The sequence below is a fragment of the Felis catus genome, chromosome C1, assembly GCF_018350175.1.
Source record: "Felis catus isolate Fca126 chromosome C1, F.catus_Fca126_mat1.0, whole genome shotgun sequence".
Taxonomy (NCBI): domain Eukaryota; kingdom Metazoa; phylum Chordata; class Mammalia; order Carnivora; family Felidae; genus Felis; species Felis catus.
In genome coordinates this window covers 22,783,328-22,854,207 of record NC_058375.1, presented here as the reverse complement: position 1 = coordinate 22,854,207, position 70,880 = coordinate 22,783,328, and the positions used below count along the sequence as shown (strand labels likewise).

Genomic DNA, 70,880 nt, shown 5'->3' with positions numbered 1-70,880 from the left:
TTCCTCTTTTCCAGCGCATTCTCGCTGGAGTAGGGTTTTCTAGATGACTCATCTTTCAGGCTTGGAAGTAAATGTCTTCTTCCTCCAGGAAGCCCCTGCGCTCCCCGCCTCTGTGCTCAGTACCATGGATAGCACTGCTGTTGTGATGGTTTGGATCCTCCCGTAGCCTGGGACTCTGCGGACAGGCTTTCACGGCCATAAGTACGCCTGTAGTTACAGAATGAATGAGCCAGTGTGACAGGTGCCAGGCAGTGTGGAACACCACCGCCACGGAAAGAAGACAGACGTGGGACCAAACCCTGATGCCAAGCTTACTATATCCCCACAGGTCACTTTCCTTCAGGGCAAAGGCAAACCTTATCACCCACTTCTCTCCGGGGGGGACAAGATAATGAGGGTGACAGTGTTTGGCAAAGGCATTATGCAAATATCAGTCTTTAGAGCAACACTGGGTCACTAAAGCGCAACGTGCACAAACTGCTCTGACAAATCTGATGGTGTTTCTTCGGGAGGAAAACGCCAGCGTCTCAGGTATAGGGCAGAGGGGACCGGGAACGCACATTTCATGAAATGCTATACCATGTGCCAAGTTCACGTCAGGCACATCCAAATATTCATTTTCTACACACAAAAGGGAACTTGGCAACTTTTGTCAGGTTGCTATTTATCTGGGAAACTTTGTAAAAAATTATTCTCTTGTAAATGGCACGTTCGTCTTCGTATACTGATTTCGAATGCAGCGAACACGTTAAACTCCCTTGTGATCTGTGGGCTCTCTTTCGGGCTTTCCGAGGAGTCGAACGCAGCGTGTGCAAATAGTGACAGTTTTTCCTCTCCCCTTCCCAATCTGTATACTTTTCATTTCTTTTTGTTGTTAAGTGCTTTAGAAAAGACCTCCCGTTGAATAGAAAACGATGTTGGCAGTCATGCTCGTCTAATTCCTGTTCTTAAAGGGAAAGCTTTCAACATTTCACCACCAAATACTGTTTGCTGTAGGCTTTTTTTTTTTAGTAAAAATCTCTTTTATTCCTTTCATTTCTCATTTGCCAAGGGTTTTGCCATGAATGGATGCCAACTTTCATCAAATGCTTTTTCTGCATCTATGCAGATGATCGTTTCCTTTTAAAAGATCTAATATGACGGATTACGTTAATTCACATACTAATGCTGACCTAACATCGTATTCCTGGGAAAAACCAAACTGGGTGATAATATAATTATCTAAGTTATTCACTGCTGGCATCTTCTTGCTGAATTTTTAAAAGACTTTCCGCATTTACATTTTTGAGTGAGCCTGCTCCATAATTTTCCATTTTTGGTGTGACTTTGGATTCAAGGGTTTGTTTGTCTCAAAAATAGAAGTATTAACATAAGACTGGAATAATCTCTCTTACATGTTGGAGAGACTTCACTTGTAAAACTGTGTGGATAAAGCGCTTTATCTGCGGGAAGATTTCTACTCGGTTCGATATAGTGGTTAAGAAATTCTGAAGAATTTAGAAATTTCTCTTTGGGTCAGTTTTGACCGTTATATTTTTCCTAGGAAGATAGCCCATTAATCTAGAACCTCAAATTTATTGATGTGAAGTTGTTCACACAGTCTTCCGTGCATTTCCTCTTACTATTTCTGCAACAATTTCCTTTTTTCCATCGCTCATATAGCTTATATATTTGTGCTCTTTTGGTCGCTCTGTCTTTGCTCAGTTTTGCCAGAATCTCCTTTGTTTTTAATTTTTTTCAAAGAGCCAACTTTCGACTCTGTAGAGCCTGTCTATTAAATATGGGATTTGACCTCTCTGTGCCTCAGTTTCCTCATGTGATGCTGGGAGACACAGTCACCCAGGTAAACATGCCTGGAGAGTTAAGAAGGTCAGAAGTAGGTTGGAGGTTGGTCACAGCTGTCCACCAAAGCGACGACAGAGGAGGGACAGGGAGAGGTGGCTTGTGCTTCAGGAAGTGAACGGAGGGGAGGTAAATTTTCTTGGACCATGTTGCTATGGACTGAATGTTTGTGCCCCTCCCCCCCCAACTCACGATTGAACGCTGATCCCCAATGTTATGATATTAGGAGGTGGAGGCCTTTGGGAAGTGATCAGGTGACAAGGGTGGAGCCTTCGTGAATTGGATTAGTGTCCCTGTAAAAGAGACCCCCGACAAATCCCTTGTCCCTTCCACCCTGAGAGGGCACAGTGAGAAGAGGGCTCTCACCAGGCACCAAAATGCTGGCACCTTGATCTTGGACTTCCCAGCCTCCAGAACTGTGAGAGGAAACTTTTGCGGTTAAAAGCCACCCAGCCTGTGACAGTTTTGTTACAGCAGTCCCAAAGGGCCACGACACACGGAGGCCACAGGCTTTCACTGAGCCTTGAGCAATCTTCTTGGGAGGAGGGGATCCCAGCAGTGGGGTGGACTGAACAAGGAGGACGTTCGGGGTTGGGAAGGGGCACAAAAGGCCAGCCGGAGAGAACTGTCATTCCGATGAACACATCTGCTGTGCCACAGGAGAGAGCTGGCGTGTGCGTGCCCACCGTGACCATGACCTCCGCAGCCGGGGAAGACCACATATAACGCCAGTCATGTAAAGAACGGCTCCCCTTTTCCCGGAAGCTCCCCTTTTCCAGAGGAAGGGGAGGAGGAGGACACTTGGCTGGAGGAAGCACTTCACCTCCCTGACCCCTTCTCCGCTGGGGCCCCTGAACTTGGGTGAGACCCGAGCTGGGAGACAGGACCCGACTGGACCTTTTAATGCAGACGGATGGGATGAGACGTGCAGTCCACAACTCCACGAGACGCTGTCACAGCTGAAGGGGAGCACAGGGCTACAGCGGATGCCGGTGACGTCCTTTAGGGGGCGTGGGTGTCTGCTCCCCATCAGATTCTACCCATCCGATCCGCTAGTAACATACCTACTGTGTAGTTTTGGGGGGAGAAAAATGAGCACTGGGACTCTCATCTCTCCCCTTCCAGAAGCTTTAGCTTCTAAGGTTACTTATAATGGTAAAAATTTGAGAACCACCCAAGCGACCCAACAGGAGAGATGTGAGGAACTAAACTCAGTATCACTGCAGCCCCCACCCCGCCACGTATATGTAAAACCCCGCTCCAACGGTGAGAAATCCGGCTCCACAATCCACCACCGTTTACTTAATTGTTCCGTTCCAGCGTCTGCGTGCAGAGCCACATCAGAAGGGTCCACACGTAGCCCCGTGGGCACCGCTTTAGCAACCCGAGTACTGTTCTTACGTGCAGTTCCTTGCCTCTCTTTTCCAGAGCCACTTAGCTCAGCACTTCCCCGCCCCTCCCTTTCCTAAGGCTGTTTCAAACATTTGTAACGCTCTTAGATTCTCCAACTGGTATGTTTTCCATCCTAGGATCTTCTGAACCCCTGAAATGATGGTTGAACAATTCGCCTACACGAATGGGGCACCTGCGTGGCTCGGTCGGTGGAGCGTCCGACTTTGGCTCAGGTCATGGTCTCCCAGTTCGTGGGTTCGAGCCCCGCAGCAGGCTCTGTGCTGACCTCTTGCTCAGAGCCTGGAGCCTGCCTCAGATTCTGTGTCTCCTTCTCTCTCTGCCCTTCCCCCGCTCATGCTTTGTCTCACTCTGTTTCTCAAAAATAAATACATGTAAAAAAAAAATCAAAAAAATTTGCATACGCTAAGATTTACCTTCTGTGCTGCAAAATTCTATGCGTTTTCACAAAAGCACAATGTCGTATGTCCGCTGCTATAATATTACACAGACAAAAAACAGAACCCTAAAAAAGAACCCCTGCCCTTCGTCTACTCAACCTGGGCCAGCTAGCTACTAGATGGTCTGTTTACTGTCTTAATAGCTTTGTCTTTCCCAGAATGCCACATGATTGGAATCACATTGTACAGCATTTGGTGCCATCAGGGTTCGGGGTTTTCACCTTTCTGATGGGTGTTCTGGTGCCTCACCCTGTGGCCTCCGTGAGCTTCTCATTCTCCAGCTAGCCCTCGTTCAGCCTCCCGCGGTTCCTCGAAATCACCACCAAGAGCTCCTCCTGGCGCGTTATGACTCTGGCTGCTTCTGAGGAGCGTTTAATAAATGGACTGTTTTTCTTTAAAAAAAATTTTTTTTAATGCTTATTTATTTCTGAGACAGAGCATGAGTGGGGGAAGGGCAGAGAGAGAGGGAGACACAGAATCCGCAGCAGGATCTAGGCTCCCAGCTGTCAGCACAGAGCCCGACACGGGGCTCGAACTCACAAACTGCGAGATCGTGACTTGAGCCGAAGTCGGTCACTCAACCGACTGAGCCACCCAGGCGCCCCACTTTCTTCTTTGTAAAGGGAGAGAGTCACCCCCTTCTACTGAGTTGCTGTGAGGCCGAGATAAGCATGCCCAGGGCCCCATATATATAGCCCGTGCTTAATTAGAAGTGAGCACAGTTGGAAATTGGCCCTGCTCTACATTTTGGGGACGGATTTCTGGACCTGTCTTCCGGTGAGCATCTTTCCGTTCCTGTTGGGTCCTCGCTGGGCTCTGGGGTTGTGAACCAGAAAATGAAGAAAGGCTCCCTCCACTTCTTAATTCGCTGTGAATCCTTGATAAGTTACCCACCCTCTCCGAGCCTCAGTTTCCTTCTTTATCCCCTGCCAGATGCCTTGCCTCCCAGCCAACCCCGTGACCTTTACCCCGTACTTAGTCAAGTGCGCTGGGAACAGCCCTGACCTCGTTCCCAGGAGAGCTGGAATCCAGCCCACCTCCGTCACTAGCCTGCTGTGTGTCCTCGAGTGGAGTGGTGTCTCTCCTTCTCCAGGACTTGGTTTCTCTATCTATCCAACGAAGGGATTATACTCGGGTCGCCCAAAGTGTCCCCCTACCCCCTTAGCTCTTTGATTCTCTGATTCTCCACTGCTCATGTCAGCAGAAGAACACCACCCAGGGGCTGCTTCATTGAAAGGCAGGGCACATCCACAGTTCCTGGTTAATTACTCGGCTTCTGTTTACTGCCTCCCCAATTCCCTGAGCAAACATCTCCATTACTGGGAGTAATTTACTAGCACCAGCTTCCGCTGTTGAGGCGGGGAAGCTTCGAGACATGCCCTCACCCCAGCCGTCACAGCCTGGAAGGGCACCAAGAGTATTTCAGGGCTTGGGGGCTCTCGAGCCTGGCCCTTCCAAACTGCGGCACACCCCGATCTCTTCTGGAGTCTGCAGACTGCCACTGGGTGTTAACTCAGGAGCCTGATGGACCTGGGCTTAGTCCCACTGTGCCCCTCACTCCCTGGGTTACCTCACTCAGGTAGAGTCTTTATGCATGTGCCCTCCCCACCCTGCACACAGAGAGCTTCTGTCCTTCAGCCCTCAGCCCCCATATCCAGACACACCGCAGGGAAGGGAGCTGGGAATGAGCTCCACTCCCCGATCCTGCCTGGAGGAGGCCCAGCCTTAAGCCCTGAGGCCTCGCAAAGCCATGGGGCTTTGAGGCAAATTCCAGAAACGGTGTTGTTTGGGGCAGGTGTTTGACAAGAGACCTGCCTGCGGGGGAAGCTCAGAGTAGGAGGGGGGGACTTCTCTGCAGGCTCCCCTGGGACTTTCCTCAGCCCGGGTGGTGAGACCACTCACCAGGGGCTGGGACGGCAGCTGCTCACCTCCGAGTTTTGACATTTGAGGTGTTCCCACTGCCGTGGCTCTGTGGGCCTTGCTCCCGCGGGTCCTGCTGCTCCCAGACCCGGGATAGAACCCAGGGCTGGGGAGATGGGGCCTCGGCCAGCCCCGCAGAGCCCAGAGGAGGCCTCTGATCCATGAGCTACTGGATTTTGGTGGCTTAAATGACTGGGTTTCCAATCGATCCCCAGGGGGAGGGGAGGGGACTATCAGCTCCCGGAACAGGCTTGCGGTGTCAAGGGCACGGGCACAGGCAGCGGGCAGGAAGTCCCAGACCCGGGACCCGAGGGGGAAGACAATGAGGGAAGGAAAATCCACCTGCGTGGGGTTCGTCCTGGGGCCCTCGGACGTGTAACTGCTACTTGCTGTGCGTGTGCACAGCTCTGCAGAAGCAGGGGTGAGGACGGAGGGAAGGTGGGCCTCTCCTCCCCTCCCCTCCTGGCTCGGAGGAGACCCTCGTTTGCAAAGGACGAGGTCTGCAGAGTCCTGACCGCTTCAGAACTCGGCGGTGATCTCCAGGGACCAGGGGGCTGGCTGCCCGGCCCACCTCCTCCCAGTCCCCCGCCGGCCCCTGCCCTGCAACCCCTCCCCTCAGCTGGGCCCCTGGGTCCCCCTGCAGGCTCTGAACTAGGAAGGGAGGAGGGAACCACCTTCACGGTGGGTTTGGGAAAGGGAGCCCTAGGCTTGACTTCCACGCGCTTCTTCGGCCCATGGCTGTGGGACCCTGGGCTAGCTCTGTGCTCACCCTGGGCCTCAGTTTCCTCGCCTGCAAAATGGGAGAGGAGGAGACGTCCCTCTGAGCACAGCTGTGGGATGACACGAGACGACGTGCGGGGGTGGGGGAGGGGACTGAACCCTGGGGTGACGGATCCCAGGTAGAGACCTGACTCTGGATGCCGATGGCCATCGTCTGTGTGATCCCGGATGCGTGTCTCAGCCTCTCAGCCTCAGTTTCCTCACCTGTACAATGGGAAGGCGGATAAGGTCTCAGGCATGACTGAGGGACTTTCACAGGCCAGGCACTACTCTACATGCTTTGCAATAATCCTACGAGGAGATCTCGTCATTTGCCCCGTTTACAGGTGAGGAAACTGAGGCTCAAATAGGGAGAATGACTGGATCAAAGCCAACTAGGAAGTGGTAGAGGGTTTGAATCCAGGTCTCTCTAACTCTGGAGTCCAAGTTCTTACCTGCCAGAAAGTGCCACTTTTTACCTTATTACTAAACATCAGCACAGGATTCAGGACATACTGTTGAGACCTCACCTGCTGTTTAAGTGGAAGATGGGTTGAGGTCAGAGTTGGGGTTGCTGGGGCCTAGAGTAATCAGGGGAGACTTCCTGGAGGAGGTGGAGAGGTGGGCGGGACAGATTGGCCTGTGGTCCAGAGACGGTGTCGGGGAGGGAGCTCAGGGAGCACAGGGAGGGCAGGGCCAGGCCAAGGGTCCCGCCCCAGGGCTCACTTTGGGATGCGGGTGGGATCTTTGGGAATCGCTTAAGTGACTAGAAAATGTTCAGAGCCGGCCTCCGACTCTGATGTTCCCCAAGTATCAGTCGTTAACACATCAGCTGGTTTCTGTCTCTGTTAAGAAGTCGTATGTTTCCTCATAATTCAATGTCATTGTTTTGTCAATTCGGCGTTCTCAGACTCTATGATCAGGGGTGAGTTGTGGTTTTCTCCTCTGCATTTACTTACTTCTATTGACCCGTCCTTCATTATTGAGCTAGTCATTCTTTTCACGAGCTTTCATCGATTACCATATTGCAATATCTCCTGATGCCCTTTAGGATGAGAATCCTTTTCACGCGTCCTCACATCAGGGTTAAAGCGTTTTTCCTCTGAACTTACTTTATTATGAAACAACATCAATACCTCACTGGGGATTGCTTGTGTTCCCTCCTCTTGGGGAGGCTCGCTTTATCTTGTCAGACCGTTTTTGCCTTTTAAGATGCCATGTGATTTATTGTTGGTAGCTGGATGTGCTGTGTCTAGTCCAAGGAACTCAGGAAGAGCCTTGTTTGATGCAAGGTTCTCTGTTTGTCCGGCTAAGAGTTAGGCTGTGCTTGTGTTTGTTGTAGCTGTGATATCGGAGTCTAGAGTTTTCTCCATTGTCCTTGTTTTGTCTCTCCTGTTGTCTTGGGTTTTCCTAGAGACTCCTTAAGAAGGGTCTGAGGCTTGTAGTTCTTTTGCCTGTAATCCTGTCACCATATGGGAGTCCTACTGGGGTGGTGGCGAGGCGTGGGAGAGGGCAGACATTTGATTGGGTCTTTCGGGGCGGCTGTGTTGGGTATTTTCTTTCCTCCAGCTAGTGAGGCTCTGGTCAAATCATTTACCTGGAGGCCGGCCTTCTAAAGGAGAACAGATTGCTCGGTGCCTACTTCACAATGGTTATTTTCCCTTCTCCCTGCTGGAGGCAGAAGGGGATTTTTCTTCTCTCCTCACGCTGAGCACCTGCTGGGGCTCCTGGAGGTGAAACTCACAAAAGTATGAGGAGCCTTCCAGGATTTGGCGGCTTTGGAGTTTTTAATCTCTCAAGCGAAGTGACACTGAGCCTCCAGCAATCATCGCATATGGTTGAAAGTGTTCCAGAAGATGCCAGCTCCAGTGATGGGCTTCAGTTCCCCGTAAGCAGTGGTTGTAGGTATCTGCTTGGCTCTCTGGTTTTTGGGGGCACCGCTGTGTCTGTGACCTCAATTCTCGGATGGATCTAAGAAGATGAGCGTTGGTGTTCAGGGGGCTCAGCATGTTTTCTCACTGTGAGGATGGGAATGAGAACTTCCAAGCTGTTTCCAGCGATTTTCAACACGTGGATCTTATATGTGTTTTGTTACATGTGTGGCTAAGTACATTATTTCCTTTGGGGATTGTGTCATTGTGCTTTAAATTCCAGTTTCCACGTGTTCACTGCTAGTAGATACAAATACGATGAGCGGCTGTGTGTTGATCTTTTATCCCGTAACCTTGCGGAACCTACTTACTAGTTCGAGGAAGGTTTTTTTGTTATTACTGTTGTTGTTCTGATAGATTCCTTGTGGCTTCCTCTGAAGAGAATCATTCCATCTCCAAATAGAAGCAACTTTCTTTCTTGCTTGCTTGCTTGCTTGCTTTCAAATCTGTATGTTTTTTATTTCTTTTTTCTTGCCTTATTGCAGTGGCTACATCATCAAGTAATAGTAATATGAATGGTGACAATGGGTGTCCTGCCTTGTTCCCGATCGTAGGGGCAAACATCCAGTCTTGCATTATTAAATATGACGTCAACTCTGGGATTTTTGTAGCTGCTCTTAATAAAGTTCAGGAAATTCCCTTCCATTTCTATTTTCCCTGAGAGTTTTTTGTTTTTAACCACAAATGAGTATCAAATAATGTCAAATGCTTTCCCTGTGCCAACTGATATGACTGTGATTTTTCTTCTCTAGCCTGTTAATACCTTGGATTATATTGGTAGATTTTTGAGTGTTGAAACAGCTTTGCAAACCTGTAATAAATTCTACTTGCTGAAGGTGCGTAATTCTTTTTATACATTTATACATTGTTGGTTTTGATTAGCTAATACATTTTTTGAAGCTTTTTGGGTCTAAGTTCATGAGAGATACTGGTCTATTTTTCTTTTTTTCTATTCTCTTTGGTTTAGTAACAGGCTAGCACTGGTTTCATATATTGTAATGGAAATAGTTCCCTTCCCTTCTATTTTCTAGAAAAGATTGTATTGCATTGGTGGCAATTCTTCTTTAAAATATGTAGAATTCTCCAATGAAACCATCTAAGCCTGGAGTTTCTTTTGGGGGAATTTTTTTTAACGTTTATTTATTTTTGAGAGAGAGAGAGACAGATTGCAAGTGGGGGAGGGGCAGAGAGAGAAGGAGGCACAGAATCTGAAGCAGGCTCCAGGCTCTGAGCTGTCAGCACAGAGCCCAACGCGGGGCTCGAACTCACAAACCGCGAGATCATGACCTGAGACAAAGTCAGATGCTTAATGGACTGAGCCACTGAGGTGTTCCTCTTTTGGGGGATCTTTTAAATTATTATCTTAGTTTCTTTAATGGTTATGGAGCTAGTCTGATTACCTATGTCATCTTGATTGAATTTGGTAATTTGGGTCTTCAAGGAATTGGACTATTTCTTCTTTTCAAAAAAAATTTTTTTAAGTTTTTTTTTGAGAGAGAGCAAGAGAGAGCATGAGCAGGGGAGGGGCAGAGAGAGGGGGAGACACAGAATCCAAAGCTCCATACTCTGAGCTGTCAGCACAGAGCTCGACACAGGGCTTGAAATCATGAACTGTGAGCTGAAGTTGGACGCTCAACCAACTGAGCCACCCAAGCACCCCTGGACTATTTCTTCTAATTTGTACAGTTTATGAGGGTAAACTTATTAGTAGTATTTCCTTAAATCTTTTTAATGGCTGCAGGATTTATAGTGATATCCTCTACCTCACTTCTGGAACTGGGATATTGTCTCTTCTTTCTTTTTGTTTTCATCAGTCTGCCATAGGTTCATCAATTTTATTGGTTTGTTTGAAAAGCAGCTTATTGTTGCTATTGGTGTTTTCATTGATTTTTCCCTATTATTTTCCTATTTTCAATTTCATCAATTTCCACTTACTTTTATAACTCCTTTCTTTCTGCTTGCCTTGGGTTTATTTTGCTGTTCTTTTTCTGGTTTCTTGAAATCAGAGCTTGGACAATTGATCAGAGGCCTTTCCTCATTTCTAACATAAGGATTTAGTGCTATGAACTTCCCTCACAGTGCTGACTTAGCTGCATCCTATATATTTTGATATGTTGTGTTTTGTTTTCATTTGTTCTCTGTAATTTTTTTGTAGTTACTTTTGAGACTTCCTCTTTGGCCCATGAATTTTGTAGAGGTATGTTGTTTAAATTCCACATACTTAGAAATTTTCCCTGTTATTGGTTCCTAACTTGGTTCCAGTATGACCAGAGAGCACACTTTATACTATTTTGATTTTTAGAAGCACATTGAGTTTTGTTTTATGGCCCATATGGTCAAAGTATGGTCTGTCTTGGTGAATGTTTTTTGGGTACCTCAACACTGTGTATTCTGACGTTGTTGGGTGTTGTGTTTTGTGTAAGTCAGGTAGATCCTGCTGATGGATTGTATTGTTTAGACCTTCTATAGTTTTGCTCTATAACATTATTTCAGTTCTTTTTTTTTAATGTTTGTTTATTTTTGACAGAGAGAGAGGGGGGGGGGAGAGAGAGAGACAGGGCATGAGTGGGGGAGGCGCAAAGAGTGAGGGAGACACAGAATCCGAAGCAGGCTCCAGGCTCCGAGCTGTCAGCACAGAGCCTGACGCAGGGCTCAAACTCATGGACTGGAGATCATGACCTGAGCCGAAGTCGGATGCTCAACTGACTGAGCCACCCAGTTGCCCCAACATCGTATCATTTCTTGTGTGAAACTTCTATTTCTTTGCTGAGCTTTCCTATCTTTTCATTTGTTTCAAGAGACTTTGTAATTAATCCTGGAAAATTTTGAAATCAGTGGCTGCTTTAAAATCCTTGTCGAATGAATCTCAGCGTCTGATTCATCTCAGTGTTTGGCATCATTTAAGTGATGTCTTTCATTCAGTGATTGTCTTTGCTCATTTCAGTTTTAATCATCTTGGTTTGGGGTAACCCGCACATTTTGTCTTTTTCATTGTAACCCGCACATTCTGTCTCTTCTGTTAAGGGAGTCTAGGTGCTATCTAAGTCTCATTTTTGCAGGCAACCACCCTGTTTGGGTTTAGCGCATGAGTTCTTGGCCTGCTATAGTGGTCTGTGGTCCCAGGGCAGTTTTGATTATCAGAGTCTTGCGCTATTTCGGTCTGCTTGGCTTATCTGGTGCTGACTTGGTTGCTTCTAGCTGCTTCTGTGAGCTGCCTATGGTGGTGTCAGGGGCTCTTCAGTCTGCTGTGATGAGCTGGGCTCGGGTGGGGTCCCCCTATTTAGTGATGCTTTCTGGCTTCCCTGAGGTCTCTGGTAAGGGACGAGAGCATCGTCATGAAGCCAGAGAACCTTCCCACACTGGGATATTTGTGACAGGGTCCTTTTTTTCTGGTTCTGCTTACCCATCCTTCCCCAGGAATGTTTTCACATGGCTAACAAAAATACAGCATTACGCTTTCGGCTATGTCAGTAACTCCATGCTGCTTGCAACGGACGCCCTCACCCCATCTCTGAGAGAGCATCAGCATGTATGAACCCCCGGGGCTCAGGGCGGGGTCCCCAGGGTAAGGGCATCAGGGGGCTATCACTTGTCAGCAAGAAGCAGGGATTGGACATGTAGACACAGAATGTGTCTAATTGGCCACGTTAAGATGCCTGGCTGTGCACATGTCAATAGGGTGGGTTTAATTACTCCAGTTAAAAAAATTTTTTTTTTAATGTTTATTTATTTTTTATTTATTTTTGAATTGCATTAGTTTTTAATTTTTATTTATTTTAATGTTTACTTATTTTTATATATTTTAATGTTTGTTTATTTTTATTTTTATTTATTTATTTTTGAGAGAGACAGAGTGCCAGTTGGGAAGGGGCAGAGAGAGAGGGAGACACAGAATCCGAAGCAGGCTCCAGGCTCCGAGCCGTCAGCCCAGAGCCCGATGCAGGGCTCGAACCCACAAACCGTGAGATCGTGACCTGAGCCGAAGTCGGATGCCCAACCCACTGAGCCACCCAGGCGCCCCAATTCCTCCGTGAACCCCTATTCAGCTGCTCACCAGTTGGCGCCCTGGGTCCGTCTCCCCATCTCATGTCAGGAGAGTGAAAATCGCCTCTCAGCTTCGTTCACATGGTGCTGATGTGAAACGCTGCGTGCAGCCAGGGGCATCCAGTGAACCCTGCTCAGGAACCGTGGGCAATTATCATGATCCGGCAATTTCGAGATAATGGGGATATCCGTTTTAACAGTGATAATGAGATAATAATGGCGCTTCGATTAGGACTAATAATGTGTTTAGAAGACAGGACTCGATGAGCCCAGCCTGGGTCCGGATCCTAACTCCAGCGCTTGCTCGCTGTGGGCGGGGGGGGCGGGGGGGGACACAGGGCAAGCCCCTTGTGGCTCTGTGTCTCAGCATCCTCACTTGTAAAGTGAGCACAGCTCTCAGAGGAGCCGTGCAAAGGGCTCGGCAGATACTTGGGATGCTCTCAGGGCTCAGTAAATGTTGGCTGCGGTTTGCCACGAAGGCAGAGATCTTTGTGTCTTGCTCAATGGCTGTGTCCCTGTGTCCCCAGCGCTTAGAACAGGGCTTGGCACACAAACATGCTCTGTCCTGACCTGGTGGTTCCCTGGCCCAGGGCTGGGTCTCCAGAGCCCGCCTGGGAGCCTCACCCCTGCGCTGGGCAGCTCAGTGGCTTTAAGGAGTGTGTCTGAGCTGCCCCGCCCTGTGTGCTATTACTGGGGCGTTGGCCCCCTCTTGCTGTCACCTCCTCCCCGCCCCCCAGCTGGACGTGAGGCTAACGCCCGTCCTTTGCATCCTCCGGGGTTCCTGGCCTTGCGTGTGGGCAGAATCAGCAGCCAGGAGGCGGCAGGGCCCCTTCTACCGCGATCCTCTCTCTTTGCTGCGTGAGACTCTTTGCGCTCATTTCTCGGGAAGCAGAAGACGCTGCCGCGGGCACCGGGCACCTGCTCCTCCCCCTCCTCAGCCCATCGCTCTGCAGCGAGAGGGGGTTTCGGGGTCTTTCCTGGGGGCAGTTTTGATGGGGGAGGGACAGAGAGCACAGGGGCTGGAGGGCGGAGGGGGGAGACAGAATGTTCTGGAAGGGAGAGGAGAAGGTGCTAACGAGTATCTACCTCCACCCACGTGCCCTCCACATGTTGTCCTGTTTACTGGGACCTCAGATTCATCAGGGGGCCCTCCTGGGGGTGTCTCAGTCTCCTGGGACTGCCCTAACAGAATGCCACAAGGTGCGCGGCTTAAACAAGAGAAAGTGATTTTCCCTCAGTTCTGGAGGCTGGACATCTGACACCAAGGCACCAGCAAAGCCGTTTCCCTGAGGCCTCTCTCCTTGGTTTGCAGCTGGCCATCTTCTTGCTGTGTCCCCACATGGCCTTTCCTCTGTGTGCCCTGATGTCTCTTCCTGTTCTTTCTTCTTCGTTTTTTTTTCTTTAATGTTTATTTATTTTTGAGACAGAGAGAGACAGAGCATGAGCAGGGGAGGGGCAGAGAGAGAGGGAGACATAGATTCCCAAACAGGCTCCAGGCTCTGAGCTGTCAGCACAGAGCCCGACGCGGGGCTCAAACTCACAACTGTGAGATCGTGACCTGAGCCGAAGTTGGATGCTTAACCGACTGAGCCGCCTAGGAACCCCTTCTTCCTCTCCTTATAAGGACACCGGTCCTATTGGATCAGGCCCCGCCCCCCCAACCCTGTGACCTCATTTAACTTTCAATACCTCCTTAAAGGCCCCACCTCCAAATATAGTCACATGGGGATCAAGGCTTCAGGATATGAATTTCAGTGGGGAGATCATTCAGCCCATAATAGGGGATCACAACCCATAGGGAATGTCTATGAGGTCCCCTGAGCGCTAGGAAGAATGAGGCCTTGGAGAATGAGGCCCGGAGAGGGGCAGTGACGTGCCTCAGGTCACACAGCAAGCAGGGAGTGGCTCTAGGAGGAGAGTAGAGCCTCCTGACCCTGGTCTGGAACTTTCCCCGATGCCAGTAATCAGGACTGCGGGGCTGGTGGGCAGCCAGTACCGGGCCACGGGGCCGCGGGGACCTGGTGTCAGTGCTGAGAGGTCCTCGCTGCCAAGTGGCTGCGTTTGTCTCAAGTCTGGCTTTTATTTCGCTCTCTGAGTGGTTCAATTCCGGGACTTTTTAAAAATCTGTGTTTTTATTCTGTCTTCTTTCATTGAGCTTTCTCTCTGGGTAATCTGAGGCTTGCAGGCAGCTAAGTATGATGTGTACATTCAAACGAAATGCAATAAAAAAATAATCGAACGTGTTTCTTTCATGTCTGAGCCGCGGATTAATTCTCTGGCACATTCTATTTCCTCTTCACCCCCTCTGCTTTTTGTCTGAGATTTTTCCTCCCGTTTTTAGAATCTCCAGGATTTGAATGACCCCATGGTCCCTGCTCACTGAAGAGGCACAGATGGTCCCAACTTTACAGCCTAAGTCCCCGCGATCAATCGATGACACCACTGGGGCAGAGAGGGACCTGCAGGTGTCCCATGGCCCTGGGAGGGGCCTGCCCTGGGGGCAGACAGACTTGTCCCTGTGCAAGCACTGGGAAAAGGCAGGTTCTTTGTGGCTCTAGAACTGAGCCTGGATGTTTGTGATCCTGACTTTCCACCAAAGCAGCCGTCGTGGGTCCCCGGTGAGTGGCGGGATAGGCAGGGACACCGACGTGGCCATGAAGCGTGGGCTTAGCCCAGGAGCAGAGCGAGAGGCATGGAACGGAGGTGGCGGGAAGGGTTCTCCTGCCTCAGTTTTCTCCCCGCGGGGCCTCGGGTGAGCATCCCGACCTCCCGAGCCTCGTGTCCCCATCTGGAATATGGGCACACGTCCGCGCCCAGTATGAGGGGGGTGGGGGGGATGAAATGACACAACACTGTAAGCCATCAGCGCGGTGCCTGGTGCGCAGCGGTTCCCGAATAAGTGGGGGCCAGTACTGGTCATGGCCCATGCTCTCCCTCCCTCCCTCATCCATCCAGCCTGCTTTGAGAGCTGCTGGGGCCAGGCCGAGTGCCAGGCGTCAGGGAGAGAGGAAGAAAACCTCCAGTCACCCCCAGTGGCTCAGGCTCCAGCGGTGACACTGAAACGAGTGCTGTCAGGGGACAGAAGCTGGGTTTTCTGGGGATGGAGGAGGGACAAGCAGAGCTGGCACCAAAGGAACCAAAGAGGGCCTCCTGGAGGAGGTGATTCGTGAGCTGAGCCTGGAGGGGGACTTGAGTTTCAGGGGCAGAGGTGGGGGAGGGACCCTCCAGGAGAGGGGACACAGGGCAAAGGCCACAGATCACGCAGAGTGTGGTGGGCTGGGGACCGGGTGCTGTTCTGGGGGCTATGGCTGGGAGGCCCGCAGACGACCCTCTCTGGCCCGGAGCTCACAGCCAGTGGGGGGCACAGACACTCACCCAACAACTGGCAAGCTGCCTTGTGAGCAGTGCGCTGGGGACAAGGTTCCCAAGTCTTGACCTTGTCAGGAAGATGAGGAGGGCTTCCCTGAGGAGGGGACCCTTGCACTGAGACCTGAGGGGTAGGGAGGCGAATCTCTGAGGAGATGAAAAGGAGGGGTGCTCCAGGCTGCGGGGATGGCTGCAGGGATGGCATGTGCAAAGGCCCTGTGGTAGGAGGGAGGGTGGTGAATTCAGGGCCCAAATGGTGGTTTCTGAGGCTGCGTGGAGACTTGAAGGGACAGAAGAACCTGGAGGGGGTGACTGGGGTTGAGGGTGACCCCAGGGTTCCTGATAGAGGTGAAGCCTCCATTGTGGTCATGACCCGGGAGCCAGGTTTGGGGGGAAGGTCGTGGTCACTCAGGTCATGCCTCTGTGGTCTTTCCCTTCTGACCTCCCAGGTGTTAGAGGTTTCTTCCTGCTTTTTTGTCCAGTGTCTTCTCCACCCCTGCCCGGTCCCAAAGGGACGCACCCCTAAGGGGCAAGGAAGAGAGAGGCCCAGAGAGGGAGTGAGATTTCCCACGGCCACACAGCGAGCTTGGGCAGAGCTGGAGGCAGCTCCCGGAGCAGAGCCTTCCTCTGCGTCATCGCCCGCTGCCCCCCGGACGTCGCAGCCGGGGTCGAGGTCCCCACTCTTCAGGCTTTGCCCTGCAGGCTGTGGCTAATGGCTCTGCCGCTCCCTGGATCCACAAAGAGCCACTGCGCCTACAGCGTCGGTTTTTCAAATGGTTCAAAAAAGAAGTTGACAAATGGGTCCCGTCCTTTCCCAGGAGATTTTAGATTGCCTTTTTCTTGATCACTTTTATTCATCTTCTACGGCTGTGTCTCTAACACACAGACTCCCCGTCTCCCGTGGCAGCGGGAGGTACCGGGAAAACGGCTCTTGCAGAGCTGAGGGCACCTGTTGGGAGGCGGCCCGGGGCTGCCCTGCCTCGTCCTCTCCCGTGAGCCCTGGGATTCTCCATCCCGTGCAGGGGGTGGTGAGCTCCCTGTCACTAGCGGGGTCCCCAGAGCCTGGACCACGCTTTGCAGGAACTGAGGCACGAAGCGCCGGGCTGGGGCCGTGACCAGGACCTGAACTCTGCATGCCTCCCCCCGCCCTTCATAGACTTGCAGGTGGAGGGAACCAGCAGGTACCACGTGGGTGGGGGACGCTCCAGGGTCCGATTCACCCCCTCCGTCGCCGGTTCCTCCCCCATCTCGTCCCAAGGGTTAGGCTGTGTTGTCCCCATTTCACTGAGGAGCAAACTGAGGCTCAGGGAGGTTAAGGGAGGCAGTAAGCACTGGCGATGGCGTTTTAACCCGGGCCGGCCTGGTTCTTTCTCCAAAGCCCGACTGTCTCCAGAGAACAGGGGCTGGTCTGAGTGGCGCCCGCCTCGTGCCAGGCTCTGGGCGACGTGCTTCCCTTGCTGCCCCTCAGTTTACCCCGACAAGGCCCTAGGCGGTGGGTTGTTTCACCACCACTGCTCCGATGAGGAGCCTGAAGCTCAGAGAGGTGAAGTTATTTGCCTGAGGACACACAGCCGGTGAACCGTGGAGCCGGGGTTCAGTCCCAGGTCTGTCACCTGCAGCCTGTGCCTGTAGCCACGGCACCCTGCCGCCCCTCCCCCCAAATTCTTGAGGTTCAGCCCAGTTCCTCCCTCCTGACCTTTAGACCAGCTGCCTTAGAGTAAGAAACAGGTTATAAACCTCTAAAGGGCAAAGACAGGTTTATTTTACTCATCTGGTCTGTCCCATAATAATTGAGGAATGGATGAATGAATGAATGAATGAATGAATGAACTGAGCCTCAGCTCCGTATCTGAGTCGGGCTTCCGCAGTGGAGCTGAGGCCCCGGGGACCCTGACGGGCGGTCCACATCTGCTCTAGCTCCTGTGCAGCTTCCTGCTTTTTCAGGAGATGGAGAAGTTTCTCCAAATGTGTGTGCCAGCCTTGGCCTCAAAACAACCAACCTGGAAGCTTGTACAAATGCAGATTTGGGGGCCTGGCTCCAGGCTGCTGTTTCGGAATCTCTGGAGAATTTGCACCTTTAGGAAGCGCCAGGCGGGACGCCCGGGGGGGCTCAGTCCGTTAAGCATCTGACTCTTGATTTCAGCTCAGGTCGTGATCTCACGGTTCGTGCGCTCGAGCCCCGTGTGGGGCTTTGTGCTGACAGCTTAGAGCCTGCTTCGGATTCGGTCTCTCCTTCTTTCTCTGTCCCTCCCCCGCTCACGCTCTGTCTCAAAATAAATAAATAACTTAAAAACATACAAAAGAAACACCGAGGAGATTGAAAATAAGAATCTAGATAAGGCTGCAGCCAAGAGAGGGACCTCGGTTTGCTCGACTCTAAAGTCCCCATCCTGCGGATGAGCCGCCCTGGCCTACATGGATGGTCCCAGGGCCAGGGTGGGGACCTCCTGTGACCCGCTGGGCCTCCTCAGCACTCCTCCTGGGAGTGTTTATCCAGACACGTCATTACCCAGTGCGACAGTTTATGTGGCAGCTAATTAGTCCTAACGAGGAGGATCGAGGATCCGTCATGGATCAGGAGCAGAGTCTGTCACTGGAGCTGGCTTCCTCCTCGTGGCTGTCCCCTTGGCCCGGCAGTGCCTGCAGCAGAGGGGGACCAGGGCGCCCAGCCCATCAGAAGCCAGCAAATGTGGCCCAGCCCCCTCCCTGCCTTGTCCCCAAGCCTGTTCTGATCTCAGCTCTGTCCCTTTGTGTCCCCTGGGCCCTGGGACCTCGGGGCGCCCTTTACTCCCTGACTTTCCCCACCTCCCCTCCCCAGCCTCCCCTTGTTTACTCTTGGGCACCTCCCGTGGGCACCTCGCAGCCCCTCCCGGCCCCTCCCCTCCATGGTGATCTGGGGGCGCAGAGCTACCCTCTTCGGCAGCCACGTAACTAGAATGAGCTTTTTTCCTTTTTTTTTTTTTCCTTTTTGTGCTGCAATTTCCTCACCTCTCAAATGGGGGTCATGACACCTGCCTCACAGGGGCTGTTTTAAAACTCAATGAGAGGGGTGCCTGGGTGGCTCAGTTGGTTAAGCGTCCGACTTCAGCTCAGGTCACGATCTCGCGGTCCGTGAGTTTGAGCCCCGCGTCGGGCTCTGGGCTGATGGCTCAGAGCCTGGAGCCTGCTTCCGATTCTGTGTCTCCCTCTCTTTCTGCTCCTCCCCCGTTCATGCTCTGTCTCTCTCTCTCTGTCTCAAAAATAAATAAAACGTTAAAAAAAAAAAGTCAATGAGAAATGTACGTGAAGTGGGCGGCTGATGCCGGGCGTAGAGTTGACGTCCGGTAAATGGTGCCTCGAATCTGCCACCTCCCTTCCCCCACATGGTACCGACACCCCAGTATTTCTCAGCCTCTGATAGCACCAGAAATGCCACGTGAAGCCAGCGTGTCCCGCCCCGATGACCCATCCACAGCTGTCTTTATGGCTTCCTCCTCTCTAGACCCTCACCCCCACCCTGGCCCAGCTACAGGCTTTCCAGGCTTTCTGGAACCAAGAAGCATGCCTCAGACTTCGCTCAAGGTATGTCTCCTGTATGGAATTCTCTTCCTCACTGACCCTTGACCTGCACCCCTGACCGTGAGCACAGAGCCTAACCCCACCTTCCCTCTGGACCCAGCTCCAAGCACGTCCTCTCCAGGAAGCCTTCCCGAATGTCCCAGAAAATCAGACCTGTTCCTTCCTGGGAAGCCTTGTGCCTGCCAGTGTAGACACTCGTGTCTTTAGGCAACAGGGTCTTTTCTAGCTGGGTATACGGGCCTGACTTCCACCTTCCCTCGAGCCGCAGCTCCATCTAGACGGAGAGCGAGGGCCGCACAGGCCTCTGGAAGCAGCTCAGGGCTGTGGTCCTGAGTATACCAGCCTGGGCCAGTCCCGGGCAGGCCCAGTGTTCACATGTCACCCTTTCTCCTGAACCCTGCCATGTCCTGAGCTCTGGGCAAGTGTCATATGAGCCCTCGTGGGTGTCATGCATGGTCTCATGATTCCAGCGTCTATGATTCCTGAAGCCCGTGCTTCTCAGAGCCTGCGGGTCGAATCCGGGAGGAATCTGGGAGGGTGGGATGCCGGGTGCTAAAAGTCTACACTTTGTTTCTGAAACGTACACTCTGGTGAGTCTGAGATGCTGTGGCCTTGAGTGTTGGTGAGTCAAGGTGCCCTCAGAACGCCCCTAGCGCTGACTTGGCCGTCTGGGGTACCGAATGGGTTTGAATCTGGCCCCACCACTCAGTGCTCCTGTGAACATCCGCGCTCTGAGCCTCAGTTTCCTCATCTGTGTACGGGGTTGATGACGGCAGGTGGTTGTGACTCCGTCGACAGGATTCACTAGAAGCCTTCTCTGTGTCCGGGCTGATGGGTGTTGAGGAGGGCGCAGGGGGCCTGTGGGTGAGGACCCGCACACAGGACGCTGGGGATGGTCCCTGCCTCTGTGGAGCGGCTCAGGGCTGAAATAGGGGCTGGGAGAGGCAGAGTGCATTTTTCTCCCTCTAGGTGGGATGTCAGCCACCAGCCTGCACGTGGGGCTCAGACCGGTGGTGTCCAATAAAAATAGAGTGAAGTCATACATGTAGTTGTGAATTTTGTAGTAGTGACATTAAAAAAGTCAATAGTGAAACTTACTCTAAGAATATACTTCATTTCACCGAATACATCGTTTCAACCTGTAGTGATATCAGAATATTAATAATGAGATACTACGCATTTTATCCATAGTAAGCCCTACAGTCTTATTTTTATGTTTATTTATTTTTTAGAGAGAGAAGGGAGGAGAGGGGCAGAGAGAGAGGGAGACACAGAGTCCAAAGCAGGCTCCAGGCTCCAAGGTGTCAGCCCAGAGCCCGACGCGGGGCTCGAACCCACGAACCTGAGATCCTGACCTGAGCCGAAGTCGGAGGCTTAACTGACTGAGCCACCCAGGCGCCCCATGTTTATTCATTTTTGAAAGACAGAGAGAGACAGAGCACAAGCAGGGGTGGGGCGGAGAGAGAGGGAGACACAGAATCCGAAGCAGGCTCCAGGCTCCGAGCTGTCAGCCCAGAGCCCGACGCGGGGCTCGAACCCGTGAACCTGAGATCCTGACCTGAGCCGAAGTCGGAGGCTCAACAGACTGAGCCGCCCAGGCGCCCCTGCGTGTCGTTTACACTCACCGCGCATCTCTGTTCAGCCCGGCCAGGGGCTTCCGGGCCACCCAGCCTGGGCCAGTCTCTGCAGAGGCCCCTCGGCTCTGAGGGTCCCCCATTCCACGTAAGGAACGGGCTGGTTCTTACTGATGGCAGAGGCGCGGCTGCGCGGGGGTTCCCTGCTTCGCTCACCGGTGCCGCATGGTGGTGATAAGCATGAGTTCGGGGCTGACGGGAGCTTTGGCTTCATTCCGGGCTCCGCCTCCGCTTGGTCAGGTGACCTTGGACAAATGACTTTGCGGGAAGATTCATGCAGCCCATGCCGGTAGGGCGCTCAGTACCTGCTGCACGTGTCAGTGCCCAGCAAACGGTGGCCGCTGCTAAAATTTATTGTTTCTGTTTCTCTGCCACCTCCAAGGGCACGACTCATCCCTGTGACTGTGTGTCTCCACCCCGCGGGCCCTCGGCGCCATCCCCTGGCAGCCGAGCTGCAGGACAGCAGGTGCACGGGGGGGGGGGGGGGGGGGGGGGCTGGTCTCGCAGCCAGGCGGGAGCTGGCCTCCCAGCAGCACAGATGGGAACGGTCACCAGCGGGACCCCAAGACCTGGCCTTCACTGCCCACCCGCTTGTACTCACTCGCCTATGTCTCACATTTCTCCCTAAGCTCGTCTCTCTGGCTTCACTCAGGCAAATGAAGCCGGAAGCAGCCTGCAAGTAGGTGAGGACCACAGCCCTGCCCCTCCCAGACCCTTTGAGCTAAACCGGGTGACTGGCACCCGCACGGAGGGGCCGCGGAGTCACTTCTGGAACGACCGACCATTACCTTTCCGTCTTCAGAACGCCAAGATCCCCCCACCCCCCACCCGGGGACCGCGGAAGCGCCTTGGGCTGCCTCCTCTGTGAACGAGGTGGCAGTCACAGCACCTGCCTCTGAGGCTTTGTGACTTCTAGATGGGGTGACGGGAGCAAGCCGCTCAGCACCGCGTCCCGCGGGGAGCAGGGCGGGGTGGGGATCCGAGCTCCACACGCGTTGTTTGCCGTTTCTGCCGAGTGGGCCAACAAGGGGTGTCCGGGGAGAGGCCGCGCTCCCCGCCGCCGCCCCTGCCCGGGAGACTAACGCCGCCCCTGCCCTTGTCCGGTGAGGGCCCCATAAAGCCCACCGTGCCTGAAAACAAGCTGTGCGTTTCGGGGGGATGCGGAGAGAGGGGCCACACTGCAGCCTCCCTCACGGGCTCCGAGGGCCTCCCCAGATCACACAGGGGTCCATCCGGGCCACAGGCAACCAGCTTCTCTCCGCTGCTGGTCTGGCTCCAGAGCCGGCTTCCCCAATCCGAACACGGGGCCGCGTTCCCCGCGGCTCCCCACCCACCCACGACAGCGCGGGAATTGGGGCGGTGGTCACGCTCTAGGGGCAGGTGGGCAGGGTGGCCAAGAGGAGGCGGGGAGGGGGCAGGCCCTGGAGTGTCTGGTCAGGAGGAGAGTCCCTGCCTGGGGTGGGGGGGGTCGAGTGCGGTGTGGATAGGCCTGTGTTACATCAGACACAGGGGCAGGAGCCGGGGAAGAAGGGGGCTTCAGGTGGCCGTGGCAGACTGGGGACAGAGCAGGGGGCGTCTGCCCACCAGGCTCTCCTTCGGTGCACACCCGCTATGTGACATGCCACCACCTGGGCCCACGCCCACCCAGCGCCAGCCTCCCGGAGCCCCGAGCAACCCAGCTCCCTTGGGGCTCCCAGCAAATGGAAAAATCCAGAGACACTAAAACTGAGTCACAAACACTGGGACAGAACGTAAATGTTTACGTTGTGCACACGTACCCTTTTATCAACAGCTGCGTGAGGTGCGACTCACCAAGTTTCTCGGGAGAGAGCACATTTGTCCCGCAGGCGAGGCCGGGGGGGGGGGGTGGGAGACAGGAACCAGGACACAAGTCAGAGGCGGTGAGTGGAGGTCGTGGCTTTCTGCCTGTCCCCGTGGCCCGTGGCCATGGGACGCAGAGGAGGCTCCCTGCCAGACAGCAGCGTCGGGGGCACATTCGAGGACTTGGGGAATGTGGGGCGCTGCACACACACGTGCACATGTATACAACCACACGCGTGCACACGCGCTCGCCCCTTGGCGGGGTGGCCCGACTTGAATGTGGCTGCTGTGGACCCATCTGTAGATGTGACACATCCATAAACGAAGCGGTCGATCTCACCGTTTCTGAAAACAGGGTGCCTCTGACCCTATGGGGGGCTGGGGTGGGAGGCCGACCCTGGAGAGTGGTCCAGAGGCATTTCTGCAAAGCGTGGGGGTGGGGGGTCCCGGGCAAGCCCCGGGCCCTGCCCTAGGCACCTTTGGGGAGTGTTGGTGCGGAGGAAAGGGCTGCTTCTTGAGGGCCTGCTGTGCTCACCCCTCACAAAGCCCCCCGGAGGCGAAGGCAGATGTAATTGTCACTCCCCTGGATGGGAGCCAGAGGGACGGGGCTGCCGGCAGCAGGCGAGCTGCTGGTCCAAGCTGGTCTCCTTCTGGACGTTAATGACCACCCAGGACGCCACAGGCTCAGGCTGCCGGCAGGGCAGGGGGGAGGGGTGGAGTTGGGAAGTTCAGGGTGCGGGGTGACATCTGGGGCGACGGGGGCACAGCGGGTAATCAGGGCCACTGTCCTCTGCCCTCTGCAGGATGCAGACAAGGCCCAGGCCATTGTTAGTGTTATTATTACTGCTCTGTCACTCCTGGGGACGGGTCTTCTTCCTCATCATTATCATCACTGTCACAGCCATTGTCATTGTAGCTGTGACCATCATCGCCTTCGCCGTCCCGGCCTCCCCTTCACAAGCATCACCCGGTGCCCAGCCTGGGAAGCTGGTGTGAGTATCATCTCTGGGTGACTGGTGGGGAAGCCGAGGCACAGACAGGGGCAAGGACGTGCCCAGTGGCACAGAACTAGTCAGCTGTAGAACCGGGATTTGAACCCAGTCTGTCTGGCTCAGAGCCAGTGTCTTCACCCCAGCTAAGCACAGCATGCAGCCAACCGTGGGCCCTCACTGGATGTCCCCGTGTGCCACAGATATGCCCACCCAGGACAGTCTCCAAAGCCTCTGCTGTCGTCCCCCTGCACACGGCCTCCTGGGGACCGTGGCCCGGGGACATTGTGCTGTGGACCCTCAGGTCTGTGGGCTCACCAAGCCTGCGGCTGCCCCTGGAGGTAAATCTCCTCGGGAGTGCTGTTTTTACTTTAAATTTTTTTTTAATGTTTATTCGTTTTTGAAAGACAGAGAGAGACAGAGCACAAGCAGGGGTGGGGCAGAGAGAAAGGGGGACACAGAATCCGAAGCAGGCTCCAGGCCCTGAGGTGTCAGCATCAGAGCCTGCCTCGGGGCTCGAACTCACGAACCGTGAGATCATGACCTGAGCCGAAGTCGGACCCTCAACCGACTGAGCCACCCAGGCGAAGGGGCTGCTGTTTTCACAGACAGGACCCTGAGGGGGCAGAGTGGGCGAGTGACCACTGTCAGCCCCAGACATGGGTGAGACTTAAGAACTGGGGGGACAAAATGAGATGACCCGGGCAGTGTGTCCGCTGGGGATGTGGAAGCTTTGAAAGGAAGGGCCTGGTGCCCCGTGATGGAGGGGAAACTGAGGCCTGGAGCAGAAGAGTGGCTGGCCCCGAGCCTCCAGCTCTGACAGCTGAGGGCTCCGCACTGCTGGCTTCCCCAGGGTGACCTTGAGGGCAGGAGGGCAGACGCGACACGGCCCGGGCAGGGGCTCTGGCCATCTTTACCTCTGCCCTCCCCGTCACGGGCGACTTGCCAGGGGTGTAGATGACTTCCCAGTTCTGCCAGAAACTCCCCTCTACTAAGCTAAGCAGTTAACAGAATTCTCATGGCTCAGGCGTTTTGTTTAATCCCGCGATCCCTCTTGCCGGCTTGGAAAAATGAATTCTGTCAAGTCTCTCGAAGCCAACTGTCAACGCAAGGCCTTTGGGGGCAGGCAGATCTCCTACTCTGATGGCCAAATTCACCTGAAATGATCTCATAATCCGGCGTCCCGGCAAGACCTGGAGCTGAAATTTCCAGAGCGCTTTGTCCTGATCAGTTTCTCTCCACTCCTCCTTGCTGCCTCCTCTCCTGGGGCCCCCTCCTCCTGCCCCTTGAAAAGATCATACAAAGAATCGCAGCTGGCACGGTTGTAGCCATTGGTTTCTTGCAGCAATTTTTGAGAGAGAAAATGACACAGCGCAAAGCCTCGTGTCTCCGTGTGTTGGGGAGAGAGGCGCTCGCTGTCAGAGGCTCCGGCAGCCGGGTAGGTGACGGCACACGGGGTGGTGGGGGGGATTGACAGACCTGGTGTTTGTGCACAGGATGGAGGGGGGCGTCTGGGAGGGAGACACAGCCTCATCAAGACCTACGAGGCACAACCCTCACTTCCAGGATTCTAGGGTCTGAAGGGGTGGCAGGTGTGGACTAATGGCCGTGACCTTGTGTGGTGAGCGCTGGAGCAGACGTGCATGGGGCGGTAGGCACTTCTGTTAGTTAAAGTGTGTTGGGCAGCAGGTACCCAAGAACTCAAAAATAATCACCCATGCAATTGAGACGTGAGATGTGCTCACGTAATGGGGGGTCAGGAGGAAGGTGGTTGCACTTTGGTTGCATGTTCAGAGACATTAACGAAGACCCAGGGTCTTTCCCTCTCTCCCCGTATCGTTCTTGACTGTGTTAGTTTTTTTGTCATTAGCTTCTTGCCTCAGGGTTGCAAGATGGCTGCCACAGCTCCGAACATCGTCTCACCCAACAGCATTCAAGTCTAGAAAAGGGGAGCAGAGTGAGGCAGAATATTTCCCAGGGGCACTCCCTGCACCAGCAGATTTTCCCTCACTCCTCAATGACCAGATCTGGGTCACACGCCCCCTCCTGAAACCATGTCTGGACAAGGAGGGGGTGTTCAGGCTTGCCTTCACCCTGGGCTGGGGAGGCCCACAGGGTCTGAGCCTGTGGCTGCAGAACAAGCCCAGGGCTCTGCGAGTGAAGGAAGGGGGGCGGGCTGCTGGGCGGGTGGCCACCCGTGTGCACCACCTTCTCATCGGTGCTGTGACTCAGTGTCCCAGGCAGTGTGGGGTCTGGGGTGGGGGCCAAGCCCAGGCCCTGGGGGCAGAAGGCCCTGCACTGAGTCTCTGTCCTCCATGGGCTGTGGGATCTGGTCCCTGGCACGGCCTCCTCCCCTGTGGAGTGGGGACCGTGACGGCACCTGCCGAGCAGGGAGGTCGTGAAGGCGACAAGGGTCGTGCGTGTAGGCGCCTGGTGTGAAGGGATGTTAACAGCTGTTAAATGGGCTTTGGCAGTGATTAGCCCCATCTGTAAAATGGGCCCAGGGAGCCTCCTCTGTGACAGTCCTGGGGGTGACAACGGCAGGAGGATGAGTTCATACGAGTGAACACTTCCTGCATGTGCTGGGCGCCCTTCACACGTCCTCGGTCACTTAATCCTGTGAGGAGGGTGCTGTTTTCATCCGCATTTTACAGCCGAGGAAACTGAGGCTCGGGAGGGTGACCCCAGGTCAAATGAAGGCAAACAGGGCTCCAGGATTGTCAGATTCCAGCCACCGTGCCCTGTCTCACTGCAGGGCCCCGTGGAGCCAGCACAGGCAGGCGCTCAAGGAACCCCTCCCCACCCGGCTGGCTGTCACCAGGGTCCCAGGCTGGTGGCGGGGCCGGACCTATCTCCTTACCCTGCCCTCTGTACCTCCAGGGCCCCAGAAGTTGGCCGACGTGTGGGGAGCTGTGCCCATGGTCCTGGTTGTCCTCCTTCTCCAGGATGACGAATAAGCAATGCCATCAATGACGTCATTGCGTGTTGATCGCAACCGGCAATTTAACGATGGTTACTATGTCCCAAGTTTATTTTTACCAAAATACGCGAGAACCGTTTCTAACAATTATACACCTACAGGGACATCACAGTTTAATAACTGCACACGAAGCTCCTGGCCAGCCCCACGACGTAAACGGGGGCACCAAGTGTGAAGTGAAATGTGCACCCCAGCCCTGCCGGGGTGGGGGCTCGCGGTCACTGCTGCCGGCCCCCCACTCAGATTTGGGCTCATCACCCCCTTCCAGCCTTCCTGGTTCTCTCAGCTTCCCAGAGAGAGGGCTAGGGTGGGGGTCGGAGGTGCACCATGGAGAGACCTTAGAGTCGACTTCCCCGTTTTACAGATGGGTAAACTGAGTCCCGTTCACCCAACCATACATTCACCCGACAGTTCACTGAGTGGCTTCCGCGTGCCAGGCTCTGTTCCAGGCACGGGGGACTCAGCTGCTGTTCCGCTGGGGGAAATGGGTGACAATGCCAGATGGTGACGAGCACCGTGAAGTGCCCTAAGGTGGGCAGGGGGAGATGCAAAGATTGTAACATTATTATTGGTCTCTACTCTGACATCCCCCGATTCTGATATTCGGGGAGTGTAGCCTCCTGGGGCTGGGAAATGTCCCTCCTCTGGAGCAGGGAGCCCGTCCCCGCAGCTGAGTTCTCCCCCGGGCCCCTGGTTACACCCCTTCCCTTTCCAATCCCACCCGAACTATCGTTAGCTACTCCCTTCTCCAGGCTTGCTTCAGATGGTCTGAGTTTATGGCTGTCGCGAGATGTTAGTGGCCACGACAGGGACGATTAGACCAATCAAGCTGGGCGAGACACTCCTGCCGGACTTAGGACCCGCAGTGAGTCCCGGAGCCCCAGGCGGCTACCGTCCACTCGGGCCGCGCCTGATGGGTCTCCGCAGTCACAGAGTGACGCTGCCCCTGTCAAGCAGTGCCGCCCCGTGTCATGGGGGCCCCTGCAGAGGGTTCCCCAAGGACTGGGGTTCATCGGCTGCTTCGGTTCCAGGCTCCCCCTCCCTTCCCTACTGGAACCTCCTTCTCTCTCCCCTCCCGGCTCTCAGGACAGCATCTCTGCTGGGGCCTCTCCTGAGGGTGTCGCTGCACTTGGACTCCAGACCTGCACGGTGGAGGCTCAGTCCCCGTTAGTGGTCCCGAGCCCCGGACAAGGTGGAGGGAGGCAATGTGGCCCAGCGTCTAAGCCACTGGCTTTGGCCGACCCTGGTTTCCAGTCTGGGCTCTAACGGCTCCTTGCTGTGGGATCTCGGGAAAGTTACTTAACCTCTCTGAGCCCGGTCACCTCGTGTGTGAGTTGAAGGTAAGAAAAGCATCCATCTTACAGGGCAGGGGCCAGACTTAGACGTGGTCACACAGCGACACGCTCAGTGCGGGACTCCCTTACTAGGACTGGCATGCGGTGACAGGGCTGTGATGTCTTCCGCCCCAGGGACGCAGCTTCTCCCGCGTCTGGAGGATGCCCCCCCACCCCCAGCCTGGGCCGCTCACCCCGGAGCGGTGAGCGGAGACCAGCCTCGGATCCCCCAGCCCGGATGCAGACTCAGCCTCAGCAGTCACTTGCCTTGTGACTCAGCAGTGGCTTAGCCTCCACGAGCCTCACCGGGCTCCCCGCTGTGAAGCAGGCACAGTAATACCGACCACGCGGGGTTACCGTGAGGACGGGATGAGGCCGCCTCAGCGGGACACAGACTCCGGGGCTCGCGCGACACCTGCGGGCAGCGCTCGGGGGGACACTCTGGGCACCCAGGGGGTCAGTGTCCCGGATCCTCCTCTGCCACGCGGGGACGGCGACCGTCCCTGGTGGCAGGATGGTGTGCGAACCCCACGCCCTCACGTGCGGTAAATGTCCGCTGCCAGGTGAGCCCCCGATGCGCGTTAAGGGCGTGGTCACCACGACTGTCGTCACCGTCCCCATTCAGCTGGCAGGGAAGTGCCCCCGTGCTGTCTTTGGGCACGGAGCCCCCGGCACAGGCCCGGGCATAGAAAGACACCAATAGAGCAGGGAGAGCAGGGACTGGGGAGCAGGCCGCCCGGGCTCAAGGCCCAGCTCCACCGCTTCTGAGCTGTGTGCCCTTGGACGAGTTTCTGAACCTCTCTGAGCTGCAGTATCTGCATCTGTAAAAGTGGGGATAGGCACTGCGTCTCCACCGCAGGCCTGTTGGAGTAATCAAGTGGGTTAATGCAGGCAAAGCGCTCAACACAGCGCCTGGCACGCGGAATTGGCTCTTCCCACCCCGGGCCCCTAGGGAGGGCGGCGCCGAGCGGCCCCTAACGGGCTCCCTTCCTGCCACCGCCGCACCGAGAGATGAGAAAGCCAGGCCAAGGGACACGAGATGACACGTCTGGGGACGAGACAGTAGACGCTGTGCTAACTTATGCGGGGCGGACGATTAGAGAACGAAACGGTCTATGATGAAGGGCTAATCGGGCAAGACAGAGGCTCGGGGCACAGGAGCCAGGGGTGAGGGAGAGGCGCCCGCAGCCCCGGGGGGCAGGGCTGGCCTCGGTGGCCACGTTCTCCTTAAGGACGCTCGTCGTTCCCCGCGACGCAAGTCAGGCATGGGCGCTGGGAGGCGTCTGGAAAGTGCAACTATCAACAGAAGAGGGTATGACCTCTCACCTCCTAAAGACTCTAATTTTCACTTCATTGCTTCGTTCTTTTTTTTTTCCTACTCGTTTACAAGTACATGTTCAACAACTGACTTCACATGGGTGTAACTGTCAGGATATGTGAGGATATGAGGCAGTAACAAACAAGCCTCAAACCAGCAAAGGTCGGCATAGCTTTCTGTAAGGAGGTGTTGGGCAAAAATAGTATGAATTTGGAATAGGTGACAACCATGCTCAACATTTATGGACTGAGTAATCCTCCTGCTCTGTTCGACCTTCACAGGACACCAGCTCCCACCCTGGTCCCACCACCATTATGCCTGGACGGGTGCAGTGGCTTCCTGCCTGCCCCCTGCCTCTGTCCTGGCCCTGTTCCCCTCACTCTGCAGCAGCGGGGTGACCCCCTGAGACTCAGGGCGGAATGGTCCCTGCCCTGCTCTGTGTCCCCATGCCCTTGCCTCACTCAGGCACCGTCTACCCAGACGGCAGCCTCAGGGACCCCTAGGTCTCCAGCCCCCAGCCCTTCCCCCCTCCCCACAGGTCCTCCGGCTATTTCCTCAGCCTGGAGCCCCCTGCGCCCCCAGATTCAAGGCTCACCCTTGCCCTTCCCTCTGGCCCCAGCCTCCTCACCACGTCTGCCCCGCCCCCTCCTCCCCTGCTTCAGGTCTTTGCACCTGCTCTGATGGCCCTTCCCTGACCCCCGTTTACAACTGCGACCCCTGTACCTCCGACACCTTCTAGCACCCTCCCCTGCTGGCTTTTCCTCCGGCTCTGACCCCGACTCTCACTCTCTGCAGCTCACCGTTCATGCTTGGTGAGGCTCCTCCTTCCAGAATCAGGGCTTCTCCCCGTTGCCCAGGACGTACTGCCCACAGTGCACCCCCCCCCCCCACCGTGGACGTCAGAGCGCTGGCCACACCCCACGAGCCAGGCTGTCCCATGTGAGATGCTGTCCCCTGCTTCTCCCAACAGCCCCCGAAGCGTCCGCTAGTGACAGGGCTGTTCTGCAGGGGGGAAGCAAGTGGCCTGGCTCGGGAACTGCGGGTTTCGCGGGGCTCGGGGTGGGTCGGGTCCCGGGCGCCTCCAGGGTCCAGGGCTGGGCCGGCACGCAGGTGGGATGCTGTTCCGGAGTGTTCCAGGAACTGGACCGTCGAGCATCCGGCGCCGCGGGGACACCTGCTCGTTTGATGGGGAGGGACGCGATCTCCTGACGGTCCATCCGCACCCCTCTGCTGCCTCTGGGCTCCCAGCGGGTCCACCCTGGGGCTGCACAGACGGGAGACTAGGACACCCCCTGACAGCCTGGGACACGCCCTCCTCTCCAGGCCAGCTCCCCCCGCCCCCAGCTTCCTCTTCACCACCCACCAGGGACTCCGGCCTGTCTGCTTACCAGGGGCCCAGCCCCTGCATAGACCCTAAGAAGCGCTCAGGCAGCTGCGCGGCGGGGGCGGGGGCGGTGCGCCTCTGTGTGGACCCCGAGGGGCGCCCCCTGGTGATGCAGCTACTAGAAGGCGTCTGGTCCCCCGCTGATGGGACAAGGGTTGCATTTGTAGTGATTTTGTGCACACGACTCGTGTCTTGTCCAGCTCCGCAAAGGGAGGACCGTCTGTTCCCCGATACCTCGGACACCCCCAAGTCAATGTGCATGGACCACCTCCCCCAAAGCATCCCTCCCCGGTTTCCCTGTCACCACAGGCATTGGGGGTCCGAGGCTGGAGGAGGGGCGGGGTGAGTGACCTGGATGCCCTCCCCGCGTCACCCCTTCAGGACAAATTCTACTCTCCCAGGTTCAGGCACCGATCAGGCCCAGGGGCCCCTGAATTCTGTTACACGTTCCTGGACCTGAGACCTCCCCCCATCCAGCTTATTTGTCTTTGCTTAAACTACACTGAGTATTTTTCTGTTGCTTACAAAAAGCCTTGACACCGAAACTAAGGAAACCTGTTTATTTAAAAATCTAATTTTTTTAAAGCACCCTTTCCAACCATGAATTTCTCTCTCTCTCTCTCTCTCTCTCTCTCTCTGTCTCTCTCAGAGAGCCCTCATCAAGTAAGGGCAACGAGGCTTTTGCAAACCTTTGTGGAAATTAAACCCACAATCTGGGCACACACTTTGACAAGTGATAATTAACTGCTGACAATATAATTTCAACTTGGTCGCAAACATGTTTTTCATCAAAATGTAACCAAAGACATTTCCGGGTTGGGGAGTCTGATCTCATTCTCAGAGCTCGGTCCCTCTGCCCATAGTTGCGGAGGTGGCTTTGAGGGTCCCTGCTCCCTGCCAGGTGGGGCCTGGACCCCAGAGGTGACACTGGTATTTCATACCCTGGGCTTTCTGGGCCCCACAGACTCCCGGGAAAGTCCCAGAAAGGTGATTCAGCCAGCTCCTCTCTCACTGTGGGTGTCCCAGCCACCCCCCATCACGTGCCTGGTACCCGAGCAGGGACGTGGCACCAACTGCAATTTCAGGGAGAGGGGGACACTCCTGTCCCTGTAGCTCCTGCCAGGCCTTGATCCTGCAGGGCGCATGGCCCATCCCCCAGTTGACAAGGAGGAAACGGAGGCTCAGAAAGGTGGAGTCACTTGCTCAAGGCCACATCTCTGGTGAGGACCCCGAAGGGGGCATCAACTCTGACCTGCCTGACTCCTCAGTCCATGCCGCCCCCTCCCACCCCCAATTCCCTTTCTCTAGTGAACCCCACCTTTCTTGCTGTGGTTTCCTCATCTGGAAGTTGGGGTAATGCTAGCGCTCTCCTTATGAGGACGTTTGAGGAGGAAATAAGCTGATATGTACATGTTATACACACCTGTATACACACGCATCTGTACACGCATGTACGTGTCCACACGCACAAACACACGTAGCACTTAGAACAGTGCCTGGCACACAGTATGACCTCAATATGTGTTAGCTACAATGCTGGTTAATTATCATCAATATTAGAGTTTTCTGTAGACTGCATGTGTCCCCGCAAAAATCCATTGATTGAGACCCCATCACATTCCCGATCTGTTAGGTGGTGGGGCCTTGATGAATGCCCAGGAGACCCCAGAGAGCTCCTAAGCCCTCCCACTGTGTGAGGACAGACAGAAGATGGCTGTCTGTGAAGCAGGACAGGAGCCCAGCAGACATCGAATGTGTTCACACCCTGACAGACTTCCAGCTTCCAGAACCCGAGAGAGAAGACAAATCATGTGGTTTATAAGCTACCCATTCTAGGGGCTCCTGGGTGGCGCAGTCGGTTAAGCGTCCGACTTCAGCCAGGTCACGATCTCACGGTCCGTGAGTTCGAGCCCCGCGTCAGGCTCTGGGCTGATGGCTCAGAGCCTGGAGCCTGTTTCCGATTCTGTGTCTCCCTCTTTCTCTGCCCCTCCCCCGTTCATGCTCTGTCTCTCTCTGTCCCAAAAATAAATAAACGTTGAAAAAAAATTTTTTAAAAATAAGCTACCCATTCTATAGTATTCCATCATAGCAGCCCCTCGAAGCACTGAGAAGATGTTAACAATACCAACAGCGTGCTGTGTTAGGCAAAGTTCTTTCCTCCAACCCACGGGCCAGCGGCTCGGCCCTCTTCATCATCTCAATGAATCCCAAGCAGGTCGCATCAAGTTAAAACCACGGCTAGACGAACACTGGGGTGCAAACGCAGAACACCAAGAAACGAGAAACTCTTCACAAGGTAGCCGGGGAGAAGACAAACACAGGCAGAAGGTCCTCTCCAGCAGCCTTAGAGGACAGGGATAGTATTTTAGCGCCAAATGAAGCAAGCAAAGTAGAATTCTACACCCAGCTAAATTAGCATTCAAAACTGAACGAGAAAGAATGACATTTTCAGACAAAGACACACTCACAGGACGCCGGTAAAAGAAATAATCGTAAAAAAAAGCATGCAGGAAGGTAGTCACTGAGCCCAGAAAGGAGAGGATTGAACTAACAATGGTGAGCAAATGGGGCGGGTCTGGGCTGGCCACGGTGAACACACACCGCAGCCCTGGGTATATAGATCACGGCCAGCGCAGGGGCAGAGCGGAAGGCGGAACCACAGGTCTGGGCTGCATGAAAAGACGGAGAGGGAGACCAGAGGAGACATATTCTAGGTCTTTGTGCTGTTCAGAGGGAGGAGAGAGAGAATCGATTCACCTCTGACTGTGTTAAGTCAACTGTGCTTATTATGGCCTTAAGGCCAAGCAATTTAAAAAAAAAAACAAAAACAAAACAGGGGTGCCTGGGTGGCTCAGTCGGTTGAGCGTCTGACTTCGGCTCGGGTCATGATCTCGCCGTCCGTGAGTTCGAGCCCCACGTCGGGCTCTGTGCTGACGGCTCAGAGCCCGGAGCCTGCTTCAGATTCTGTGTCTCTCTCTCTCTCCCTCCTCCACTCATGTTCTCTGTCTCTCTCTCTCTCTCTCTCTCTGTCAAAAATAAATAAACATTAAAAAAAATTAAAAAAATAAATAAAAATAAAAAACAAAAACAAAAACAGCATAGAATATGGAATTTCCAAACCAGCAGAGGGACAAGAGGGAATAAATAAAACCTGATCAATCCGATGGGTGGCAGGAAATGAGCCAAACAGAAAGAGAGAGAGATGGAGGGGGGGGGGAAGCAAAAGGAAACAGTAAAATTCTTGTATTTGAAAGCACAGAATATGAAGGCAGAATCCCGAATCTGCTGTTCCCATCTGTGTGACTGGACAAATGACAATGACACCCCCCCCTCCCCCCGACCCTGATTTCCTCATCTGCGAACTGGAGACAATAGGGCAGTTTGCTAACGGGTTCTCTAGCGCATTCCATGGAGGGGCTTCCGGGGGGATCAGCACAGTGAGCCCCGTGGGGGAGGGGGCTGCTGTTACCATTGTCACAGCCCTCTGTGCCAGGCGCCCTCCCAGCCTGCGAGACAGGTGGCGCTGCCATCGTCGCTTTACTGATGACGACACAGGCTCAGCGGGGAGAACCTTCCTGGAGTCACATGGCTGGGAATAGCTAGTCCAGGACACAAGCTCGGGTCCTCTGACCCTGAAGCCACTTGTGGACTCTATGACTTGAAGCAGCTTGAGGTCCTCTCTGAGCCTCAGGGTCCTAATCTGTACTATGGAAGGATGCCGTCTCCTGGCCGTCATTGTGGGGATGCGGTGACGCCCTGCTGGTCCCATCCTCAGAGAAGGCTGACACAGCCGGGGGCGAGTGGCCGCCCTTCACCTCCTTGCTCCAGGCTTCTGGAAGAAATTGCACTTTTGGACATCACGTTGTAAACATCTTTTTTTTTTTTTTTTTGCTTTTTTTCCCTTGATGATAAAGCTTTCTGCAGTCAAGCTTAATTTTATCAGAAGAGTAAGAGATTATCAAACCGGCTCAAGCAGTCCATCAAGGAAATCCCCATAGGGACAAAGAGGCAAGACGCGTCTCTCCCAAGACACCCTCCGCTTCATCCTTTACCGAGTCAATGACAACTGCTACCATTGTTTGATGCTTGCAATATCCCAGAAACCAGACGCCTGTTCCTCCATGAAAGCCTGGTCTGTGCCCCTCCGGGGACGTTTGGCAACGTCTGGAGACATTCTGGATGCAGCGACCTAGTGGGGGCGAGGGGAGAGGCGTACCCTTGACATCTAGCAGGAGGCCACCAGCGCGGCTAAACATCCCGCAGTGCACAGGCCAGGCTGCCGGAAGAAGGGTCTGGCCCAAAGTCAAAAGTGCCGAGGCTAAGACACCCAACGGAAACCCCCCCAGCCACCTTGTGAGAGAGGCGTCAACTCCCGCTTTAGAAACGGGGAGGCGGGGCTGGGGGAAAAGGCAGTGAAACCCACACAAAGACGCGGCTGGGCCCGAGACTCAGATCTGACTCTGCCTCCGAAGTCCCCGGTTCTTCGGCTCCTTAAACGGCCAGCGCTGTGGACTCCACGATTGTGTCCCCCTCCCCGCCATTCTCGTGTTGAATCCCTCAGCCCCAGCGTGGCTGTCTTGGGAGACAGAGCCTCTAAGGATGTAGTTAAGGTGAAACGAAGTCCTCGGAACGGAGCTCTGATGTGGCGGGGGTAGTGTCCTCGTGCGAAGGGACATCAGATCGCTCCCTCTCCACGAGGTTAATACAGAGGAAAGGCCAAGTGAGGACACGGTGGGAAGGTGGTGGTCTGCAAGCCGGGGAGGGGGCTCTTACCAGAAACCTACCAGGGCAACACCTTGATCCTGGACTTCAGCCTCCAGAACTGTGGGAAATACATCTCTGTTGTTTAAAGCCACCCAGTCTGTCGTGTTTTATTATGGCAGCATGAGCTAAGCTGGCCAGGACCCCTCAGTTGTGTCGTCATCAGTACCTACCCTGCAGGAGTCCGTGCATCCCGTGACAGTGACATTCGAACACTCACGTTTAACTGTGTCGAGGGAAACTCATTTCATAGGAGCCGCTGCTGCCTCCTTCTTAATTTTTTTTTTTAAATTTTTTTTTCAACGTTTTTTATTTATTTTTGGGACAGAGAGAGACAGAGCATGAACGGGGGAGGGGCAGAGAGAGAGGGAGACACAGAATCGGAAACAGGCTCCAGGCTCTGAGCCATCAGCCCAGAGCCTGACGCAGGGCTCGAACTCACGGACTGCGAGATCGTGACCTGGCTGAAGTCGGACGCTTAACCGACTGCGCCACCCAGGCGCCCCATCCTTCTTAATTTTTATAACTTCTTCCTCTGTCTCTAAGGGCAGTTTGTGATCAGGAGGGACGATTTGCGTGTAGCAAATATAAGAGGGGCTCTGATGTCCCCGTCCATCTCCTCCGGACCCACGAGCTGACCTTGGTCACTGGCAGGTCGGGGCAGTGGAGACAGGAGACGAGATGCTGCCTCGGGCGCTCTTCCTCGGGGCCCCTGGTCAGAGCCCTGGTGCTCACGTCACACAGTCAGCCAGCGAGGTCCCTCCATCTCAGGCCCCAGATGTTAGAGGGGGCGCACAGGGCAAGGAGGTGGCAGAGGGACCCAGACAGGAGACTGCAGAGGAGTAAAGGGAACCAGTGACACCTGTAGGAGCCTCAGAGACCGGCGGGCGACAGTAACAGGCTCCCTGAGGACCGCGGGGAGGGGCCGTCTGCTTATCAAACCTCCTTGTCCTGAAAGGGACTCCAGGCAGCTTGTAAAGCCGCTGTGCGGTGGGATCCGGCCGGCCCTCCCACCGGCGTTTGCTGAGCACCTGCTGTGTGCTGAGCACCTGCTGTGCGCAGACGGGTCCCGCCCTCTGTCTGGTGGGGGAGAAGCGCAGGTCAGGAGGAGCCCCTGTTTCCCTGCTGAGGACGACCCCCCGCCGGGGGCCGGGGAGGGGTGACTGACTTTGACCCTGACCCGGGTCTCCGGTGAGAGCGCCCGGGCCCCCAGGAGGGTGGGGATTTGGAGAACCTTCTCCACCTCATGGGACAGGTGAGCAAGGCCCAGATGGGGGTGTGACTTGCCTGCCGTCCTGGACCCAGGTCCCCGTAACCTGAGTCCACAGCATCACCCGGCCCGGGGGTCTCGGGACCATCACGGCACTGCCTCTCCTCATCCCCGGGCCATTCAGCAAAGTCTCCCACGCCGACATTAATGACACCTCCCGGAGGTTAATTTGTAAGGAGAGAGTGAAAATGTTATTTAAGCAGCGATTATTAAAGTCATGCCGGGGGGTTGCTACATAATAGGTACTTGTCTGTGACCTCATTGTGAGGACAGTGTAGCAGCCCCCTCGGCCACTCTGCCCAGGCCTTGGCCTTGCATCTGGGTGGAGACGCTGTTCTTGGACTTTGGGGTTTGCTGCCCTTGGATGTGTCCTTCCCCCCACTCCTCCCCCTCCCCCGCCCTGGCCCGGGACCATAGATGTAACACGTGTAACAGACACCTGCCTGTCCATGATCTCCTGGCTCCTTTGTCCATGTAGGAGCTCGTGAACTTGTTAAGTTGATCGTGCATTCACCCAACACTCAGGCACCATTTGTTTAAAAAAAAATTTTTTTTTAAATGTTTATTTATTTGTGAGACAGAGGGCAAGCGGGGGAGGGTCAGACAGAAGGAGACACAGAATCCAAAGAAGGCTCCAGGCTCCGAGCTGTCAGCCCAGAGCCCGATGCGGGGCTCGTATGCACGAACCGTGAGATCATGGCCTGAGCCGAAGTCGGCCGTGTAACCGACTGAGCCACTCAGGAGCCCCTTCCATTTGTTGGTCAATAATGTGTGCTCGTGGGTTTGGCTCAAGGTGGTCCCACATCCATCCGTCCAGTGAGGTCCCTGGGGCCTTTCAAGGAAACTTTCATTAGAGTATAACATAGTAGATGCCAAGGAAAGCACACAAGTCACAGCTGTAGAGCTGAAGAAGTTTTGCACAGCAGCATACCAACAGCCCGGAAGTCCCCCCACCCCCCATCCTGACCTCTAGGATGATCTGTGCTATTCTAGGTGTCAGGCAAATGGACTCACACCGTCTGTGCCCCCACCTGTGTGGCTTCCTCTGTGCGCCACAATGTTACTAAGTCGTGCAGCGTTTGCTCTTCCCCGGGGCTAGCGTTCCTTTGTACGAATGTGTGACCATTTATCCTCTGTCAACTCTAGGTGGGATTCGGGTACTTTCCAGTGTTGAGCTGTTATGGAGAGTGCTTTGCCGACATTCCACTGGTGACCATCTGAGTGCATCCTTGTGGGGCGCAGGTCCAGAAGTGGACTCGTCTAAGCCTGGGTGGCTGAGACGGCCGTAGCATAGATCTTGGCAATTGGGGACACGTGGGAGGGCCGGTCTGGGACCCAACGATGACGAGTTCGGTTTTGGACACGTTGAATTGGGGACACATTGAGTCTGACGTGCCAGCAGTTTGGGATAGATAGTTTGTTCTCTGATAGAAATTCAGAGAACAGATTGAAAGGACCCTGGGATTGGAGCAGGAAAGCCGGGTGAGTCTCACCTCTGTGGCCCTCTCCCGGGCTGCAGTCAGCGGGATTTACCTCTCCTGCCCTTTCCGCCTCCCGCTGCACGGGGCGTAAGCGAGGCACGGCGAGGTCGGAAGCAGCTGTCAGTGATGTGTTCGATTTCGAAATTGGTTTTGGGCTCCTCACAGGGTCAGGGTGAACTTCACTGCCTCGCTGAGCTGCCTCAGATGCCGCTGAGCACCTGCCGTGCGGATGACAGAGTCTGGGACGATGGGATCGGGCTGAAATGGGTCATCGCGGGGAGGTCTGTAAAAGACAGACGTAAAAGTTGATCCCGCCATGGTGCCTGTGCCCGGTTCCTCCCCGGCTTGTGGACCGGGGTCCCCCTTCTCCGGGCGGGTACGGCCCCCTGTCTCAGGGTGGCTGGAGGGCTGTGGGTGGCCCGGGTGTCAGCTCCGAAACCCTGTTTCCCCCCGGGGGGGCCCTGTCAGGACCTAGAGGGGAGCGTGAGAAGCCTCGCTGCCCCCGTCAGCTTTCTCCAGCCAAGTTCCAGCAGGTACAGAGTCCAGAGGGTGACCCCCTGGGACAAGGCCCCTCTGCCATTTGGTCCTCCCTGGGGCAGGGGGGCGGGGCCTCTGCGATGGTCCCCCGGGAGAGGGATGCCCGCCCCGGAAGCCCCCACCGCAGACGCTCACCCTCAGTGTTTGGTGCAGGGGGCGGACGTGCGACCACCTGCAGGGGCATTTTCTGCCTCAGGGCTTCAGAACCTGGAGAATGTACCATCAGGGTGGGAGATCCTCCAGTGCACGGGTGAAGAGAGAATTCTCGAGACATTTTACAGAGCCAAAAGGTGTTTCTGACAGGCGACAGACACAGGGGCAGGAAGAGGCGCACTGCGGTCGCGAGAAGCGACCGATGATACGGGGTTTTCTATCCCGTGGAGGTGAAGGTGGCCTTAGGGCTCCAGGACACCGAGTCTGTAGCTTCCTGGAGGTCTGATGGTTACGAAGAGTGTGGGGTTTTTGTCAATCATGAAGACCGTTACAAATACAGTAGAATTCCAGGTCCTGCCTGACTGCGGTCTTTATCAGCCGGCCGACCGTTGGTTTCTCCCCGCTTTGCTCTCAGGCAGTCGGGACTGAATGTTACACATGCCTCGCCTTGGGGGGCAGTTTTACGGGGCCTTGGCGGGTGGCCTCCGAGTCTCAGGCTCCCGAGTTCGGGGTTGCCCGTGACGAGATCCACCTCCCAGGCCCGTGGGGACCACCAAGTGCCCCCAAGGGCGTGACAGTGTCTCTCACACGCTCTGGCCTTTCAGCGACAGTGGAGGTAGCCACTGCCATGGTCACTGTAGGAGACCGAGGCTGGCATTTCCCCCTCCTGCTCCTTGAAGAGTCCCAAACTCCCCAGGATTCCACTTCCCTCCACTGCCCGGTCATTGATTGCCCTTCAGTGGCGACTATTTGAAATTTTCAACGGGGAAGGGACTTTAGAGAAGGACGAGATCAGTTGGGGAAACGGAGGCACGGGGCAGCATGCCGGTGGGCTCTAGGTCTAGGTTGTGGCAGAGCCCTGCGCCCCGCCCAGGGGCCTCAGCCCTGCGCCCCTGCTTCACCCCCTCTGCCCTTCCCCCCCACCCCCTCCCCAGGGGTCTCCTGCAAGCCCTGGCCGGTTAACTCTCACCAAGATCAAAAGCGAACAGGCTGGAAACCTGGCTCTCCGCAGCTGGAAGCCAATTTGCCTTGGGGGCTGCCTTTTTGTTTGTTTGTTTTCTTCTGAGCATTACCTCTGCTGGTTAAAAGGCACATTTTTAAAAAACTAAAGCGGCTGTCAGTTTCACGCCAAAAGAAAACACGTGACCTGTCCCCTGTGTGAACAGAGCATTACATCTAGTTAAAAGACCCATCAGACGAATATATTACAGGAAGAAAGGGTTTGATTGGGGAAAATTCAAGCTACCGCACACATATTTTGCCTCCCAGCCTTTTTAGGTCGGTATTTTTTTTTTTTAACCGAGAAAAAGAAAATCGTTTCTAAAGGTTACCTTCCCCTTAAAAAGTGTCTGAATGCGTGTGATTTGGGTTTGCGTCGCACATGTGAAATGCTAGCGGTTTACCGCTTATATAATCCTGCCCCCTTGTCTTTCTCCAGCGCGTGAGACCTTCTCCCTGCAGAGCCTCATAACGGCGTGCCTGGTGCCGTGTTAGTGTTTCCACATCCATCGTCTCTAAGCCTCATACTCTTACCCGATTCCATCCGCCATCACCCATAGCCAAGATTATTTGGCCCATCTGCCTCCCCAGTTCCACTCTTGTCCCCGGTGATGTCTTCTCCACCGAGCAGCAGGACAGAGCCTTTAAAAATGCCAGTGTGTCTGCTTCTCTCTTCTGCTCACAAACCCCCCATGGCTCCCATCTTCCTCAGGGTAGAGCCAGAGTCCCTCACAGGCCCCTGGCCTCCCCCCAACCCCATTCCAGCCACACGGTCCTCCTTGCTAACCTCATCTCCCGCCTCTGAGCCCGTGGCCCCCGTGGCCAGGGATTTGCTCCCCAGGGACATGCACCCCTTCTGCCTTCCGTCCTCCTGCTCTGTGCTCAGTGAGTCCTTCCAGGTGAGGCCCTCCTGACCAACCACATAAACCTGCACCCTGACTCCCTGGGCCCACCCCTCACCCCTCCTCCTGCCTGATTTCTTTCCTGATCACTTAGCACGGTCTGACGGCCTTCGCATAGAATGCGGACTCTATGTGGGTAGTGATTTTGGTTTTTTTGTCCACTGCTAAGTATCAAGCTCTTAGAACACCCATGAAGACGGAAGTACTTAGTGTCCGAATGAAGAAAGATTCACATTTTGCACGCAGGGGATCAAAGGCATTCAGACAGGAAGCAAGTGAGCAGTTAAACAACGTGATATGATCTCTGGTCGTGATGGGTGCTATGGAGGAAATAAAACGGGGCTGTGTGGCTGCTTTGGGTTGGGATCCAGGAGAGCCTCTTGGAGGAGGTGGCGTTTGAGCTGAGTCCTGGGTTTTACAGACCAGGCGGCAGGCCTGGGAGGGAACGACCTGCCCAAGACCTTGACGGTGGTGAGTCATGGAAGTTTGGAAGCCACAGGGGAGGTGTGTCCCGTGCGCTCCTGGGGATTCCTCCTGAACGCCCAGCACGGACACAGTCCTGGGTTTTGCGGTGCCCTGTGCTGACCTGGCCCGGGCCTTTTGCCCCCGTGTTGGGGTCATTACTTCACCTGGTTTCCTTCCCCGTGGGGCTGCGGCATCACTCAGTGGGGTCAGTAGGGTCGCACACATCCCCAGGACCAGGCACAGGGCCCTACACAAGGCGGGACCTCTGCAGAGCACTTTGAATGCACTGCGTGTTTATCCCCAGGCAGGCGAGGGCATGCTTCAGCTCTAACAAAGAGGAATGATCTGCTGAAAGAGGTTCTGGAAACTATTTATTTATTTGTTTGTTTATTTTTAAACAGAGGAAATCGAGGGCCAAGGGTAAGCAGGGAGTTGTCCAAGGTCACTTGGTGAGTTGGGACCTGAATCCAGGCCTCCTGTGGTGGGTCCCATCCATGGGCACCCTGCTGAGGAAGAAGCCTGGGAATCCCAATGGCTCAGAGGTGGGACTCTGTAACCACTGGCTGTAAATGTTGGAAAACCGAGGCCCTGCGTTTGAAGTTACACATTTTCTCAACCGGAAAGACACGTGCACGCCCTTAAAATGCAGAAGAGCCAGACTAACTTCCAATGCGTGCTTTTTTTTTCCTTTTTTCTTAATTTTTTAAATCTCTATTTATTTTTGCAAGAGAGAGAGACAGAGTGAGAGCAGGGGAGGGGAAGAGAGAAAGGGGGACACAGAATCGGAAGCAGGCTCCAGGCTCTGAGCCATCAGCACAGAGCCCGATGTGGGACTCGAACCCACGAACCGTGAGCTCATGCCCTGAGCCAACGCTGGACGCTTAACTGACCGAGCCACCCAGGAGCCCCTGTGACCTTTGTTTCAAACCCATCAAAGAGCTGGTCAAGGAGCAAACAACTGGCCCCAAATCTGTGCAGAGACAGGCACCCGCGGGGAGAAAAGTGGTGGGAAGGAAGCGCTTTGTCACCTGGGGTAGAAGCGACCAGACGCAGGTAGGAAGAGTTGAGCTGGACCCATCATGAAGTTGGTGAAGGCCAAGTGAGGCTGGCGGGACAGCCTCTGTCTGCAGGAGGTGACGTCTGCAGGAGGTGGTGCGGGACACTGGCCCTGTATCATCCAACCCCGGACGGCGGCTAGCGGATGCAGGCAGGCCAGCGGGGCTCCCGGCCGTGGGGACGTCCCTCTGTGACTCCGCCACCACACGAGGACTTCTCTTTCGCCTTCTGGGATCTCAGGCTGCTCAGCAGGGACGTTTTTCTTTAATCCTCACCCCCCGCCTCCTCGCTGGTGACATCAGTTTGTTCTCTATAGTTAAGAGTCTGTTTCTTGGTTTGCCTCTCTCTCTCTTTTGTTCCCCTGGCCGGTTTGTTTGGTTTCTTAAATTCTACCTAGGAGTGAAGTCACATGGTATTCGCCTTTCTCTGACTTATTTCGCTCAGCGTTGTACTCTCCAGCTCCATCCGTGTCGTTGCGAATGGCGAGATTTCATTCATTTTTATGGCTGGGTGATATTCCATTCTATACACATACTACGTCGTCTTTATCCGTCGAGCTATCGAGGGGCCCTTGGGCCACTTATGCTGCAGGAAACACGGGCGTGCATCCCTCTGAACTAGCGTTTTGTAATTTGGGGGGTAAATACCCAGTAGAGTGACCGCTGGATCGTAGGATAATTCCATTTTTTAACTTTTTGAGAAACCTCCATCAGGTTCTCCACGTCGGCTGCACCCGGTTTGTATTCCCACCAACAGTGCGAGGTTCCCCTTTCTCCACATCCTCGCCAACACCTGTTTGTTTCTTGTGTTGTTGATTTCAGCCATTCTGACACGTGTGAGGTGACCTCTCATTGTAGATTTGATTTGCATTTCCCTGATGATGACAGATGATGAATGTCTTTTCATGTCAGTTGGGGACACTTGTTCTCTCCCCTCGTCACACACTGTCCCTTGGCCCTTTCCTTTCCTTTCTTTTCTTTTTTTTAATGTTTATTTATTTATTTCCAGAGAGACAGAGACAGAGAGAGAGAGAGAGAGAGAGAGAGCAGGGGAGGGGCAGAGAGAGAGGGAGGGAGATACTCCCAAGCAGGCTCCACGCTTTCAGCCCAGAGCCCGACTCGGGGCTCGATCTCACAAACTGTGAGATCATGTCCTGCGCTGAGATCAAGAGTCAGTGGGGAACAAAGGAGCAGATGAAGGGCAAATCGCCGAGCCAAGTGAGGACTTTTGCCTATTTCTTTTTTATTTATTTATTTATTTATTTATTTATTTATTTATTTTTGGGACAGAGAGAAACAGAGCATGAACGGGGGAGGGGCAGAGAGAGAGGGAGACAAAGAATCGGAAACAGGCTCCAGGCTCTGAGCCATCAGCCCAGAGCCTGACGCGGGGCTCGAACTCACGGACCGCGAGATCGTGACCTGGCTGAAGTCGGACGCTTAACCGACTGCGCCACCCAGGCGCCCCAACCTATTTCTTCCCCTAAGAAACAACAGGCATCTTCGCACAACTTAATTTAAGCCCTGTATCTGATGAAGAAGTTGGTTAGATTCGTTTTCTTAATCAACTATTTCAAGGCCAGCATTAATCTACTCATCAGCTGAACTCATCAGGAGAAAACATGCTTCTTCAGGAGTTTTCTAACTGAAAATAATGCCTCATTAAATTAAACATATTAACCTGAGAACAGTATTGATGTCAGCCAGACTAATGAATGTCATTACAGGGAACGCACAATAGTCCTCAGAGGGGCCCCGCTGGCCATTAGGATCTCTCTGCAAATGTGCTCAATTATCGTAGCGTGTGGAATCATCAAAGAGAGAAGGAGAGCTCAGAAGCGGAAAAAGAAGCAGAGGGAAGGGAGCCGTTCTGGGCACCATGGCTCTCCCTGTGAATGTTGCACCTGATTCATTCTGGCATCTTTGATGCTCGAGAAAAGGCACGCAGCCACCCTCATGTGTGGCCTCGTGGATGTAAATCGCTGTTGGTTCCAAGAGGAGAGGAGCTGGGTTTTGCCTCTAAGATGGACTGGTCAGGTTTAGGTGTCAGGAAACCTGGATCGTAGTTTCCCAGTAGTGTCTGCTCTGGACCCTAGACGCCGTGCTAGTCCCACGGCAGGGCTAGGAATCAGCCCCAGATTCTCCCCGTGTCTCAGTGGACCAGATCTAGTTTCTGTCCATCTTCGTTGTGTCAAACACCGCGCTAGGCACTTTCTCAAGTGTTATGTTATGGAGCTTCCGCAGAAACCCAGTTGGACATAGATTTTTGCCCTAGAATTATAGAAGAGGAAAACCAAGGCTCGGAGAAATGATCTGACTTGCTTTGCTAGATCTTTGTAACGGGCAAAGGTGGCAAAGGCAGGCAGGGGGGCCCTGCTCTGGGAAACCCATCGCTGGAGAACTGCATCCATCTTTGCATGAAGAAGGAGAGTGGGAACCTGAGCTTGGTCAGGAGGGCATGGGGCAGAGTGCTGAGGGAGGGGGGCTGTTGAAGGTGGAGAAGGAAAAGCCCTATATGGATGAGAGACATCTCCTCACGTACAAGAAGGGCTGCCATGTGGAAGAGGGAGTTCATGCCCTCCATGTGGGCTGAAGGAAGACATTTTCAACAAAGTGTCCAGAGACGGTATGGGCCACCTTGAGAGCTAATACGCTCCCCATACTTTTTTTTTTTTATTTTTGTAATATTTATTTATTTTTGAGAGAGAGAGAGAGACAAAGAGCACAAGTGGAGGGTGGGCAAAGAGTGAGAGGGAGACACAGAATCTGAAGCGGGTTTCAGGCTCTGAGCTGTCAGCACAGAGCCCGAGGCGGGGCTCGAACCCACGAACTGTGAGATCGTGACCTCAGCCGAAGTTGGACATTTAACCAACGGAGCCACCCAGGCGCCCCAAAGCTCCCCATCCTTATGGGGCATAGCTGTTGTGTCTTTTAAGGATAAGTGACTTCACTTCTCACACCCACAGTTTCCCCTCATTTGTAAGATAAGGGAAATAATGCCATCTACCCCCCTGCATCATCATGCAGATTAAATGAAATCGTATATGTAATACACTACACACAATGCCTGCCTGGGAGCTTTTGGTGTTTTCACCATCAATATTTTATTTTTATTAAGTGGATTCTGGCATCAGATGAGGCCTTGGAACTTTGCCTACTTCTAGAACTCAGCATCTTTAGAAAAGACCTCTCTGTTAATGCTCTGAAAATTAGGAGGCTGTGCTTATTATCAATTTATGGCCCCTTAGCTCAAATTCCACTCTTGTCTGCCCTGCATTGTACCCCTGAAGTCTGACCCTGTAAATGCGTCTCTGGAGCGAGATGGTGCAGTGTTAGTCCTCGTCAGTATGGGGCGCTGGGGAGACACTGCCAGGCTACAAAAGTGAAAGGTGGAAAGAATATTCTGTACAAATAATAACCAAAAGAGAGCAGGGGTAGCCATACTTAGACACAATGGGCTTTCAATCAAAAAAGGTTACAAGAGACAAAGAAGGACGTTATCTATTAATAAAAGGTTCAATGTAGCATGAAGGTACAATGATAAACATTGATGCATCTAATGACAGACCATTAAAATATATGTAGCAAAACCCGGTGGGGTTGAAGGAAGAAAGAATTCTACAATTATAGTTGGAGACTATGACGGATGCAATGACCAGACAGAAGATGAGTAAGAAATTAGAGAACTTGACACAAATTAGGGTCCTTAGACATAAACAGCCCACGTTTCCCAACGGCAGCAGCGTATGTGGGACGTTTTCCAGGACAGACCATATGTTAGGCCACAAATGAAGTTTCAGTAGACTTAAAGAGATATATATGTGTAAAGTATTTTCTCTGACCACAACTGGGTGAAGTTAGAAATCAATAATAAAAGTAAAACTGGGTAATTCACACATTCGGGGAAAGTAAACACTACATTATCAAACAACCGATGGATCAAAGAAGAAGTCACAAAGGAAATTAGGGAATACTTAGAGATGAAGGAAAACAAAAACACAACACACCAAAACTTATGGAACACAGCAAAACACAGTGCTAAGGGGAAAATTTGTAGCTATAAATGCATTAAAGAAAACAAGATCTCTGATCTAAAGCCAAACTTTACCACTTAAGGAACTAGAAAATTAAGACAAACTGAACCCAAAGCTAACAGGAGAAATAAACGAATAAAAATTAGAGCAGAAACCAATGAACTAGAGAATAAAGAAAATAATAGGGAACATCAACGAAAGCCAGAGTTGGTTCTTTGAAAAGAGCGACAAGATTGACAAACCTTTAGCGAGATGGACTAAGAAAAAAGAGATAAGGCTCAAATTACTAAAATAAAAAAAAAAAAATGGATGGTGACATTACTACCAATGCTACAGAAGTTTTAAAAAAGATTGTAAGAGAATACTATGAACAATTATATGCCAATGAATTGGATAACCCAGATGAAATGAACAGATTCCTGGAAACACAAAACCTACCAAGACTAAGTCATGAAGAAATAGAAGATCTGAGTAGATCTATAACTAATAAGGATACTCAAATGTAACAAAATGTCTCCCCCGCAAAAAAGAAGTGTCCAGGTACTGATGGCTTTACTGGTGAATCTACAAAACACTTAAAGAAAACTGAATGCCGGGGTGCCTGGGTGGCTCAGTCGGTTGAGCGTCCGACTTCGGCTCAGGTCATGATCTCGCGGTCTGTGGGTTCGAGCCCTGTGCCGGGCTCTGTGCTGGCAGCTCAGAGCCTGGAGCCTGTTTCAGATTCTGTGTCTTCTCTCTCTGCCCCTCCCCAACTTGTGCTCTGTCTCTCTATGTCTCTCAAAAAAATAAATAAATGTAAAAAAAATAAAAAAAGAAAAAGAAAAGAAAACTGAATGCCAGTCCTTCTCAAACATTTCCAATGAGTTGTTGGGGAGGAATGACTTCCTAAATCATTCTGTGAGGCCAGCATTACCTCGATACCAAAGCCAGCCAGACGCCGCAGGAAAACTGCAGACAAATAGTCTTAATGAATACTGATGCAGAAGTCCTCAACAGAACACTAACAAATAAATTTAAGCTGCATATTAACAAAATCATACTCCATAACCAAGTGGGATTTATGCCTGGAATTCAAGGACAGTTCAACATATGAAAACTGATCAATGTAATACACCAGAATGAAGGGCAGGAAAAAAACATACTATCCATCTCAACTCATGCATAAAATGTATTTTAAAAAGCTCAATACCCTCTCATGATAAAAGCACTCAACAAACCAGGAACAGAAGGAAACTATCTCAATGTAATAAAAGTTATTTGTGAAAATTTTCCAGCAAACATCTCACTCATCGGTGAAAGACTAAAAGCTTTTCCTCTCAGATCAAGAACAAGACAAGAATGCCCACTTTTGCCTCTTCTATTAAACATGATACTGAAAGTTGTAGCCAGAACAATTGGGCAAGAAAAGGAAATAAAAGACATTCAAATTGGAAAGGGAGAAGTAAAGTCATCTCTGATGCAGATAATATGATTTTATATGTAGAAAATCCTAAGACTCCACACAAAAATATTGTTAGAGCTAAAAAATTCACCAAGAAACAAGATACAAGGTCAACACACAAAAATCAGTTGCATTTCTATACACTCACAATGAACAATCCAAAAAGAAAATTACAGAAAAAATTTATATTTCCAATAGCATCAAAAAGAATAAAATGTTTAGTGAGTAACCTCACCAAGGAGGTGAAAGATTTGTAAAATGAAAACCATAACACAGTGCTTAAAGAGATTAAAGAAGACATAAATGGAAACACATCCCCAATCCGTGGATTAAAATACTTAATATTATAGGCGCGTCTGGGTGGCTCAGTCACTTAAGTGTGTGACTTCGGCTCAGGTCACGATCTCACAGTACCTGGGTTCAAGCCCCACGTTAGGCTCTGAGCTGTCAGCACAGAGCCTGGAGCCTGCTTCAGATTCTGTGTCTCCCTCTGTCTCTGCTCCTCCCCTGCTCACGCTCTGTCTCTGACTCAAAAAAGAATAAACATTAAAAAAAAACCGAATACTTAATATTGTTAAGATGTCAATACTGCTCAAAGTGATCTATAGATTCAATGAAATCCCTATCAAAATCTCAGTGACTTTATTTTTTGCAGCATTCTAAAAGTTGTGCGGAATCTCAAGGGACCCTGATTAGCCAAAACAATCTTGAAAAAGAAGAACAAAGCTAGAGGACTCATTATTCCTGATTTTAAAACTTACTACAAAGCTACGGTAATCAAGACAGTGTGATACTGGCATAAAGACAGACATATAGAACAAAAAAATAGAATGGAAAGCCCAGACACAAACCCCCACATATATGGCCAAATAATTTTTGACAAGGGTGTCAAAACCATTCAATAAGGAAAGGGCAGTCTTTTCAACAAATGTTGCCGGGAAAACTAGATATTCACATGCAAAAGAATGAGGGTGAGCCCTTACCTCACACCATACACTGAAATCAACTCAAAATGCATCAAAGATCTAAATGTAAGACCTAAAACTAAAATGCTCTTAGAAGAAAGCATGGAGCATATCTTCATGACACTGGATGTGACAATGACCATTTGGATATGACACCAAAGGCACAGGCAACAAAAGAAAAAACAGACAAGTAGGATAATAGAAAAAAATTGTTTAAATTGTGCATCAAATGATAATATCAACAGAGTTAAAAGATGACCTACAAAATGGGAAAATGTTTGCAAATTATATATTTTATACGGAACTAATATCCAGAATATAGAGAGAATTTTTAAAACCCAACAACAACAAAACAAACAAACAAACAATCCAATTAAGAGATGCACAAAGAGCTTACATAGACATTTCTATTTAGGAAGAGAAAAGATAAATATGGCCAAGAAGCACAGGAAAAAATGCTAGTGTCATAGATCATTAGTGAAATGCAATTCAGAACCACAATAAGATACCACCTCCCACCCAGTAGGATGGTTCCTCTCCAAAAACAAAACAAAAGAAAACAAAACACCCAGAAAATAACAAGTGTTGGTGAGGACGTGGAGAAATGGGAAGACCGTGCAACGTCTGTGGGAACCTAAGTTAGTATAGCTGCTACAACAGGAAAGCAATAGGATGGTTCCTTGAAACCAGAATAGAATTACCATATGATCCAACAATTCCGCTTTGGGGTGCGTATCCAAAAGAAAAACAATCAGGGTCTTAAAGAGATATTGGTACGCTTATGTTCAGAGCACTTACGGTAGCAAAAACATGGAAGCAGTCCACTGTCCATCAACAGATGAAAGGACACGCAAAATCTGTTCTATATGTACGATGGAACATTCTTCAGCCTTAAAAAGGAAGGAAATTAGAACTACACCACAACATGGATGAGCTTTGAGGACATTATGCCAACGGAGATAAGCCTGCTACAGAAGGACAGAGACTGTATGATTGCACTAATGTGTGGTATTCAGAGTAGCCAAAATCATAGAGCCAGAAAGTAGAATGATGGTTGTCATGGGCTGGGAAGAGAGGGCGATGGGGAGTTAGTATTTCAGGGCATCAATTTTGCAAGGTGAAAAGAGCTCTGGAGATGGATGGTGGTGATGGCTGTACAGCATTATGACTGTATTTAAGGGGCGCCTGGGTGGCTCAGTCGGTTGAGCGACCGACTTCGGCTCAGGTCATGGTCTCACGGCTCGTGAGTCCGAGCCCCTCGTCAGGCTCTGGGCTGACAGCTCGGAGCCTGGAGCCTGCTTGGGATTCTGTGTCTCCCTCTCTCTCTACCCCTAACCCACTCGCATTCTGTCTCTGTCTCTCTCAAAACTAAATAAATGTTATAAAAAAATTGAAAGACTGTATTTAGTAGCACAGCACCATACACTTAAAAACGGTGAAGACGGTAAAATTTATGATATGGGTATTTTACTCCAATTACAAAAAAAGATGGGATTTCCCTTCCAGGTTCTGGTTTTCTTTTCCTCTTGCTCCTGTGGCATGACTGCCGGTGGCATAAGAACAGCCACTGACCCTCGCTTTCCCAAGAGCTACATTATCACCCAGGGTAGCTTCCTATCTACTGGCCTTGGCCCCTTGACTGTGGACTGTTTCCTTGGGCCGCAGTCAATCTTGGCCAACGTCAAGGCCAACGTCAATCTTGGCCTTGAACGGAGTGGCCCTCTTGCCTTGCTCATTGAGCACTATTCCTTGGCCCTAGAGCCAGCAGAAGCGACTCCCCACTTTTTATATTCCTGTATTCTTTAACATTCCATTTTATTCCTTTTGTAGTCCTCTTTTACTAGCTAATAATTCTTTATATTAAATTTTCCCTTTTCAAATTACTTTTGTGATTTCTGCTTTCTGGGTTGATCCCAATTTGTGCTCCTTACCAATCTCGGTGGAGCAAATGCTCCCCCCCCACAGTCATTTCCAAACTACCAATGCCACGGCGTCAAGTGCAAAATTTGGAAGACACACAGACGCACGGTGTTATGGAGTATTTCCACCGTTCAGATACCATATGAGTAAATAATCTCAAACACATACATAATAGTAAAATATGGTCAAGTAATTAGAATTTGATGAGCTTGAATGTTGATTGCCTTTGTTGTTAATGTGATTTATGTAATTATAAGATTATATCATTTAATTTTTAATTGTGGCTGTGTGGAACATCTGGCTGACAAAGTCTCCCAAAATTTAACCACCCATTCCCTGTGAGCTGGTCTGAGCTGCTCCGGCACCCTGCCCACGCCCTCTGTCCTGTCCCCCAACACCCCTACCCGCACCCCAACCATCCCTGGTTCTTGATCCGCAATAATGAACCGGGAGGTTTCCTAGTTTCTTAGGCCTCTAAAACCACTCACCGTGGAGCCAGGCAGCTGGCCCCCACCTCACTTGGTTATCCCCCCCCCCCCCCCCGCCTAACACCGTTCTTGACACTTTCCATTTATTTCTCAATTTCATTATCATCAGAAATGATGATTAAATTTCCAGTGCAAATACCACTTTACCAGACTGAATTAATCACAGGGTGGGTGGGTGGGGGGGCGGGGAGTCCTGGGGACTTTATTTGAGCTTCGGGAACGGTTCACCTTTCAGTCCTCATGGAGGCCACCGCTCACCCTTTGGAAAATCACTGGAAATTCATTGCCTTCTCCTAGCCTCTGATGGTGGTGGGGACGCAGGAAATCTCTCTCTCCTCCCTCCCTCTCTCTCCTCCCTCCCAGGGCCCCTGTCTGCACCCAGCAAGGTCTCTAACAGATGAATCTCCTGGCCTGCCTCCTGGTCCACGGTGGAGTGGCATTTTGGTTTTTTCCCTCCGACTGCCCGGGGAACGTGGGCAAAGGCTGATGTGCTCCTCGAAGGGGCTGGGGAACAAGGAGGCTGTCCACCAACAGGTTCATGGCCTTGGGAGAAGATACGCCTTCAGGGGTGAGATCAGAGTCCCCTCTGTCTGCCACACGGGGCTCATTGTTGGCTGATGAGCTCAGTCGTCAACTCTGGTCTCCAAAAGGAACTTGAATTTCAGTACCGAAGGCTCTTAATGCATGGGTGTGATCTCTGCGCCAGGGCTCCCTGCAGAGCAGCTCAGGTCTGAGTTTGCTTCTTCTGTTACTCTTGCTCTAAATGCCCTCCTCTCAAGACTGGCTGCTTAGTACTTGTTAATGGATCTAATTTTCTGGCATTGATCTTCTCAACTGGAATATACTTGGGAGAAATAAAATAATCATCAAAGAACCTTAAATGAATTACACTCTTATTTTTAAGTTTCTTTATTTTGAGAGACAGAGAGAGAGCACAAGTGAGGGAGCAGGGGAGGGACAGAGAGAGAGGGAGAGACAGAATCCCAAGCAGGGTCCCTGCTGTCAGCCCAGAGCCCGACTTGGGGCTCATTCCCACGACCCTAGGATCACAAACCGAGCCAAAATCAAGAGCTTAACGCTTAACTGAGCCATCCAGGTGCCCCAAACGAATTACACTTTTAGTAAGAGAAGATAACCACCCACTTGAAGTGTGAACTACAGGGAAATAAAGATCTGTTGTGTCTCGAGACCAGGAGGGCGGGAGAAGGACCCGGGTGCTGAGGAACTCACCGTCTCTGGGGTCATTTTCTCCCCAGCATGTTCCTGCGTCTGTCACCACCCCAGCTCTGCCCCATAGGGAAAGACGGTGTCTGAGTCATTCTGCCCTCTCCGGGGGGTGACAGCTTTGCTTTGGAGAAACGGGGAGCGCTCCCACTCTTCCTTCAACCTTCCTGCCCCAACCTACCTCTGCCTCTTCTTTCATGGGCCCCTCCAAGCTGGGGAATGAGCTCCGGAGACACTGGGCAAAACAGGAGGGGAGACTTTCCCCCGGGGAAGGGATGGATGGCCAGAGACAGGCAGACAGGGGCTCTGGGGGAGCAGGCAGGGGTTCTGGAAAGGTGGCTGTGCCAGACTGAACCACCAGGTTGTATAGTGGGAAATGGGTTCGGATGGCTTTAACCAGTGACCGGGGCCCCGGGGCTCTCCACAGACCATGGGCTGAACAGTAACTTCCAGAACCAGCCACTGGCAGCACAGGAGATGTTCAAAGGTCTCCTGCCCCGGGCAGAGTTGGCACAGAGGCCTGAGCCTGGACCAGAGGGAGAAGACAGAGCCCCACTGAAGACTGGATCCACGATCCCACCTAAACTCAATCTCACTTCAGGGAAAGTAGGTGCGACTCTGAGGGTTTTCAGAGGACAAGGCTGGCGAGGGGGCCGCAGAATGACCACAGGGGTGGAGGGACCGACAGGGCAGACTGGGACTCCAGGCCTTCTGGAACTTGGTGCACCTGCCCTGGGGTCTCATGCAGGTGCGGCTCTGACCCAGGAGGCGGAGGCTGACAGCGACAGTGTGCCCACACACTTATTTCACGAACACGTACTGAGGTCTAACTACGAGCTGAGCACCGGAGCGACACGGTCCCTGCTCTTGCCAAGCTCAGAAGCAAATGAACATATAAATAAGTTTTCCGGTTTATGGAGGGGACAACTGAGTGCCAAGGGAAGTAAAGATTTATTGCTTGTAGGTAAGGGAACTAGGATTCGGAGAGGTTGGGTGAATTGATTTGAGCCTCTCATCTAGGAAGTACAGAGTGAGATGCAGAGTAAAGTGTCCTGTCCCGGGTTTGCACACCTGATGCTGTGACACAAGCAGCAATGACCCCCACTGCCCACCCAGTGCTGCTCTCACAAGAGCGTTTAGGTGAAATAAGGTCCTCCCTGTCCCTGTTTCCTGATCTCTTCCCCAAGGGTGGGCTGGGACAGCCTAGGCTGGGCTCGGTGCTGGGGCTGGCTTCTGGGGTGGGGTCCCAAAGCCAGGGCCAGGGGACAATTCTATCCAGAGATCCAGAGATCCAGAGTAGGGCAATGGTGCTTGGGCTGGAGGACTGATTGTTCCCCGGTGTAGCCCAGGAGGAAACTGAGGCCCGAACGCTGGAGACACCAACAGCCTGATTGAGGCAGAGGGGCTGGAGACGGGCCATCCAAGGGGACAAGACCCAGGTTGGATCTGAAAGCTCCAGGCAAGGGCCACCTTGCTCATGTGCCACCATGTCCCCTGTTCCTGCCATCCTCTTACCTCTGGGTACCAGCCTTAAGCCCATTGACAGCCACCGCCTCCTGGTTACCAGGATTTCAGGCAAAGTGTTTTCTATAAAATCTTTCTGTAACGTAAGTATGAGTCTCTCCCATAAGTATTTGCCAGAAGGACCCGGGAAGTTGTCAGGGAAGAGGTGAACCCTGAGTCCACCCTTGATTTCAAGCTTGGAGAAGAAAATGGAGCAGGAAGAATGTTCCAGAGCAGGGTCTGTCATGTGCAAGCGTGCAAAAGGCAGCGAGGAGACCGGCCTGCAGGTCTCCAAAGGGCAGGCTGCAGGGCGGCTTGGGAGGAAGACGTGAGATCTCAGCCTAAGTGAACTGTTTGAAAAGTCTACCAGCTTACAGACAGGAGGAAGAGAAATCAGCATCGAGCACCTTCTTTGTCGCACGCGTATGTCCTCAACCGGCCTATTTCAGCTCAGAGATAGGCCCTGTGACCTAGGCTCAGAGCAATCCGTATGGCACATTCCTCTGGCCCCAGTGACTGGCACAGGGATGGGACCCAACCAAGAGCCACTGAGATGCCATGAGACCTTCACTGAAGCTTCCGAGAAAGAACTCTCACAATCCTTTGCCCATGAACTTGAACCTGGACGTTTGTAGCCCAGAGCTGTTGCCAACGTGTCATGTGTAGCCTGAGCCGGAGAGAAACGGAGAAAAACCAGGCCAGGGTGACATTACTGGGGGCCCCTTAAGTTGTGGTTGAAACCGATCTGAACCCCGAAAGTTCTCCTACGAGCAGGGAATTCTTTTTTTGCTTCACGTAGTTTGGACTGAGTTTTCTGCCGCGGGCAATTGAACAGAATCGTAACTGTTGACCAGATGCATGCGAGAAGCTCCAGTAGAAAGGCTGAGGATAAGGAGGGTCAGTATTCCTTTGGTCACTTTCCTTCTTCTCTCTGCTAACTGGCTTCTCTGCTCACTTGTGACCCACCATTACATGTAGCACCAACACAGCCTCTCCCGGGGCGGCCCGATATGCCGGGATGGATTTACAGCTGATTGACTTTGTGTCCTCATCCCAAACTGAAGTTCTCAGGGAGGGAATCGGATTTGCCCAGCCTGGACGAGGTGTCCACTCCAATCCTATTAATTAGCTGTAGGGGTCTTGGTGGGGGGGGTGGGGAAAGGCTGACCAAGGAGAGATGGGCAGGAAATGTAATTCACATTTCTAAACACACATGAATCACGGTCTTTGTTTTCCAAACCCGAGGGAACTAATGCCCCCAGAAGCAAAGCGACTTGCCCACGGTTGCAGAGCTGCTGGGTCACAAAATCCGGGTTCACATCTCACCCTGCTGGACTCTAAACTCCACCGTCCTTCCACACTGATGGCCCCGGGGGTTTTTCTTCGGAGCCCTTCGATTCCTTCCATCCGCCCCCTTCCTGCAGGCAGGGGAGGGCAGGAAACAGGAAAGGGGACTTCCCTGAGAGGTGAGGGCACCCACCCTGGCTGGCAGGGGAGGGGAAGCTGCCAACGGGGCCCGCGCACAGTAGGTGCTCAGGGAAGGAAGTGGCCGGTGACTTGGGTGGGGGGCACAGATGAGGCGCTGAGCTGGGTGGGGGGTGATGTGGGGCTCTGGCTTCCAGCCCTCACGGTCCCGTCGCCCACTGTCAGAGGAGGCTCTGGGCACCACCTGGCCGCAGGAGTATGGGTGCACACGGAGGGGGCACCGGGCACGTAGCCGCAGGATCTGGACGAGGCTCTCCCTCAGGGTCGGGGGAAAGGCCCAGCCACAGGGGCTGGGAGACAAGGCATTTAGAGAGACTGGGGGCAGATGCCGGAGGCCAGAAGGGTCGTCCGGGCCTTCCGGCATCAGGACAGAGCAGGGATGTCCCGCCGTGGGGGCCGGGAGGGGGGAGATCCTGACTCAGGGCAAAGAAGGGCACCCACAAGGTCTGGGCCAAGAAGCAGGGCCCGGGCTCAGACCTCAGCTCAGGCGTGGGAACCGGTGGTGGCAACCGTGTCCGTTTCCACTCTGCATCCGCGGCTGCGGGACCTGCGGACGGGAGACCGGAGAAAACCTGGCGCGTCACCGGGGGTGCCCAGTGTAATGCAGACTCAGGGACACAGCGAGGGTTCACCGTTGGCGCCCGGGAATCCCGAAGGGAAGGAGACAGTCCTGGGGGCCCCCGGGAGGCGACAGGTCTCATCCTGGGGGTCACGTTGGCGGGGTAGAGGGAGAACTGGACTCGGAAGGGGGCTGTCTGGGTTCTGGACCCAACTCAGTCTCCAGACCCTGTGCAAAGCGGGGGGAAGTCACTCGGCCTCTCTGGGCTTAGCCTGCACATCTGCAGAGCAAGGTCGTTTCTGAGACGGCCGCCAGATTGAGCCTTGGCTCTCCGGGGCTCCGTGTGGCTGCCCTCTCCCCCCCCCACCCCCAGCCCCACCCCCAGCTTTAAATCTGACCCGCGGCCTCTCCGCTCAAATCCGCCTCTGCCGGAGGAAGGCGAGTCCGTGCCAGGAACCCCCAGTGCTGACGCGGCAGCCTCGTGGTCACTGCGTGAGGCCGGCCTGGCCGTGACGGGGCTGCTCACTTCATTAGAGTCTGGGGATAATGTGCCCTCGCCCTTGGAGATGCCATTACGGGGTGGTTTCTGCAGCTGCCTCGGTGGGAGGCGAGAAAATGGAGAAAAAGGGGCAGCAGGAGAGGAATTTAACTCACACCCCCGGGGGTGGGGAAGAAGCTGAGGCAGCAAAAGTTTTGTGCTGGTCTCAGCTTGGAGACTTGGGTGCTGGAGGGGAGGCAGCCATCAGGCTCTTGCGTTTCCTGTGACGGGACCTTCAGTGCAACCTGGCTGGAGCCCGGAAGGGACTTACTGGGTTCTATGAACAGGAAAGCTCAGACACAGAAGGAGTTTGATTCAGGGGCTCGAGTGATTCTACCAGGACCTGTTTCTTTCTTCATCGTTTAGCACCTCTCTCCCAGGCAAGACCACTCGCAGACCCCTGTCCTGGTGACCAGATGTCTTCCTTCCAGACGGGAGTCCAGTAAAGAGGAGAAAAATTATCTCTCTTCAGGTTGACCCAAAGTCCTGGGCCATTGAACTAAGAGACTGCAGCCTCCGCCCCTGCACCATCAGATTGCACGGAGGTTTGGATTGCGTTGACTGGCTTAGGCTGATCCGGGTCCATCCCAAGAGTGAGGTCAATCCCTCCCCACAAGCCTGGGGCTGAGAGTGGGGAGGGTCCGGCTTTATGAGCAGGAAAATGAATGGGAATGAAGCCACAAAAGCCGAGAGGTGCCCCCTAATAAGTTAAAGGTGGAGGGAAATCAAAGAAAGGGTATTAACAGAAACCACATAAAGGGGGAAAATGCAAATAGTTACGCGTTATGGCTAATCGCATCTCATTTCCCCAATAGTACTGGTTGCCCGAGGTAGAGAATCCCAGACTTCTAGAGTCAAAAGGATCTTCACAATCCTTGGTCCAATCCCCTTAACCTTCACAGGCAAGACCCAGAGAGCTTGAGTGACTGTGTCAAGGTCACACAGCCCAGGAGAAGATGATGGAGTAGGAAGCCCCAGGAATCCCTCTCTCCACCTGGACAAAAACCGTGCTGGCAGAATCTGTCTGATGTAACGGTTTCGGAAGACTGCTGTCCTCTAGAAGGCTCCCAACTTCCCCTAGAGCGAGTCTGGGCCGCTAAAGTGGAGTTAATTTTACTTCACTTCAGCTCTTGGCTACCCACTCCCCAGTCCCTGGCCCCTGGGGCAGCTCGCACACAGCTTGCAGGAACCAGGGTGGAAACAGGACCGGCCTCCAAATATCTGGATCTATGCCCTGGTGGCTGATATGTGCTTGTGGCTGTGGGGGCACAGACACAGAGGTGAGCGGCCACTGTTGGGACTCCCCCCACGAGTGTGGCCAGACTCCCCTCTTCATGTTGAAGCAACTCAGGGGACTTACAGGGCTGGGGCATTTTTCCCCCTTAGTTTTTCTCTTTTTCCTCTTTCTGGAACTAGACATTTAACAATGAGGATATCGTGGGGGTGCCTGGGTGGCTCAGTTGGTTAAGCGTTCGACTTCGGCTCAGGTCATGATCTCACGGTTTGTGGGTTCGAGCCCCGCATCGGGCTCTGTGCTGACAGCTCGGAGCCTGGAGCTTGCTGAGGAATCTGCGTCTTTCTCTCTCTCTGCCTCTCCCCTACTTGTGCTCTGTTTCTCTCTCTCTCTCTCAAAAATAAATAAACATTAAAAAAAAAGTATGAAGACATTCTGAAGCAACGAATATACAGAGGAATTCAGAAAGTTATGGTACACGCCCATGGGAGGGCACAAGTTCTGGCAAGCCTGAGAAGACCGTAAGTTTATACTTCAGGCTGATCCCTGGTACAGAGACAGTCTACAAAAATCCAACAAACAAAAGAAAAACCCCAGTGAACCCTGGCGAAAGGGGGAAGAATCTATTTTCTAGAGTTACCATGCTATAAGATTCAAATGTCTAATTTTCAACAACAACAATAACAGAAACACAGAAGTATGGCCCACTCATAGGAGAAAAGAAATAAACAAAAGCTGTTCTCGAGAAAGACCAGATGGCAGATTTACCAGAAAGTGACCTTGAAACAACTATCTCAAAGTTGGGCAAAGCCCTAAAATCAGGTGTGAACAAACTCAAGACAGTGATGCGCGAATGAGATGGAAATACCAATAAAGAATTAGAAAACATAAAAGTATACAAAGAAGAAAGTCTAGAGCTGAAAAGTATAATGTCCCTGAAATGGAAACATCACTGGAGGGATTCTGAAGCGAACTTGAGTAAGTAGAAGAGTCGGTGAGTTTGAAGATAGGACCTTGGGAATTAATGGCGGTAAACAACAGAAGGAAAAAGAGTTTTAAACAGGTGAACGCGGCCCAGCGGACCCACGGGACACCATCAAGGGAAGCAACACATGTACTATGGGAGCACTGTAACTTCAGTTTATAACCCCACCTTTTGTTTCTACGCAATTTAAGAGACTCATGCATTCAAAAATTATTAGGCTGTGTGTTTGGACACACGGTGAATAAAGATGTGCTTTTGTGACATCAGTAAGTGAACGGGGGTGGGGACAGAGCTGCAAGGTGCAGGGTTTTTGCATGTTATTGAAGCTAAGCTGGCATACATTCCAATGAGAGTGTTACAGCTTTAGGATGCTGGCTGCAGTCCCCATGGCAACCGCAAACAAAACAGCTACAGCATGTACAAAAAAGGAAATGAGAAGAATCAAAATGTTTCACTGTAACAATTATCAACAAAACAGAATACAGCAACTCAGGAGCTGAGGAGCAATGAGGCTTCTAGGCATATAAAATATAAATAACAAAATGACGAATGAAAGTCCCTTCTTACCACTAATTACATGTAAATGGATTAAATTCTCCACTCAAAAGACAGAGATGGGCAATATGGACACATGATGCAACTCTATGTAGTCCTTAAGAGACTCACTTTTGATCCAAAGACACAAATCGATCAGGAGTGAAAAGATGGAAAAAGATATTCCATGCCAACAGTAAATCCAAAGACTCCAGGGGTGGCTATAATGTCAGACTTGAAATCGAAATAGACTTTAAATCAAGATCACACAGCGCATTAGTGGGAGACCCAGGTCATCCTAGACAGAACTTGTCCCAGCAGGCATCCACCTACTCAGAGCCACTTCTAAATCACAGAGAACTCTTCCCAAGATAAGCCTCACTCACTCAACCCAGCAAGACCAGCCTGCATGGTCCAGAATTCATGCAGTCATCGTCCAGATGACATCTCAGTAGGTGCGTCCACCTGGGCCCTGCGGAGACCTCTCTCTGAGGTTCCTGGGGTTCTCCACACTTCACACTCATGACTACAGAGCCGACCCCAGCCTCTGTCGCCTGGGCCCTGCCTCCCTGCTGGTCTGCACAAGCACCGAAGTTAACTCCCAGAGTACGAGAGATGACGAGGTCAGTCGTGGTCATCCAGCCCAAACCCTGTGTGTGACGGGGGAGGAAACCGAGGCCCAGGAGAGGAGGAGCATTCCAAGGCCGGCAGAGCGATGCAGCAGAAGGGCTCCCGGCTCCCAGGGTAGTGCTCTCCCACCACACCCCTGCCTGCTGCATGCACCAGCCCTGAGCCGTGGTCCTCATGGCCCCGGGGGGGGGGGGGACCGTCAGCCATCCCGAAGTCATACTTCCACACTGACAGCCCCTCTCCCCTGAACAGCGTGCCCTTTCGCAAGGTGTATCCGTCTACTCTCTACTCAAACAGGAGATGGTGGGGGGCCAGAGGGCAGCTGCGGGTCGTCCAAGGTCAGCTGCTGACCAGTCCGAGCTGGGACCAGCCCCGCCTCCTCCTTCCAGGACCGAAGCCTTTGAAGAGTTTCTGGGACCTTGGCCTCCCTTGTTCCCGCCCAGCTGGCGTCCTGGGAGCGCTGCCCTGGGAACCGACGGGGGAAGGCTGGGTCCCTGGGCCCCTCGCAGCTGGAGGGCGGTGGAGAGGAGGGGGGTCGGCTCTCCTGGAGGCCAGTCTGGTGTCCTGTCACCGCACACGGCCACTGGCACAGTTAGGGTGGCAATCCGCAGAGTAAGAGGGGCCTGAGCGACAGGAGTAAACAAATCAGGTTTTCTTCCTGAGGAGGCGGGGGCCCCGGGGAAGGCCCAGCAGCTCCAAGATGCCCCGGGGCCCGGCCTCCTCCTCGGTTTCCCCTCACAGTCCTCGGCGTGTGCGGATGGCCCCTGAGGTCGCAGCACGGCCGCTCCACCTGGGCCGAGGGGTCCCTTTCAGGACGGGCAGTGGGGGGGCCACGGCGAGCCCGGCTGATGCCATGTGACAACCTCTGCCGTGTCTGGTGGCCCTGAGCTGTGTCACAGGACTGACTGGTTGGTGGGGTGGGGGTGGGGGGGAGTGTAAGGTTTTTAAGCTGGGAAATTGCTGTCCACGAACAAGAGGGGGATTTGTCAGTAGGGAAGAGGAGGGAGGTGACTGTCAGCGGGCAGCCCGCTGTCGCTGCCCCAGCGCTGACGGCCTCATCTTCCCGTTCCTTACCTCCTTGCACCTGCAGGGCTCGGTTGTTGTGATTGCACAGGGGGAGGCCAACCCCTTGCCAGGGGGGCTTGCAGGAGAGGTTCGCAGGGCCAGCCAGAGCCCTGACTCCCTGCACCCACCGCTCCCCAGCTCTGTGTTGCTGCCCCTGCTCCCTGCTCTCTCCCCTCCAACTAGTTCTCTGTCCCTCCAGCCCCAGAGCAGCCTGGTGGGTGCGTCCCCGCAGCCCAAAGGTGACCCGAGCTGTGGTGGTTCACCCCTTACGGTTCCGGCACCACGTTCAGGCTGAACCACTGCCATGGAAAGTCCACACCCGAACCACCTCCCCGGCCCGTGTGACACCCCTTCTCTCACGTCCTGCCGGTGGGACGCTCCCAGGGGTAACCTTCGTGGATGATGTTTGAGCAGGCGTCTATCAGAATTCAGAACGCACGTACCCTTTGTCCCAGCCACTTAACTCCCAGGAGTCGATCATTCTGAAATACCCAGGAGTGTGTGTTTATGTCTGCAAGGACGTCCACATCATTTGTAAAAATCTAATAGCAACAATCTGAGATGACATAATAGTCAATCAATCTGTGCATTGATTAATCAATGCGAAATGAGTGTGGTCCCAGGGGGGCACTGGCTCAGGAGGCTAGCCCTCATATATTTTTGAATTAAAAAAAACCAATTTGATGAAAAATATGAATAGCATGCTGCTACTTTGCATAAAAATTGTATGCGCACAGATAACCATCTTGAGGGAGGAGCATTCTTCCAGGAGGGCCCAGGGGGAAATCCTTCCCGGATCTGAGACCCTGTGACAAGGGGAACTCTCTGAGGCCATTGGGCACAAAAGTACTTTCCCTCTCAGCTGCTCAAGGGTGCCCCCCCCCAGTATCCCTTCCTTGCCCCTGCAGCCTGAATTTTCTCTCTCTAAGGGAGCGTTCCCATCAGCGTACAACACGGGGTTATTTCTCCAATCGCCAAACAACAACTCCAAAACAAAACTAACCCTCTCCTGCTACTTTTGCTCGTTTTTACGGTCAAGCACCTCAAAAGAGTCAGCGTACCTGCCATCTGTAATGTCTCTCTCTGAACCCAGACTTGCCTCCCCCACATCCACTATAGCTGCCCCTGTCCAGGTCACCAGGGACCTGCGTATTGGGCTAAGGGTCCGCTCCCAAAGACACTTGACCTATGAGCGTTTGACATAGTCACTCACTTCTCTCTGGAACCCTGTCCTGACTTTCCTCCTCCCTCCCTGGCTGTTCCTATCCAGTCTTCTTTGCTGGTTCCTTCTTGGCCCCTTGACCCATAGACCTGGTGCTGTCCCTGGACTCCGTCCTTTGTCCTCTTCTCCTAATTCCCTCTCCCTCGTTTGGGGACCTCATCAGACTCATCTACCTCTACATGCTGTTTGTACACCGATGGTCCCCAGATTCACACCCGAGCCCAGCCTGTCCCTGAACGTGCACCGCCACTCAGCACCTCCCGTGGGCGTCCAACAGAATCTCACAACTCACAGGTCCCAAATGACAGCCCGTTCCCCAGCCCTGTCTTTCCCTCATTTCAGTGTGGGCAATGCCATCCTCCCAGTGCTGGGGCCAGAAACCCGGGGTCAGGCTGGACCCCCCTCGTCCGCTCCCACCCTGTGTCACATCTGTCGGCAGCCCTGGTGGCTCTCTTTCAAAAGAAATCTTGAACATGACCACTTCTCATTACCTCCATGTCCCCCCTCCCCCACCCCGGGCCCCCATCCCTGTCATATCCTGGATTATCTCAGTAGCCCCTTGGCTGCTCTCCCTACTTCCTCCCATTTTCTCCAAGAGTCTGTACCTCCAAGAACAGCACAGAGATCACATGTCATCCCGTCAGGTTTGTCTCTCCTCTGCCCAGAAGCTTTCAACGCCCTCATTAAAGAAAAACGTGGAGTCCTTACGATGAACGGCCTGGCCCTACATCTACGGAACCCCTGACCCCAGCCTCCTCACTGGCCTCACTCCTGCTCTTGTCCTCTCTGCTCCCTCCACTCCGGCCACACTGGCCTGCTTGTTTTCCCTTGAACTTGCCAAGCCTTCTCCTGCCCCAGGCCCCTTGCATTTGCTGGTTCTCTGCCCAGGGTCCTCCTCCCCAGACACTCCTCAGTCTGGGATGACCCAGCCATGGACACCACCTATGGCTCTTGTATAAAGTTCTGCACCCTCTTGAGAGTCATCCCCAGAAGAAAAAAAGCCATCGTCCCTGCTGCCCAGAGCAAAGAGAAGACAGAGGGTGGCAAGTTCCTTTCTAGAATTTACTCCCTCTTAGAAACTACGTTTGTCTCTTCTTAATGTTTTCGCCAAAAAAAATAGAAAGCTTCGAATGGTGTCTTAAGTGAGGTAAGAAAGCTGCTGTGACTGGATGTCACCAACGGCCACAAGTTCTGGCCTGAAGACGTCAGGAGAAGAATCAGAACCCAGCCGCACAGAAAGGCCATCACCCTGCAGACAGAGGTTCTGCTGAAGGGAGGGCCGGCCCCCCGCAAGCACGAGCTCTGTAGCCTGAGTCAATGTGGGGTTCAGGGCCAGTCAGAAAGCTGGCCTCCCTGCCTTCCGGGAGGAGGACGGGACCAGCGTGGCCCCGTCCTTCCCACGGAATGGGGACGGAGGATCCCGTCTCTGCGTGTCCTGAAATTTCCCACTCGTTGTGGTTTTTATTTATTTATTTTGTAAATGGTTTTATTTATTTTTGAGACAGAGAGAGACAGAGCATGAACAGGGGAGGGGCAGAGAGAGAGGGAGACACAGAATCCGAAGCAGGCTCCAGGCTCTGAGCTGTCGGCACAGAGCCCGACGCGGGGCTGGAACTCGCCAACTGCGAGATCGTGACCTGGGCTGAAGTCGGACGCCCAACCGACTGAGCCACCCAGGCGCCCCCCACTCGTTGTGATTTTTAGAAATCGATCCAAGTCCTCTCTGAGGCTGAGCCGGGAGACATCCCTAGTCTAAGCGGATTGTAACATCCCCCTCCCCCCACCCCTCCCCGCCCCAAACGTTAATAGTGAGTATCTTAGATGAGAGGAAGTGGAGAGGAACGGGGGAAAGCTTACCATTTTACGTTGCTGCGCTGTTCGAGCGGTTTTTATTTTCCCAGCTAGCTTATATTACCTTGGCGGTGTCTGTGTGCGTACTACGTACACGTGCGTGCGTGTGCGTGCGGACGTACGAAGGCGGGCCCACGTGGGTGCTCGTGCGTGTCCCAGCTGGGGCGCCAGGGCCATTCCCCGGCGAAAGGGATTCCGCAGTGTGCAAAAGGATTTGAGGAAGGCTCCTTTTAAATGCCCTGCTCTCCAGGGGCCTACGGAGAAGGATTTTGATTTGTAAACACTTCGCCTTCAAGGTCTCAGGCAGCCCTGAAACTCGTGGTCAGTTTCCTTTTTCAAGTTCCATCCGGCTTCCCCCACGTGTCCCCAGGCTGCCGCTGCGGGCCCAGCACCGTGCCCCGCCCCGCGGGCGAAGGAAGGGGACGCTCTGTGCTCCAGAGGAACCCGGCGCTGGCGGGGGCCTCACAGAGGCTCGGAAGGACCTGCTCAGAAGCAGTCACCGGGGGCGCTGAGCCAGACCCTCTGCACGTCCGCAGATCCAGCCAGGAGCCCGGATGCCAAGGGGGTCTCTGGTCTCCTAGGGTGACAGGGAAGGCCGGGGCTCTGCTGTAGTCAGGAGCGGGTGGGGGTGATGGGGAAGGGAGACCCGCCGCTCTGCTTCTCCGTTACCACCGACTGCAGAACCCCCACAAGGAACCTGCGGTGTGATGGGCGACCGTTTTTGAAACAACGAGACAAAGAAGTTGGCAGAAGCTTGTGAAAACACACCTTAGTTACACCTAGCGAAGGGAGGGAAGGAGCGGGGTGCCTTCTCGGGTTCTCAGTTCCCCCGTTCCGCCCCGTACGTTGGCCTCATCTACAGATGCCCTTCTTGCCCCCGATGTACAGCCCGCCTGTGTCTCTGATACTGGACAATCTGAAACCTTGGGACAGGACTGTGGTTACAGTGAATTTTTATTTTACAGTTCCTTTCTGAAATGAGTTTCCCTATTGGTAAAACCTTTTAAAAAAAAACTTTTTTTAGTTCATTTATTTAGTTCTTTATTGAGACAGTACACGAGTGAGCAGAGGAGGGGCAGAGAGAGAGGGGGGGAGAGAGAGCGAGTCCCAAGCAGGCTCCTCGCTGTCAGTGCAGAGCTCGAACCCATGAACCGTGAAATCATGACCTGAGCCAAAATTCAGAGTAGGACGCTTAACCGCCTGAACCACCCAGGCGCCCCAATAAAACCTTTCTAAACAAGGGTGTATTTTTCTTGAAATGAGAAACCAAGGTGTGCACGGGCACACACACACACACACACACACATACACACACACACAAATGTAAGAAGGTGAAGCTAAGAGTGTTTACCCCACGGGGCTATTGTGCACATGAATTTAATACAAGCTCTGTGACACGGTGCCTGGCACACAAGGGACGCTCAGGCCGGGTGTCGCCGTGGCCTCGTTACGACTGTCGCTGTGTGGTTGTGGGTATTGCTGTTGAACATGGAGGGTCTGGGTGGGATTTTTATTATATCTTTAATTTTTTTTTAACGTTTAGTTTTGAGAGACAAAGAGAGACAGAGCACACGTGGGGGAGGGGCAGAGAGAGAAGGAGACCCAGAATCCCAAGCAGGCTCCAGGCGCCGAGCTGTCAGCACAGAGCCCGACGCGGGGCTCAAACCCACAGACCGAGAGATCATGACCTGAGCCGAAGTCGGACGCTCAACCGACTGAGCCACCCAGGCGCCCCTGGGTGGGATTTTTGCTGTAGGACCTCCACCCCTTGGCTGACTCACCAGGAACATCAGAACGACACGCTGAAAAAAAGCAGGATGACCCCTTAACACCATTTCCGGTTTCAATAATCTTTGCTGTTGGGGTTCTACTGGGCCGGCGAGCTCTGATGCTGACGGTACAGGAGAGCGGGAGGGTGCTCTTGGAGCGCCCCGTTCCTTTCCTCCAGGATTCAACACCTTCCCTCGTCCCTGCATCCAGGAAACATTATGCGGTCCTCTCCTTATTCCCATTCTACCAGTGAAGAAGCTGAGGCTGGCATCCTTGATTTATATGTGCAGCCTTTCTCCTTCTGTGCGCGGGCAGTGGGCCCTCCCCTTGCCTGGCGTGTGAGGTCACACGGGGCAACCGAGATTCTCTGGTCTTGGGCAGTTGGGAACCATTGGCTCAGTGAGTGGATTTTTTCTGGATCGTTGCCGGCAAAGCAATATTCGATGGTGCCACCCCCCTCGGGTGCTCATCTCCCTGCCTGCCTCTCCCTGTCCCCATCCCCCCTGCCAGCCGCCTTATGAAGTGGCAGGGCAGATCACTAATCTTGAAAAAAAATCTAAATAAAAGTGTCTCGAGTAAACTGGAGGGGAGGAGATGGGCAGGCGGCCCCCGAGGAGCCCATAAATCCAAAGCTGATGAATTACCTGGGCAGGTGTCTCGGCCGCTGGCATCCTGGCTCGTGACGGGGGCAGCATAATTAGTTCTCTGGCGCTGGGTGTCTGGAGGGAGCTGTTCCATTTTTCTCGCTTTTGCCACTAGATTTCGGGAAGGCGTTTGCTAAATTCGCCCTCCACTTCCTTACCTAAATATTAGGTATATCTGGTGAGGGCTCAGCCTGACCTGTAGTAAAGAAGAGTTGGTCCCTAAACCGCCCGCCCAAAGCTTCTCCTGGGAGGTGTGACAGGTGGCTGGCTGGACAGTCAGCCATTCATAACCATCATCCCCATCAGTGGTGCCATAAACTTCCCTTCCTTCCCCTTTGCCTGCTCTGTGGATGGCTGTACCCAGTGCGAGGCAGGGGGAGTAAACTGCTAAGAACGATCCCTGCCCAGATGGGGACAGGGAAGGAAAGGGGCGGCTGGCCAGCAGGGCCATCTTTCTGTGTCCAGCTTGAACCTCCTCCTCACTAAATCAGAGCTCCAACAGGAACCCAACACACTCCAATCAGCAAAGCCAAAGATGCTAGGGTGTTCTTTCCCAGCCAAATTGCCCCAGATCCCCTGGAAGGGCCCGTGTTCCATTGTTACAATTCAAAATTAGATGGCTTTTCTTCTGGACATAGGCTTTTCTGAGCAATTCAGCTTCCCTGAAAAATAGCCAAGTGCCTCCTTCTGAGCACCATTAAGAATCACATCATAAGACTCAACATAAAAGTGGTGTATGCAAGACAGAATCACATTATTCCCTCACACATCAATTCTAGAATTGATGTGAGGCTCCATCATGGCCTCATGAGGTGGCTCCAGTCTTGGGGATCTGGACTGTTTCCTTCCTCCTTTGGCTTGTCATTCCTGAATTGTTGGCCTTATTAATCTTGTGAACTATGGCTCAACTCCCCATCCGCATCCCCTCCAATAGGAGAGGAGAACAGGAGGCTATGAAAAGTATGGCCTTTCCCTTTAAGGACACAACCCAGAACTGGCATACATGAAGATTCACATCATCATTGGCAGAAATGAGTCACGTGCTTGCACTGTGCTGCAGGAGAAGCCGGAAAGTGTAGTTTGCATTTTATGCAATTGAAATTGAGGTTCTGTAACTAAAGGAGGAAGTGGAGGATATATGGGCATGGGGTGAGATGGGGTGGGTAGGAAGTTGTTGGCTGGTCACATCAGATCTATGTGTAAGAGGAATATTTGGGGAAACTGGGGTGGGGCTGGCCACGGGAGGGGAAGAGATGGGTTCGTTCTGTCTTTTCTAGCTTTCCTGCCTTCCTGGGGCCTTGCTTCTTTTCCTTTGACCTTTCTCAACCTTGATCCAGGTTATGTGGTTCTTTTCTTATTTTAATTTGGATCTTCTGAAGTAGCTCCTGAATCACTGAGGATCATGGAATACCCCTGGGATTCACTAAACCAAGTGCAACTATATAGAAGCTCAGAGAACTGAGTTGTTGGAAGCTACTCCGTGCCAGACACTGCCAGGTGCTGGGGATACAGCCCAGAGCAAAGCAGGTGCAGTCCCTTCCCTCTTGGAATGTGGGCCACAGCAGGAGAAAAATCACACTAATGCACATCAAACTGCAGCTATGATTTCCACTCCCGGCCAAGAAGGAGTAATAGGGACCAGGTTGAGATTTACCCTTCGACCCGAAACAAGTAAAAAATTGGACAAAAATACATGAAACAACCATTTTTCAGACGTTAGCCATCAAGAAAGAAGACACAACAAGCCCCGAAAGATAAGAATGAAAAGGCAAATCCCGTGAATATCTCATGTTTTTTATCTAAAAAAAGTCTTTCTCTTTTGTTTTTGAAAAATATTCTTATAGATTTTACAATTTTTTTTAGTCTAAGAGGGCTTCCCCCCAGTGTTTTCAAACATTTATCTACTGGTTCCTCACTTGAATTGTTTTTGAAGAGAAATATACTGTCATCTTTATTTTTGTTCCTCTGTGTGTAATGTGTCTTTTTTCTCCCTCTGGATGGTTTCAAGGCCTTCTCTTTACTGCTGGCTTTTAGCACTTTGATCATGATGTGACCCAGTGCAGTTTTTTTTTCATACGTTTTTTGCTTGGGATTTGCTGAGCTTCTTGGACCTGTGGGTGTACACTTTCCATCAAATTTGGAATCTTTTTGGCTATTTTTTTTTCAAAAATTTTTTGTCCTAAAGGAGTGAATCACCAGCAGATTTGCACCATGAGGGTTTTAAATGTCATTTGGGCAGAGGAGAATGATTCTGGATGGATCTCACAAAGGAGTGAAGTGTGCTGGTAAGAGAAATTACACAGGCTAACATAAAAGAGTTTCTGTTATTATTTACATCTTGGTAAAAACACAGTTGAATATTTGAAGACCAATAACAACAATTTAGTGTTGGGTTTATAACATATGGAAAAGTACAGCATATGACCACGGGAGCATAAAGGCCTAGAGGGGAGATACAACTAGTACAGAATTCTTACATTAAATGTGAAGTGATATGACACCACTTGAAAGTACATGGTAGTACATAAGGCTGTATAGTATGAGCCTTAAAGCAACCACTAAAATACCAAGACAAAAAAGCTGTAGGTAATAAGCCAACAAAAAAGATTAAATAGAATCAGAAAAATAATAAGTTATTCATAAAGAAGGCAGAAAAAGATGAGAAAAGTGAACAAAGTACAGATGCAGAAAACAGAAAACAAAGAGCAAGCTTATGTATAAAAAACTAACCAAATTAATAATTATGCTAAATGTAAATGGTCTAAACACCCAAATTAAATGTGCAGGTAGTCAGATTAGATTAAAAAAAATCAAGACTCAGCTATATGTTGTTCACAAGAAATTCACTTTAAATATTGACACAAATAGATTAAAAAGATAGAAAATGATATATTCTGATAATAATCATGACAGTGACACAATAATAATAATGACAGAGTGGCTATTTTACTATCAGAGTAAATTTCAGAGCAAAGAATACTACCAGGGATATTTGTGATGACACAGGGGTCAATTTATCAAGAGAAAACAAATAAAAATGTGTGCACCAAATGCAATTTCAAAATAAAGCAAAAATGGATAGAACTGCAAAGAGAACTAGACAAATTCACAGTCATAGTGAAAGAGTCCCATATCATTCTCACAATAATTGATAGGATAATTGATAGGACAGAAAGTAAATAAGAATATAAAAGAGTTTTACAACACTGTCAAAGACTTGATCTGAAGTCAATTGTGTTTCTATTTACTGACAATGAACTATCAGAAAATCAAAATGCAAAAGTCAATAAACCTGACAATAAATCTGACCAAAGAGTTCCAAAATCTATACCATGAAAACTATAAAACATTTCTGAGAGGAATTAAAAATTACTTAAGTAAATGGAGAGACATACCATGTTCATGGATTGGAAGACCCATTATTGTTAAAGTATCAATATTCCTTAAATTGACCTACAGATTCAATATAATCCCAATTTAATCCCCAAACCGTTTTTCAAAATTGGCAAGTTACTTCTAAAATTCATTCAACAGTGCAAAGATTAGCCAAAATGACTTTAAGTAAGATAAAAGTTGGAGGACTAATGCTATCAGACTCTAAGGCCTAGTATAAAGCTACAATAATCCAGAGAGTGTGGTATTGCATCAGAAAGACAAATAGATCAATGATCAGGATGGGGGATGCAGAAATAGACCCACATATTAAGGACAACTTATTTCTGACAAAAGCACAAACGCAATTCAGGGAGAAAGAACAGTATTTTCAACCAATGGTGCTAGAACAATCAAATATCCCTATTTTTAGAAAAGCACTTCGATCTGTGTCTCGTACCATACAAAAAACGAATGACTTCAACAAATATTAGCTATTATATTTGGTGGTACATTGTCGCTGGTGTTACCTGAAGTTTGTTGCGTGGATGATTTATTCTGGGAGGAGTCCAGGTGAAGAGCTGGGATCTTCAGGAGGAAACTTGCACGGGATAGATTTTAACTCTGCCTGCCTATCCTGTGAGCCTCCCCTACCCCCCCCCCCACAGGTGTGGGAGGCAAAGTTGGGTGAAGTGTGGGTGGAGACTCCATGGCAGGGACTTGTGTGGGCTGCCGGGCTGAGCCTGAGGCCATTCGCCGGCTGTGTGACCTTAATCAATCGAAACCTCAATTTCCTCATCTCCAAACAAGGGTGATAATACTTCTCTGTGTGTTTGCTATGAAAGATCAATAATAAACACCCAGAAATAAGAGACTACCCTCCCCTCCATCATCCCTCATATCACCAGGGAATGAATAATCACCACAGATCTGCTTATGGTTTGTCTCTTGCATGGATCATCAGCCCCTGATAGACAGGAACAGGCCACACTTCTCCTCGGGCCCTGAATCACTGCATGGAGGAGAGGCACCTGCTGATGGGTGGTGTTAGGGGTGAGCACTG

General features: G+C 52.5%; 1 long non-coding RNA gene across 3 annotated transcripts; it reads right to left on the bottom strand.

Annotated features, from left to right (window-relative positions):
• Nucleotides 1-55,138: 55,138 nt before the first annotated feature.
• On the bottom strand, nucleotides 55,139-64,384 carry LOC109502195. 3 transcript variants are annotated; one of them, XR_006584108.1, is made up of 4 exons: nucleotides 64,038-64,384; nucleotides 56,371-57,210; nucleotides 55,891-55,960; nucleotides 55,139-55,346 (listed from the first exon to the last, which is right to left on the bottom strand). It is a non-coding gene; the product is annotated as an uncharacterized LOC109502195 (long non-coding RNA). The 3 variants fall into 3 exon arrangements; XR_002160636.3 differs by lacking the exon at nucleotides 56,371-57,210 and having other exon boundaries at nucleotides 64,038-64,382; XR_006584107.1 differs by lacking the exon at nucleotides 64,038-64,384 and having other exon boundaries at nucleotides 56,371-63,670.
• Between the last annotated feature and the right edge of the window lie 6,496 nt (nucleotides 64,385-70,880).